The following is a 72089-nucleotide window of genomic DNA, read 5'->3' as shown; positions in this document are numbered from 1 at the left end:
TTGGAGAACCTTAACAAGCGAGACCACTAAAATGAAGCATTAAAATGTCACTTAAGCAATATGTGCTTCATCAGCAATAATTGAGTTATCGTTAAGGAACTGGGTTGGAACAAAAACCTGCACATACTGTGGCACTCCAGGACCGACGTTGCCTACCCCTGCTGTATACAACGGTGAACGTCTCCCATTAAAACAACACGTATTACATTATTATGCGCAGCTATACAGTAAATGTGTTTTAGCAAACTAAATGCAAATAAAAGAATATTAGAACATTTTGACAAAAACAAGATGTTCAGCCCAACAAGCTCTTCAATACTACTCATTTAATTTCTCTAAGAAGAAAAGAAAGTTCTAAACCATACAGTTGTAATTCTTACCGGAGGATTTTGACTTTTCGCTTTTTAAATACACTAACGTGGTGTTGTATTTGCGCCGCCGCGTCGACTGTAGTGTGGCGTGCTTGCCAGTTGGGACGAAATTCCCACGCTTATGCTGCGCGGGCTGCACCTGTTTTTGTTGAGGTATGCAAAATGACACGCCGACGCTCCGCCCCCTGCACTTGTGCTTTCATCCCAATTGGTCCGCTGGGAGTTTATGCTAATCAGCACTGATCCTTTAGGCGCCTGACTCGCTTTTTACTCTGCTAGAGTATATGATAGTGATGGGAACTCCGGCTCTTTTCAAAGCTTCGGCTCTTTTGGATCGGCTCCCTTTAAAGAGCCGGCTCTTACGGCTCCCGAATGGCTCTTCGTTTAGTATCACTTGGATGCTTATATTTTAGCCTAATTAAGCAATTATGAATGGTTTGTGTATAGCCTAAGCAATTTCTTATTCATTGTTTTCAAACATTACGTATTTTATGCATTTTTTCATTACAATAAATACACAGTTACTATTGTTTAACATTTTAATAAAAGCTTTAAATGAACAGCTTAACACAAAACCACAGCAAACAAATTAAATAAAGTTCTTTTTCGGCTTTCATTCAAGTCTTCACTCTTTTTTTTTTCTTCACGATGCGCTTGCATTTAAATCTGGCTCCTCGTCTGTCGCAGCGACAGGTACACAGAGCGTACCTGGCCTGTACCAACACTCGCTGTCTTCGGAGCGTCTGCCACCCTTTCTTCTTTCACATAATGGTACGATCCTAGTCCGATGTGTCGTTCGTGAACGAGCCGGCATTATGAGCCAATGTTCTGTGTGCCCATATAAATAAAGTCCCGCCCCTGCCGAATGGATTTTCAGCAGAGCTGAGCAGGAGCCTTAGAAGCTTCGGCTCTGCTCGACGGGCATCGGCTCCTCTCGTTCGCTTCAAAGCATCGGCTCTTAGAGCCGGCTCGTTCGCGAACGACACATCACTAGTATATGAAGATAAGGCATGCAGGGGATACCCGCTACTGATTCATCCTCCTACCCATCTGATTTCAACCGGCAGGTCTGTTCTGTGCTTCCAATAACTCGGATTCTTTCAGCGAACAGAAAACGAAGCGAGAGACAACAGAATAAAAAATGTCAAGGTCTTTTCCGGTAAAGAAGCACCAGAATTAGAAAAAGCCAAATTATGCCTGGATGCGCAAAAAAGAGGTAAGGATCGATTTAAGGGTTGGTTCATTTCAAGCTGAATGCGTCTAATTTAACGTAACAACTTTCTGAATGATGACTGAGCTTATGCTCAAACTCTCAGTGGAACAAATCCACATAATTCTCTCCGACGTGCTGAAAAAAATCAGGTCGCTGTGGTACCGTCACAGTGGGACGTCTTGTTTTACTTTAGCTTTACTATAAGATCTTCTTTTTAAAAAATTCTGAATAAAAAAAAAGTTTCTGCTTGCATGGAAACGCTGCAGGAGTTCAGCAGGTGCAAAATCTCTCCACAAAAGAGGGTCTCACTGGGGCTGCTTGCTTTGGGATTCCCAAGGGCTCTGTTAACCGAGCTGAAGAGGCTGATCTGCAGCTATTTGGGGGCCTTTTTCCACATATAACGCTGGAAGAAACACGTTTTGTACACATTTCGTTCATTGTGCTTGCTTTATTTTTTCTGAAAAATAGTTTTGAAATAAGGAACAGCAGGTTCGCTTCCCGGGTCCTCCCTGCGTGGAGTTTGCATGTTCTCCCCGTGTCTGCGTGGGTTTCCTCCGGGCGCTCCGGTTTCCTCCCACAGTCCAAAGACATGCAGGTTAGGTGGATTGGCAATCCTAAATTGGCCCTAGTGTGTGCTTGGTGTGTGGGTGTGTTTGTGTGTGTCCTGCGGTGGGTTGGCACCCTGCCCGGGATTGGTTCCTGCCTTGTGCCCTGTGTTGGCTGGGATTGGCTCCAGCAGACCCTCGCGACCCTGTGTTCGGATTCAGCGGGTTGGAAAATGGATGGATGGATGGAACAGCAGAAAACCCTACCTGATTCACAAAAGGGACGCTTTGATAAAGGCTACTAACTACTGTAGTAGTTCAGGGAGCTCAACATAATTTATGTTTGATTCTGCCAATGGCTATGTCTGGGGAAAATTCTCACCATCAAAAGGAAAAAGAAGTCTAATAAAAGAGAGAGAGAGAGAGACAAGAGACATTTTGTAGAGATTTATAAAATTGGTCTTTATTAGGTATTACTTTTTATAGACAAAAAAAACCTTTGCCACAAATCATGATAATTGGCCATCTGGTTAAAGCCAGATTCATATCATCTATATAGTTTCTCTGATTTTCATAACATTCTTAAATGAAAAAAGCCTAATTTTAACCATCTATGTTATAACAATAGTGCTCCGTTATTACTAAATGAAATCTTTTTCCACCCTCAAGAGAGTCCCGATACACAACACTGAATGTACATATCAAGCAATAGACTGGACGTTTTTTTTTTGTTTTTTTTTGCCTATGCTAAATCAATGTCCCTCAACGTATTTTTTTGCTATTTTGAGTAAATGGTCAGTTTCATAAGTCTCTCTCCCTCTTACATCCTTACCAGGAATAATGTTATGCTGTGAATGAAGGGCATGTGCACGATGGCACTATTGGAGTCAGTGACAAGACCAGATCTATTAAGTAGGTGGTCAACGCACATCTTAATCTGTGCAAGAAAACACATGCATTACATTCATGAAATGCTTTTTAATTATATATATTCTGAATTTCCCCAAGTGATTTATAACATTTATCTTATCTAAGGATGTAGAAATAAGGTGCTTTGTTTCGTAAATATCCTGGAAGGCAAAACCTATCTGACCAATAATAACATAACTAAATATATATGCTTCCTTCCATGCTAATTATCAGAGATAAATTGATAATTCCAGGATTTCTGCTTGTATCACATAGGTAAATACATAAAACAATGCAAGTAGTGTGTGGACATACCTATTGTATATTATATATATATATATATATATATATATATATATATATAAACCAAATTGAAATTGAAAAAAAGAAATGAGAGGGTGGTATTGTCCAAAAAGTGTCCTCCTCAAGTAGGCTGTTATGTAGGTTAAACCTTTATATACTATTCCACACAAAACATTAATCCTAATGTTACACACTTTGGGTATGTTTTCTGGTATAAGTAATTACGCTGGGACCTGAATAGCTGAAAGGAATCACTGAATATATATAAAGACAGAAAACTCAACCAGAGAAAAATCATGACAGGATAAGGTATGGAGTAAGGCAGCTTCATCTCTGCTGCACCATGAGCAGCACTGAAGGATGCCCCCTTGACCAGTGGTCTCAGTAATGTATACAAAAGAATGTGAGCACTAGCAACTTATGCTCGATATTTGACAGAAGGTGTGGGTGTATGTGAGTGGGTCCTGTAATGATGAGCCATCCAATTCAGTTTGGGGTTTTCTGCCTTGTACCTGATGGTGCAGAGAAAGCTCCAGTCCTTGTGACTGTGAATTGGATTAAGTGGGTGGGAGAACACAATGTTATGTAAATCAGGGTTGGGGCTGTAATTGATTGTACAAGAAACATCATTACCAAGGGCCAAAAGTGAAGACTTTAACTGCTTGTTAAGGTTGAGAGCACTCCTGCTAATACATTCAGATTTTTTATTCACCAATAATTGCATGCTTCACTGTAATATCCCCCCCCCCCCCCATTGTAAAGTAACATTCAAGTTTTTCCTTGCTTTTTTTTCTTCCAGAAACAGTTTTCCAAAGACCTTTAAAAGCTCTCTAATCGTTCACATTTGATATGCTGAGTTCCCACCAAATGCTTCTGGCATTGAATCCATGAATGCCCAGGCGTGACTCTTGGCAGCATTTCAAAGCAGGCAGTGCTGCTCTCCGAGATACGCTTAGCAATCTGAACTGTACTCCTTTCCAAATCTGCAGAAGTGGGATGAGCTGTGCTACAGAACCGTTTAAAGAGAACTGTAGTCTCCCAGGGCCCATCCTACCATCAGAGCATAGAGATCTTCCCATCAGTGTCCAGGGTAAATTTCAATGCTTATTACACGTTTTCTGGTCTGGCCAAACACCGACAGCTACATTGTGAGTGGCATTGTCACAAGTATTTCAACTGTAAGTATTGTGACAAGGAGTATGTCAGCCTGGGAGCACTGAAGATGCACATCCACACACACACACTGCCATGTGTGTGTAAGCTCTGTGGTAAGGCCTTCTCTGAACCCTGGCTATTGCAAGGACATATATGCACCCACACAGGTAAGATTGTATAGCTTATTATAATAACCTGCAATGTATCCTTTACAGACATGTTTCTGATTTTAATGTGATGTCTAGTGAAGAGTACTTTTGTAAATATAATGAACATTCAAGTGCTGCTGCCTCACAGTTAGAAGGTCTAGGTTTTCTTCCCAGGTCCTCCCTGCGTGGAGTTTGCATGTTCTCCCTCTGTCTGCGTGGGTTTCCTCTGGGTGCTCTGGTTTCCTCCCACAGTCCAAAGACATGCAGGTTAGGTGCATTGGCGATTCTAAATTGTCCCTAGTGTGTGCTTGGTGTGTGAGTGTGTGTGTGCGCCCTGCGGTGGGCTAGTACCCTGCCCGGGGTTTGTTTCCTGCCTTGCACCCTGTGTTGGCTGGGATTGGGTCCAGCAGACCCCCGTGACCCTGTGTTCGGATTCAGTAGGTTGGAAAATGGATGGATGGATGAGTATTCAGGAAACAATGAGTACTTTTGAAAAAATAAATGTTAACATAGAGTAGTGGCATGCTGATTTCTGCCACCTTGGAGCATGCAGACCCTGCTTTAAATTCTGAACAACAGAGTGTTACTATGTGACCAGCCTGCAGAACTAGGTTCAAAATACCTGCAACTGCCAAAAATAGCTAGCAAAGAAAAATATATAGCTGTGTATTTTATAGAGTACATTAAAAGAAGCAAAACGAATGCCACACTTTAATGAGCACTTGAATTGTTTTCATGTGCAATGTCTACAATGACACATTCAAACATTTGTACAGAAACTCTGCCAAGGGTGGTTGAGGGTACAACTATTGCCTATCAGATACTGTTTTAATGTAACTAGATATGTTGTTAAAGAATGCTTTGAGTACTGAGAAAAGCGCTATATAAATGTAATGAATTATTATTATTATTAGAATCTAATTTGTTTCCTTGAGTTCTGAGGTCATGCTAAGTAGGCATGACAGATATAGACTGACCAGTGTCAGCTGATAAATGTAGTTATCCATCCATTCACTTATCAAACCTACTTAATCCAAGTCAGGAAGTAGGGGTTGGAGCTTAACCCAATACAGCAGGAACCAACTCCTGATGGGATACCAGTCTGACCGGTAACTGTGAGCAGATGAACATAACAGATCTATCACTTCTTCACATGGTCTCCCGGCAGCTTGATGCCCTTCTTATATCATTCCACTGATTTCTAAATTCCTTGGGAGAAGAAACTTTTCGTTTGCTCTCAGCCTCTTCATTAGAGGTGAACCTACGATCATGTGGAGCCTCTTTAAGTGGATTGAAGATGTGATAGTAACATGGTGCTAGATCACGGCTGTAAGAGGGATCTGCAGGACATTCAAACCACAGCTGTTGCATTGTCTCCACCACTGTGGCCGCTACATGAGGACAGACATCTTCAAGGAACAGAATAAAACTGTTTTTGATGCATTCCTCTTCTTTTGCTAAAAATAGCAGGCTTCATTATCTCTATAAGCATAGCACAGGTCAGTGACTGTCCTGGAAAAGCACCAGAGTAGGATCCTTCATGTCCCAAAACAAGGCCATCATATTTTTTTTGGTGGAGGACTGACGTTTGAAGTTCTTCTTTACTGGAGAAGACGGGTGTTTTCACTGCATGCTTTGTCTCCTGTTTTCCAGCTCACAATGATGGACCCATTTGTCATCGCTAGTGACAATCCACTCCAAAACACTCAGATCTTCTTCATAATGTTTCTGGAATTTGGTCGCAACCTCCACACACTGTTGTCTGTACAGATCAGTAAGCTGTTTAGGTGCCCCAAGTCATCATGCACTATGGCATGTGCACATCCATAGCTGATAATGAAATGTGCAGCAACAGCAGGCAACGTAATCAGTTAGTCTTCTCTGATGAAGGGATTTGTCACATCGATGATGTTGATGGTCGACCAGACTGAGCTTTGTTGGTTAAATTTGTTCTTTCCACTTTAAACCTTTCTACAAATTCATAAACATTTCATTGAGTCATGTGGTTTTCACTTCAGTGAATTTCAGCAGGTTTCACTCCCTCTGCCCAAAGAAATCTCACTAAGGCATGTTGTTCAACAAAGGTGCAATCACACAGAGGAGTGTCCATGGCTTCGACTAGACTAATGACAGAGTGCTGCGCTGTGTGTGTTCTAACTACCCATAAGCCATTGCAAATGTGTTGTATTCCATCAGCTCCTATAAATTGTGGTTACTGTGTAATTTTCACATTGTCTTTGCTTTTTTGACTTACTCTCGTGCATAAACCAGTTCCTCCCTGTGTCTCCAGGAGTGTCATGTCCATTCAATGGCCCCACAAAATGTAGCTCTTGTAGACTGGATAGCTTATTAACACATACAAAGCCGGACACTTTACGGAAAGCTGCATTCAATATGTGATCTTTTCTAGTGTTTCAGCTATAAGCGTTTAAATTGTCAAGAGGGTTGTACCTCACAAGCTCTAAAATCAAGTGGCTCTTCACTGGATGATGGCCTGCTGCATGTACTCCATGTGTGCGTTGACCCAAAAATGATAATTCGTTTTTATGTAACTAATATTGTAGCTACCATTTATTAGTGTGTACTGTATCTTTATGATTTTATGAGATCCTGGTCAAACCTCCTCACAAGATTTTTAGGCTGGGTCGTCATTTTTTCTTCCCTCGTCGTTTTTTTTTTTTTTTCTTTTATTCCAAGCTGTTTCATTGTTCTTCAGACACTGCTGAGTCATAGTGATTTATCCAAGCTTCACCCCCAAATTCTTAAATGACTCCTACTCTGAATCATTACTTCAAGGTTCTCTTTAGAACACTGGTGGTAACGATTCATTCCAGTATTTACAGCCTTTCTCCATCCTTTGGACGTAAAGTCACCAAATGAAGTCAGACATCTCAGATGTGGCGATGTAGTTACAACAACTTCAGACGTGTTCACCGAACCCCTGAATGAGGACCAATGCTGCGTATTCTTGTTTTGTTTCATGAGTTCAGACTACCTGCTGTCAGTTCTCTGGGCACTGGCTGACAGGTCAGGAGTATTTCAGCCAAGCTTCACTCCATCATGAACTCTGTGCTGGAAGCATTTAACCGACTGACAAAGTGCTACATCCAGTTTTTATATGGTGTAGGTGCATATACGTATAACGTAGCATGTTGTAAACAATATAAAAAGACAATCTGCATCAGTGTCCATTTTCTTCACATGCATTTTAATGCACTCATATTGTAATAGATAGATAGATACTTTATTAATCCCATGGGGAAATTCACAATAATATTAATATAATAATATTAATTGACATTGCTTGACATAATAAGGGCACCTAGCGAGAATGAAGCTGCTTTTGTTAACTGTAAGCAGTGATATTCTATTAACATACAAGTCATCTGTGATGCTAAGATAAGACTCACAATTATCAGGATTGCTTGCACAACGAATGACACATAAAAAGGCATCTTTAGTTGTAGATGCCATTTGCAGATCAAAATCAGAGAGTGAAGATGTGTGTTTTTGCCTCCTCCCATTATATGCACACTCACCTGGTGACTAACGACAGGGACTTTTTTTATTTCAGGCATGGTGTGACTAGCGCTCATGGGATTTACAGCATCCATAACATGTTGCCATTCAATATATTTGTGTTTGTTGCCGTTTTGTGCCTCTAATTTAGTGACGAGAACTTCTACCTCACACGACTGGCAGCGTCAGGTGGCTGTACTATCAGCCAGTGAAGGTCTGCAGCATTATGACTGCATATGTATGAGGTTGATTAATATATACAATACTAGGGGGCTTCGCTCGCCACCCCCCGTGTTTGGTTTTCCAGATACACACTTTTAAGATTTTTTTGTCTTTGAATTGTTGCTATTTCATTAGTTTCACTTTTATTTCAGAACTTCTGTAAAAACAATATTTGTAATCTTGCGAGTCCCAATATGCTGAATCTTTTTAATGAGGTCAGGATAGGTTTCTCTGTTTGGAATTTCAGCACAGACAAAACGATCTACATCATCAGCAGTTAATCATTTTTTTTTTTTTAAAAAGTAAAAAAGTAAGTAGAGTTCTGCATTGGACTCCTGTCTGTAAAGTCGTGCTATTTTCCTCTCACAGTTCCAAAAGTACATGGGTTTACCAAGGTGATACCCCAGCTTTTGTCTAGGTTTTTGTACAAGGGCTAGACAGAACGTTTTTGACTCCTGGGGTAAATTTAGGTTTTTAAATAAGCAGACAGATAGATATATATACATTAACAAAGTAACCAATAAATGCATGTGCGGTAAACTCCGTTTTTGAAATTCTCAAGATTCTTTATTTGTCACTTCCATAGTTATACAGGACAACACGCAGTGAAATGCATCCTGATCCGCTTATCAAAAACTGTGCAAAGTTAGAAGAATATCAGTTAGATTAACAAAAAGTCATAGATCGAAAGATAACAGTATAGTAGAACATAATAAATAAGTAAAATTATGTGAATAAAGTAGAATTAAGTGTTAAGGTGCAATAGTGTAGTAATTATTGTGCAAAACCAAAGTTAGACTGGTGCATAGTTAAATGAGGCAGTTTGTTTGTTTGCGCTACTGCGATCTTTACTTTTTTATATTTTCTAATTTTCCTACTTTCATATCCTTTAACTTTCTCCACATGTGCATAGCAACAAGGTTTTTTTTTTTTTTTTTTTTTTGAGCCTTTCTAATTTCCCTGGTTTCATAGTCTCTAACCTGCTCTGCATGTTTAGCGTCAACGTTTGTAAACGTCTCTATGAAGTTCTACTTTGTCATTTAATTCTGAGCCGGACTGGACGTGCTTTTTTTTTTTTTTCAATTCCACTTGTTCCGGGCTGATACTTTCCTTATTTTCTGAATTTGCACCTCGATTATTCTTTTTTGCTCTTTTTTCTGTCCAACGCATTTGAGTCTCTTTTCTCCGCGCTTTTCTTTCTTCTTCGTTTAATCGTCGACATTTCATTTTTACCCTATTCATTTCTACCGTATTGACCTTATACACTTTATATGCACTGAGAGCCCTGGAGCTGTGTGTGCTGCATGACTGCCTTTACACTACTGATTTGTTTTTTTTTTTTTTTTTATATTTCTTGTAAGTAGGGTGTGTCTTGCAAGACTCTCGTTCTATGTTCCCGTGAGACACACCGTGGCAGGTCTCTTTCATCTCGTGGGTCTTTAAATTATCTTCCGAAAAGATCACGTATCGGAGACTATCAGGACAGGGGACAGGATTTCTTTTTATAATAGATAGATAGATATCATTATCATACCTTCTACACTTCTGACATTGTACTTTTACAGTAGAAAGATGAGATTTAATAAATATGTCAAAAAATGTGACACATTTTTTTCACGAAAAAACTTGTAAAAAGCAACACTAAGGAGGTTATGCAAAAGTCGGGATTTATGAAACACGAACTTGGTATGGAAATTGACTTCATGCTACAGAAAGTTCTGATGAGCAGTTAAGTCCAACGCTGACTTTCTTAGTGTTGAACTTTTAGCAACTCCAGGAGGCTGGACAGTGAAGTTAACAGAAACTCTCATTTCATTGTGAGTTGCAAAGTCACGTTCCGATGTTCTTGAACTAACCGTATCAGTTAATTGTCAATTCTGCTGTCTTCAACGTTGGTAAAACCTACTGTGAATTGCCTTGGTATGTGGCCCATCTATTTTGTCTGTGAAAAGGGAGTGCTGGGTGTTGTAGGACATAACTGGCAATGGCAGTGTTCGCTCTTTTGGAGGATTTTGCCAAATGGAAGGCTATCAGGAATCGTGAGGATTTTTTGGCTCATAACGATTATTGACTTATAAGCTGATTAAGGCGTCCTAGAGCTGTCCTCTTGGAGTTCTCTGCTGAATTGGAGCCTATATTACAGACTCCACCATGCATAAATCACACCAACCTTGTCTCATTTCAGGTTTTAACCACTGTAGGGTATAAGACGATGGGCACTTTTCAACATGAACTGCCTGACCGGTCAGGAATTTTGCAGTCATACCTGAGCAGCATCACGCCATCTGTATGGCATGGTATAATAAAGATGCTGTCCACATGCAACCAACTTCCTTATGGTCAGGATGAGCAGGTTCAGATCAAAAGGTAATTTGCAGCTGCTTGCTGATTTTTCTAATGGACTAACTGACTGATAAAGGCACTACCACAGAATGGATCTGTAAACAGAATGCAATTTCATTCAGTTCATATATAACTAATATGTAATGCTCAAATGTGTCTGGCAGGCATTGTTGCAAGATACCCCAGCTCAACCCACAATTTCTTTTTTTATGAAATAGTACAGTGGGAAACAGACTTCAGGGTTATGTTGCAAGTAGGTCTGGTTGATAGGATTGGAATTTAAGCTTCGTACATTACAGATAATTTGTGCAAACATTCTTTCAGGCAATCATGGCTACATCTCAAGAGAGGAGACATAAAAGGCACTCCTGCACACAATTATTGATCTAAATGATATCTACAACTTGCTTTGTAAGCCACCTTAGATAATAAAGGCATCTCCTTAAAAAAAAAAAAAAAAACAGAATGGACCACTGGTTCATTAAACGGTTAGATGGGGGTGTTTGGACTCGTTGGGTGGCACAAAGGTTTACTGCATTGTGAAGGCTTATGCAGTGCTGCACAACACAGAAACACGTGCCACCTGAGACAGATGAGCGTATGGTTGACCCACTCATGGACCCTTTCCCTCAGGACATCAGTGTAATGGCAATTCAAAGACGTAAAGAGTCTTGACTGTATTGTATCTTGTTTTTTTTTCTTTTACAAATTCAGTAAGAATGTTCTCAATATTTCACCATTCTGCACCTACAGCCTGTGTTAGTTCACGCATTAATGAACAAGTTATTTTTGATGCCAAGGTGAGACTGAAAAATGTCATGTCTCAATGGCCTGGTTCAACCCGGGATTCATTTAGTAGGTTTTGAAAGTTTATTTTCAGGAGTTGGAGACATCCTCATATCACACTGTGATGGGAAGTCCCACTAATGCTCTGCTAAGGTCTTGCTCAATAACAAAACTGAGGTTGCCACATTGCAATTGCACGCTTCGTTTTTTTGGATTATTTGTGACTCCCACAGAAAGAGCAGCAGTCAGTAATACCTCAAGTTCACATTCACTGCTTTATTTTTCCCACTCTGTTCTTCCATGGTCTGTAGTAAAGATGTCACGCAGGAACAGAGCCAAATTTATATGGTGATTAGATCATGAATATTCAAAAAAGGGCATTTTTACAACATATACAGTTACTGACCGGTGGTAATGGGGAGTGGCTAAAAGCAGGTGCACACACACACTTAGTCTTCAGTTGATCTGAGATTTACCGAGGAACTTTGCGTGGCATGAGGCGACCGTAAAGATTTTTAAATCTGATTTTATTTTTGTGTGTGTGTGCCATTTTTGCCTTTCGAACGGAAGCAAAATTTTAGTATGTAGTTTAAGCAAGGTTTTAAACACAAGGCCCCATATATTTAGCTGCTGAGAAGATCACTACCTTTAAATACACCTTTCAGGTTCAGGCTCAAAACTTTTTGATCACCCCTTGCATAAAACCGTTTTGATGTTTAATGGATTATTACAGAGGTAGTGGAGTAAAGTGACCTGACTGATGGGTTCTAATTTGTCATTGTTAACGAAGCACTCCCAAAATCTTTAAAAAGGATTTAGTAGAACAGTAACAAAAACAGAAAAAGATGCAGCAGAATAATAACAAGCACAAGGAACAACATAACCCATCATGAGTTATTAATTTTAAGAAACTGGATACTCACCTGTCAATCCTCCAATAACTGTGTAACACCAAGACTTCACCCTACTTTAGATGATGGAAAAAATCAAGAAAAACTTCAACAGTGAATATTTCCCATCTTTATCAGAGTTGGACTCAATTTGTACTAAAAATGGAAGCTCTTTACCATCAGGGAGTTAAGACTGGCAGCTGGTTGTTGTTCTCTTCCTAAGCAAGTCTAAAAAACTGCACAAACCTGAAAAAAGACTACAGTGCAGCTCACATGTGGCTCACCAAACAAGCAAGACCAATCAAAAACGCTGTAATGCCAAAGCCGCCTGACCGCGTAGATTAGTGTTCCAACACGGATTTTGGATTTAATATCTTCTCATTTATAATGCTTGCGTACACACAAAATAAGGCTAGCAACATCCCCCACAAATGTCAGGATTTATAAAAGAAAACACGATGAGGGAGTGCAGGCATATTTACGGCAAAACTGACCCATGCATACGCAACACTTCAGAGAAACTGGGGAACGACGTCACCCTCGAACAAGTAGGGAAATACAGACAAATCAGATAAATGACGACTCGCATGCATAATAATTCATATCACTTGGCTGTTATTATAATGCACGTTTAACATAACAAACATATTACAGTAATGAATATGAAGTACAGACTGTATTTTAGTTACTTTTTAAAAGGGCCAATACTACGTATTTGCACTGAAGAGCTATTTTGTTTTTTTTGTCAGTGTCTATCGGCTTCCTGCTTTCACAGGGTACTGGCAGACACGTCAGGGATATCTCAGCCAAGCTTCACTCCATCATGTCTGCTGTGCTGAAAGTCATTAGCTGACTAGCGAGATGCTGCATCCAGTTTTGGTGTGATGCGGGTGCTCATACATGAAACATAACACATTTTTGCCAACATAAGTCAATTTGCAGCAGTGTCCACTTCTAACATAATTGGAGCAACTTACTGCACTCATATTGCAATAAGAGCACCAGACGATAATGAAGCCACATTTGTTAATTGTGAGCAATGATATTTAATGAACAAGTCATCTGTGATGGCAAGGTGAGACTGACAAACATCATGGTCTCAGTGGCCCGGGTCAACCTGGGATACATTTATTTTGAGGCCAAGTAGCGTTGGCAGACGTGACGGTGCTCTGTATGTGGCGAGTGGATTATTGGTAAGGTAACTGGCTGAACCCTCAGTTTTTTATATGGCCTTTGCTGTTCATTGTAACAGAAGCAATGCCATTACTAGGCTGGACTGGCCGACAGTGGTTACCCGCTCAGACACTGGAAGCTTATGCCTTTCCTGGACCGCCAGAACACTATAATAAGCTACTCTTTACTGCAGGTGACGGGGTCTCGATGCATCAAGTGGGGGGGTTTGGCTGCTCTACCAGCCAGTGAAGTTCTGTAGCATCAAGACTGCATACGTGTGTGGCTGATTAGCATGCTACATACATGGATGTTCCAGGGTCGCACTTGAAGTGCATGAACTTGCTCATATTTACAAGGCAATTGATATAAAAATTATAAATTGCGATGAAATGTGCATGCATCAGGATTTTTAAAAATTGGATATATTTTTTTGGCATACGTATTTTCCTGCTTTTTTTTTTTTTTTTTTTTTTTAACATTTTCTTTCCATGCAAATATTTTCACACAAAATTTTATAAATAAGGCCCCTGGACCAGAATTTTCATCTCCAGTCTGCATTACTTCTCTCAACCAAACATTCATTACCATCATACTTTGAGTCTGGAGAGTAAAACACAAACAAAAATAAAATAAGGACATTCCTGTTATCTGCGGTGGGTTGGCACCCTGCCCGGGATTGGTTCCCTGCCTTGTGCCCTATGTTGGCTGGGATTGGCTCCAGCAGACCCCCGTGACCCTGTGTTCGGATTCAGCGGGTTGGAAAATGGATGGATGGATGGACATTCCTGTTATATATACAACCAGCAAAAGTTAGCGTAGGAAATGGACAGCACACCGGAACACAAGAGTGGGGAAAGGGGCTGAGCGAACTTCTCTTTTGCTGCTGTTACTTTAAGCAGTATGTGAAATACTCTGATTATATCAGTAGTGCCCAACTTCAACTTGTTCCTCCATCACAAATACATTAGGGTGCCTGCAATCTCTAATTTAGGCTGGCAGTAAACTGTCAGCTGCCCAGAACTGGGGTGCCACCTCTTGCTAAATCCTCATTACAACCCCATAAAATGGCTGAATGACCAAAACCAAATATTATCAATCTAAAACAAAGACTGAATGATTAGTACAAAGCTTTGATCATAGTGGCATAAAGGACGGATTTTAGAGAATATTTCTGCAACACTAACTTGACCAAAACAATTTATTTATTAATTACAACAAATATAATGGATTAGTCCCAGACCAACATCATTTCATATGTCACGTACACAAACCAAACATGGCAAAATAACATAAAAGTGCAGAATCAGGAAGTATTCAAATCAGGAGTCATTTCAAAACGATAGAAGAGATGGTACAAAATAAAATCTGGAATGTTTTACTGATACAGTGAAAACTCTCCTGAATCACTGTTCTAGAAAAATAATGGCATACTAGGTATTAAAAAATATGTACATAATTTTGGAAACATAAAAACTCCTTATTGAAGTTCTTGTTGTTAGTGATGAATGTTTCACTTGTCATGCATTGCAAGGCACAAAGTGTTTTGAGGAGGTACAGAAAGAGAAACGTCAATTTAAAACAAAATCATACATTTGTCAAAATACCTGAAGCAAGTATTACAAAATGGCAAAAATAAACATGTGGTGAAAAACTTTTTCCAAGCAAAAATTTGTGTTAAATTAAAAAAGCAGGCATAAACTTTCAAATTCAACCATTTACATATTCCGGTGTCTGAAGCAAATCATTCCAGAAAAGAACAGCAGCATCAGAAAGCAGCTGAGCAGCCCACTAATGCAAACAAAGCGGGCAAATTTCATTGGTTTCCACATTCGGGAGTCCCATTGAAAAAAAGAATTCTCAATTCTGGGCACTTTTTTTTTGGTTTAATGTGAAATAAAAAGTATAAATGTGTTTTTATGTAAGGTACTTAAGGTGCATTAGGCCACATAAGACATTATAATCCGTCCTTCCAACCAAAGAGGATTCCCAGAATAATTCATCCTTTCTTCAATACCAGCAAACTTCATTTACTTTGTTAAAAATTCATCATCCCCGCATGATTAGTTTGTGTGTACAGTACAGTGCTCTGTTAGAGAAAAATGCTTTAGTTAGAGAAATCCAACAGCCAATTTTGGGTAACAAAAAAGAAAAAAACCCACAAACTTTTGTCCAGCAAAGGCTGCATTACTACAATATGGCGCTGTGAACCTTAATTCTTAAATATAAAACCTGCTAGGGTTCTCAGTCCAGTGGGAAAACAGGGTATTTACTCTCAAAACCACTCAAAATGAGTGTACAAGAGAAACAATGTACAATTCTATTATATTCCTTTAAAACCAGGAATAGATATATTCTTCAATACATAACCACTTAAACACGAGTGCCTCATAAGACCACCTTCAGTCTCTCTATTCCAAAAGCTGTCTTGGAGGAGTTGGCTTGATTTAAAGTTTATTCACAGAGGGCACAAGTACTGCCCTCAAAGTCATCATCACTCCAGTGAAGCCATGAGAAGCTGAAGCTCTCGAAAGGCACTGCCGTGACGTCCCACTAAACCCGCTTTGCTTTTAACAACGTTGCTGAGATTCTTCAACTGCTTGTAGCATGCCTTGCACTTCTGATGCCTGTGTAAAGCAAAAAAAGACACGTTAACAAAAATTAAAACGTTAAAGTAACATGCCAAAGATAAGGATTAAAGTACTTGCCTTTCTTCCCGGGTGATATCTACTCCGACTGAAGGAAGTGCTGCAAGATTGTCTGTTATTAAAGGCAAAAATCGCTGTAGGATAAGCTTTAGAGAAGTGCATCCTGTCTGAACATAACTGAGGGGGAAAAAGGAAAGGACATTTAAGCATCCCGGATAACCCGACTTGTATTTTAAAACCACTTTGTGTATGAGATGATTGGACATTAGCATTATTTAATTACTTACATTGTCACCACTTTAAGAAACTCATTTACCTTTCATATTTGCTCTGCAGCAGTTTTTCAATCTGAGGAAGGATAGAAGTACAAAGGTCCAACTTCCATAAGCATCTATGAAAGATTTGAGCTCATTTTAATATATAGATTTTTGCTGTAGGACACCAAAGACTCAAATAATTGGCACTTGAAAAACTTCCAAGACAATGTTACAAAAAAAAAAAAAAAAAAAAAGTAAATGCAGACAGTCAATATTACAAAAATGCTGCAGTGCTCATTTTAATTCACCAAGTTTTATTTTATTACATATTTGTGCCTCATTTCTATATAATCAGATTTGCTCTAATAAAAATTAACAGCACTGCTAGCTGACTGAATCTAATGAACCAGTGTATGTGGGAACACATCAGCTCATCATTTTTCTCTGCTGACTGTAATTTCTACAAGATTCCTGAATTTCATTATTTCTACCATGCATAATTTTAACTCTTAAGTGCCATTCACTGATATGTTTTAAACCCCTATTACTAACTTTTTGGACTTACATTTTTAATCAGGTATTCCAGGTACTGGGGAGTGACCGCTACATGAGTCCTGTTTCCCCCGCCCCACCCCCCCCCCAATACCATTTACTTTGATCTTAATGCAGTACACATTTACAAGAAGAGAAGAAGAGGCAGACATGGCTTTTCTTGTTAACGAAACTCAACAGTTATGGAGTGGACAAAACCAAATATAACGACAATTATTTAAGTCGTTTATTGAATCCATTGTTACATTTTCTTTTATTATAGGTTTGGTAACCTTGACATTAAGAATACCATCTTCTCAACACTGTAAAAACTAGCAGTAAAATGACTGGTTTGCAGCAGACCTTGTCACGGGACAAACTAGTTCAAAAAAAGGGTGGAACTGGATGGCGTGTCTGCCTGGGGGGTTGTCAACCAGGAGCTGTTTCGTCATGTGGCGGGTATGGCAACACGCTGTATACCAGTGCAAGCTCCCCAAACCGAGCTGACCGGACCTCAGCCCCCACATGAAATTTCCCCTCCAGTGCTTTTGCTGCTGTCTTGTCTTGAGGTGCTTGTTCTTTTTAAGCTGACAAGTGCTAATGCTGTTACATTAAATGAAAATCATAATGCAAAATTAAGAAGCCATTTCAAAAATAGCCTGTGTAGTTTTATTACATAAAAATGGTTTTACTAGTGAGTGAATTTTTTTATCATAACATAAAATTAATTTCTTTTCTTAAGAATGGCATTTCTTAATGGTAAAATAACCAGTAATTACCAAAATACAGAATGTGTAACTACAGATACTTCACAACAAAAGCTGCTAACTACTCATTTGATTTAAATATTAGTTTTTGTTTTTTTTTTATTAATCATAAAAGTATTGTGTGTTTCTGGAAAAAAAGGTAGTTCTTTAAATTCAGAATTAATCAGTGCAGACATTTTTTCATATCTTAATCATAGAACGTACTAGGGCTGGGTCAATGGTTGATGATACCATTCATCAACAGCTGGACGGACACTTTGTCGACTGACTGCAAGTATTTGCAGAATTTTTCTCATAGTGCAAAACTGCAGTTGTCAGTTTTTTCTTAATTTTGTTTGTCTCACGAGAATACTGTCAGGCATTCATATTTCAGCAGAAGGCACGAGCTTGGATGGTTAAGCAGGAGTGCACTATATTTGAGTGAAGACAGCCCAATTACTACATCATGCACAAAGTTTAATTAGAAAGAGCTGCTATGGCACTCACAGACTCCAACTGTTTGAAGCAGGCCAATACCAGCACCCCTCAAATCTTCAAGGCGACCCCTTAAGTGACCAACTCAGCATTTGTTTTTGACACTGGCCAATGCAAAGGTCAGCAGCCAGTGGAGTTCAGCCTATGTAAATTAAAACCGCTGAAAGAAACTGAGGGCTGAACCGACTGGACTGCCTGCAAACAATATGTTCATTGGAGAGGGCCCCGAGCGTCTCCCTATGCAAAGGGAAAAAAGGGTTGAAAATGGGAACAGAAGATGGCTGCAGGAGTTGCAAGGGTCAACAAGTAATGAACAGTATTGAAAAGAGCAAAACTGCACAAGTCACGATAGTAAGACATCTTTGGGTGCCAAATGAAACACCAGAGCAGCAGTCAGGGTGTTTGCCATGGCCATAACAAAGGAGAAGTGGCAGTCAGGGAAGTAAATAGTCATAGCTTTTTTTCCTCTTTCTGCTATAACATTGCTTAAAGACACTTCCTTTTTATTGTTTATTGTAACCTTAAGGAAGAAACCTTTCAGTTTGTTATTATTTCCACAATCCCTGTTGTCTTCCTTTCTCCTCTGTCCACACAGAAGGTCATTACAACAGGAATGTACCTGTACTGTGAACGTGAGATAATAAATCAAATAAATTTTGAAATGGACTTGATTACACTATATATCAAAGCAGTGACTTACATTTAAAAAAAAAATGCCTGCCATTGTCCTCCAGCAAACACATCATACATTAGAAGCACACAATACCAATTAACACTTAGGTTTATGCGGCATGCCATTTGCACACAAAAGGCAAAATATGTGCAATGTCCAAACCATGAGCAAACACGAAACACAATATACTTTTTTGATTCAGAAGAATATAAAAAAACAACTGAACACATTGTGTCTGAGTGAGTAAAAGTAATTACTTTTAGAAAGAAAAAATAAATAAATAAAACCCTCTACTTTCCAGTTAGAAAGACAAACTTTCCTGTTTGGTACACATTTACTCAAATTTTATGATGAGGCAGATCCAATTTTAGAATTTCTTCTCAACAAGTCATCATTACAAAAAGGAAATCACTTTGGAATCATCGTATTAATATTACAGAATACTCATGCGTGCTGGGTGGCAGCAATCTGTGAGACAGTTAACACACATGTCCTTATTGACTTATCCCACTCTTACTATATGCAGAAAACAACCCTTTCAACTGTGCTTTTACAGACAGATTTATTGGGATTACAATATTTCAATGCACAGCTAACAGACCAATAAACCACATATAGCATGGCTTTTTATCCAATTCCAATAACAAGCAACCTCAAATAAATAACTTCCTTAACAGACCTGCCATCCCAAAATTCGGGTATAAGAATACTTGATGAACCCTTTAACACTTTTTATGGCACTTTCAGTTTAAGAATCATCAGAGAGTGGAAAATGATCTGATACAAATGGCTTATTCCGCTAAATACTATAAAGCCACAAATTTAACACATACGCATTTTTGTCTATTGAACAAGGATGCTGCAGTTTTGGAAAAAATCTAAAATGTAAAAGGCAAAATTGATAGGTTACTGGCCAGTTATGATGTAAATTCTTAATTTTATCAAGTGTTGCGGACCAAAGAACTTTTTTCGTTAATTCACAAAAGACTATATTTTATATTCACCTCTCCAACAGTGTGACTTACATTGCAAGAGAAATTACCAGATATTAATACATCTAGGCTAAATACTTCACTTTTGACCTGACTTCCGATGTATCTATCAGGTAAGGAACTATTACAGAAGGAATAATATTGTATAACCATTATTATTTTACATGTAGGGCAGTTATATATTGTGCCTATTCCCCCAAAGTAACTATAATAATTCAAATAAAAATTTTGAAATGAGTGATATGTCACTTTGTATCAGCTGGTCCCGGTTAGTATGTGCACCTTTATTGACAAACTGTTCCAAGTATATATTTATTTTGAACCACAGTTGTGGTGCACAATGCAAAATACAGTGATTCCCCGCCTATTGTGGAAGTTACGTTCCAGACCCACCCGTGATAGGTGAAAATCCGCGATATAGAAAGACCACATTTTTTTTTATAGTTTAAGCCTTAAGATACCCCTCCCACACGCTTTAAACACATGTGAACTTATTAAAACACACTTTGGATACACATATGATACACGGATGTCGGGCTAAAGATATGAGTAACAGAATAATCATCATCATCATCATCAGTTTTACCTTCTTCTGTATGGTCAAGGTCTTCCTCTGGGGCTTAGGTTCACTGCTACCAGAAGGCTTACAAGATGCAGGACGCTTGGGAGCCATCGTAGGGCTTAAAACAAACGAAAAGCTCACAAAAGTTTGCTCACAAAAATCGGACCACAAGCAAGGTACGTGATACGCGATTCGTCAGGGACCCACGCTCGCTGTTCTTGCAAGATTACACCATGTTAGCAGCAGCTAATCAAAACCCAAGAGAATAAAATCCGCTCTGATTGGTTGAGTCTCCTCTTTCAGCCAATAACGGGCTTTGTAAGAAATCATCTGGGTGCTGTAACGCGAAACTCTGTCTGCTGAAAACCGTATGCTTTGTTATGAATTGGCTGCAAAGTACACTACAGGTAGGATGTACTTATTGAATTTTCCCACGATATAGCAGGGGCGTGATAGCTGAACCGCGATAGAGCGGGGGATTACTGTGTAGTTTCTAGATGGTGACATTTTTTATACTAACAAAGTAAAAAAGTTAACCAAAAAACATCTGAAAATAGCTAAAGTATATATATTTTTGTACTTACGGTTTCAAGTTGATGATATTCAGCATGTCTACCACAACCGACAGGTCATTGATGGTTACTGCTGAATCCAAAGAATTCTGGAGCAGAACAGAAACACGTTTTTGATTAAAACTATAAAATGAAACAAATTTCTTCAACAAACAAAAACATTTAAGGGTTCTATAATGTATATTATCAGGCAAGAACATACAGCAAATTTAAATCTAGAAAAATTACCAATATATTAATCTTACAAACTATTATTAATAATTCACAATTTTTTTTTTATTCTTCTTGCAATTCATTCTTGATTGCCATGTATACGGCTCTATGACAGGAGAAATATGTACTTACCTTTATATCACCACTACTCCATACAGTTCTCACAGTGTCAAGATTTTTATATCTGCTTGTAAGGACTACACACATTGTTTCATGGCCTTTTCGAATCTGGGATAAGGCATCATCATCACTCAAGGCAAGCTGATTATTATTTTTTGCTGGCTAGAACAAAATAATCCAGACAGTGATAAATGTCCTTATCGCTACAAATACAACTGGTTTTCGGTTAGTACTTTTTGAGATACTGAGCAATAACATACAGGCAAAAAATCTGTTGCCTTTAATCCAATTGGCTCATTTCTAGATGCAGGAATGACAGCTGGTTCCACTTTGCTTGGAGCTGACACAGCTACAGGTTGTGCACGGCTGGTTGGCGGAACAATTGTAGGCTCCACTCTATTCACAGGTGTAGATGAAGCAACAGGGGGCATTTTCAACTGATCCAACTAAAACAAAAGTTATGAACTACATTATCATTTACAACAAAAACTAACTATAGATATCTCTGTAATTCACCTAATGTATCAAAAACCCTAATAAAATATGATGCATTTTTAAAATTCTGCTTTGCATAAGCTTTTGGCAAAAAATGTTTTCTTCTCTAATGACCATGCTGTTGTACAGATATGGGAATGCCATAAAAATCATTAAGAGTTTTTCCTTCTTGTAGGGTTATCCTATGCAAACTGATATAAGGGGATACAATGGACCAAGAACAATGAAGAAACAGAAGACCTTAGGGTCTGGATGACCCACAGAAGCAATCTTTAAGAAACTAAAAGTGAAATCTAAAGGGTGCAAAACCCACTGGATTACAGACATAAGCAGACCTGAGCGGTCTATACCTTGTCCAACCAAAGTTGTTCTTAGAGTGTGGAACATTATTGTCAAGAAAGCAGCTGGAGCTAGGTAAGTGGGGTGGAGATCCACTGATTACCAAATGGTTTGGTTGAGTACAGAAATGTGCTTGTAGTATTTTAGCTACAAGCTGGCAATAATGATCTTAAATATAAGTGAATTAAAGTGATTGTACATATTTTGGCACAATAACTTCCTTTCAAAAATGGTAAAAAGGAAGGCAGTTGGCTGCCCCAGGTTTCTAGGGACATTTAAAAAAAAAACAACAAAAAAAAACACACCTTATACTGGCATAACATCTCTCATAATAAATTGTTGCTTTAAACTACAAGAAAACTGCTGGTCTGTGATATGAATATTATTGATGACAACTGAATTATTGTGCAAAAATGTTTATATCTATATATTTGAAACATCTTATATTTTCTCTGTATTATAATAAGTTTTATAAGGTAGCAACTATCCCTGGCATACAACACCAACAAGGTATTATGTACAAAATTATACATAATGTATATATCACAATATTTTGCATTCTTTAAAAATGTTTCCGTAAAAGTCTTATTGATCAAACTTGGTCTTATTAATAGGATATTAATTGTAGCTTACTAATGACATGGAAACAACAGTTAAGAAAAACAGGTCTTATTTATTTACTTAAAACTGAAGTAAAAAAAAAAAAAAAGCAAAAATATTAAAATCACCAGTCAAAAAAAAAATTGTAAAATTGTACTGAGGAAACTTCAAGTTGTGTGACAGAAACACCAGTCTGTTCACAGCATCTGGCTCCAGAGCACCATGGTTACATGCTACAACATTTTCTCCAGTGCTGCAAGCCCTCTCAGAATGGCTACTTAATGTAGGGATACACAGGCACTTTTTTTGCAAATTTCCTTAATTTGGGGAAATCTACTTCTTGTGTTTTCCACCTCTCAAATGGACTGACATCACTGTCTACCTCAGGTATAATCAAGTAGCTTTTGATCTTGATTTCAATAGCAGTGTGCAGAGAATCATTTTCTCTGAATTGCTGTTTTTTTTTAATTGATGCCCAAAGCCTTTTTTTTCTTTTTTGCTCCCTCTCTTGTGTCATCACCTGCTCCAACTTCTGCAGCCATAGGGGCAGTATGGAGTGGGGCAAAGACAAAAGGATCTGTGAGAGTTTTTTTAAAAAATGAAAGAAAAAAAATGTGCTTTGGAATCGAGGACCCCCAACAAAGATTGCCTGTGAAATAAAACGAGCCCAATAATATACTTTTTACGGAAATAAAAATAATCCATTCTAAAAAATTATGAAATTTACGCACACTCAGTAGTCTATCCTGTTAGGTTACATGAGACTGTGAATGTGTGGATTCTCAAGGCGTGTTTTTTTGCAAAGTGAGTGACATATTCAATAATTTCATCTCGCACATTATTAAAGCAATTTAGATATTATCTTAGACAATGCATATCTCACACTCCTAGTGTACCCAATATCTCTGGACCGTTTTTGTGTGTAAAACAGTAAACACAAGAACAACACTGAATTCTAGACTGATTCTAGACGACAAAAAAGGACGCCAAAATTTGAAATGAGAATTTTCCAGGACAGTACCTGGAATGACATTTGCCAACTGGAGTATTCACGGCTCCCCAAAAAATCATTACATAATCTCTACAGACTAACATAACATTATGGATCACCCTGATGTGGGTAAAAGAGAAATCTGGTCTTCACTGCTTAGCCTGCAACCACTACGATCTTCACCAGGGCAAAGTGGTACTGAAAATGAGATTAATCTGTTATATTGTATTGTGCATTAAACCAGGATATCCCAATTTAATGAACACAAAAGTACATATTTGCAGAAAAGTTAACAGCACAATGTAAACATATTCTAAAATAAAATTTTCGGGCACATGCTACACTCCATGAATACACATTTTCCAGTTATAAACATTTTGGTAATATACTAGTATATGAACCAAAAACTGACACCACTGAGAGGTTTCTTAATTCTAGCTTCTTAGAACAGAAAAACTATTGCCAATGTATTATAGAATATAAAAATGTAAAACCACTACCCAACTGTAATTGGGAAAGGCAATTTTTATTTATTACAGTTTATAAAGAAAGCAAATGGAAATTCTAAAGCTTTTGGGTGCCTTCTTCATGTACCTATTCTCAATGCGGTTGTTCCGGATTGTTTACTTGGGGAAAATAACATCCATCTAAGAATAATTAATATGGAACACATCAACTAATCACAGTAAGCCATATGGGAGGATATAAAAATGGCTATATATAACACAAAGAAAAAAAACCTTTTGTTTAATTCATACCAAATGTATATGCTCTGTCCTAGTTTTGTAGACATAAAGCACCAATATAAAGTAAGCTACTTACTTTTATTTTCTCTGGTACAGGAGTCAGTGCATCTAATGGAGTGCTGGGTTTAATTGTAAAACTCTCTAAAATTAAAAAAAACAAAAAAAAAAAAACAAATATACTGATTGATAAAAAATAAAAATTAAAAGGTAGCACAAGAAGTATTATTGGCAGTATGTTTTATTTTTATAATATAGTCCCTAAAATAAATACACTAAGCTTGACCCCTAAATTTTTTTTACTCCCAAATTTCCCTGGACATTTACATATTGAACAATAACTAATTATTAATAAGATGACATTAATAAGAAAACTTAGAAAAACATAAAACTGTGTTGTCTTTATCAAATTGTTTAGAGTTAATTCTTCCACTTATTCAATTCAAACTTACTTTTTTTGTGATCATCTACCAGCAAGATTAATATATTAATAAAATGCTATACTCTTGTGAACTGCTGAAAAATAGTTTCTTGCCAACAAAGGAGTAGGAGATAAATAATACAGCCACCCTACATACACATAACCCGGTCATCTGTTATTTGAAGCCATATTTTAATTGCTGGGCCATGGGAAGTGGATGTCTTCTAGTAATATTACATACACCCATAATGACTTACTCTGGAACAATTTAGATTGGCCAATTAACATTTTAGGGATGCAACAGGAACCATGAGAAGCCACAGAAAACCGAAATAATGTAAAATGTGGAAACAATCAACATTAATTTTATGTGTTTTCTTGAAAAGTCAAGCAAAATGACACCTTTTATTGGCTAACTAAAAAGATTACAATATGCAAGCTTTCGAGGCAACTCAAGCTCCTTCTTCAGGCAAGATGTAATCTCCTTTAGCAATGCTGCAAATGCTCTAAAGCAGGGACGCCCCAAGTTTCTGGTCTAATATGCCGAACGGTAATTTGCTGTACTGGTGGAAGCTCAGATTGGGAAAGAGGTGGGTGGAACTATGACATTAGACAACATCCGTTTGTCCATGTGCTGTAGACAAAATAAGCTATTAAACTTATCATACTATAACCAAGCTGAATAACCAACTGATCAACAGAACAAATGAAAATCACAACGAAACACTAGCAGCTCTCATTTTCATTCTCTGGACTACACAATTGAAAAAGTTAAAAGTTTAATTTTGCTGCTCTGCCATTACATATCTCTTTATTATGGAATAAACAGTAGCCACTGAAAAAACTTTTCAATTAACCCTGCCATGGCAAAGTGCATGACTACAATATCTTTAAAAAAACACTGTGTTCTTTTTTCAAATGCTCCATTAATTTGAGTCACAGAGATTAACTTCTGCCCTAAATTAGTGTGATACTGCAGTTGGAGAAGTCAGCTGTAAGGGGCATCTCCAATGTTGGAACTGCTCTTAAAAATGGATATTTTACACAATTAAAATGTAAACAGGAGGGAAAAAGGACATGTTACAACTTTATCTTGTTTCAGATCAAAAAGGAAGAAGCTTGCTGCAGTAGATATTTAAATATTTTAGTACAAAGCAGCAGTTAATTCAGGAACCAAAGTCTGAGTTAGCTCTCATCATGCATCATTGTTAAAGGGTAAAATTTAACTGACAGTTACATTGAAAGTGATAAGTGATCTAAAAATCAAACAACCAAAAACGTATGGATTTTATTTTTTTAGTGTATGTGACTATATAGTACAGTCTTTAGCAAAGGTTTCATTGAATTGAAGTAGCTCTTAATTGATGCTTAGGAGTATGTATTCTGATGGGAGTCTGACCTGACTCAACACTTGCTAAATGGGGGTGGGGGGTTGTGGGAGGCTTTGACTTAACTTGGTTATTTCTTTAAATTTAAAAAAATACTCTCAGAGTAATAAGATTCACTTGCAAACTGGATGAGAATGGATGGATTTCAAAGACCAACACATGTAATGTATTCTTCTTAAATTACTGAAATTATGATATGATATATATGGGAAACGTCTTCAACAATACTCCAATAAAGCAATTAAAAAATATTTATACCAAATATAGACAAGTTATAGACAAGTTACTACAGAGAAAACAGTTTATCTTCAAGTATTGAAGAGGCCACAGTTTAGACAGACCAACTGAAGGATGGATGTGTTTATTATTGTATAGTACTTACTATATATTAATCTACTTGCTGTATTTGTATATTGTCTTTGTTATTAAAAATGATAACATGAAAAATTTACTAGCCTTATTGCTTCACCACTACAACTGTAACTACATATATTTACCAAACTGAATTACATTTATCTTCAAGTTGAAATATTAAGGTTCTTATTTACAGAGCTTTGCCAACAACACGCATAAAGATGTAATATTCACTGCAAGACAGTTAAGACTATGGTTAATTTAATTCTGTAAAATCTAATAAAAGGACAAGGGTTTAGCCTGAATTGTTTTAATACTCACCATCCTCTGGGGGGGCAGGGAATGGTTCACTTTTCTTTGGAGGTGTTCGAGCTAAGAATTAAAAAAAAAAAAAAAAAAAAAAAACTAAATGAATAATAAAAAAATTATATATAAAACACACACACACACACATATATACAGTAATCCCTCCTCCATCGCAGGGGTTGCGTTCCAGAGCCACCCGCGAAATAAGAAAATCCGCGAAGTAGAAACCATATGTTTATATGGTTATTTTTATATTGTCATGCTTGGGTCACAGATTTGCGCAGAAACACAGGAGGTTGTAGAGAGACAGGAACGTTATTCAAACACTGCAAACAAACATTTGTCTCTTTTTCAAAAGTTTAAACTGTGCTCCATGACAAGACAGAGATCACAGTTCCGTCTCACAATTAAAAGAATGCAAACATATTTTCCTCTTCAAAGGAGTGCGCGTCAGGAGCAGAGTCTGTCAGAAAGACAGAGGAAAGCAAACAAATCAATAGGGCTGTTTGCTTTTAACCCTTTGCGGTCGTTAGGCCAGAAAACTGGCCTTAGTAAAAAGTGCGCTATAGGTCGTCAGGCCACCGCTGGTGGCCCTGCAAGTTTCTGACCGATTTGCACAGTCGCCTGGTCGAGAAAAGTGGCCTGTGTTATTCCTACGTGCTTGAAAAAAATAACTGCTGTAATTATTGGCGTTTTTTCAATAATTAATTACAACTAATGTAGCGTGACGTTGAAAATTAAATACGACTGCAAAGGGTTAAGTATGCGAAGCACCGCGGCACAAAGCTGTTGAAGGCGGCAGCTCACACCCCCTCCGTCAGGAGCAGACAAAGAGAGAGAGACAGAGTTTGTTTTTCAAGCAAAAATCAATACGTGCCCTTCGAGCTTTTAAGTATGCGAAGCACCGTGCATGTCGTTTCAGGAAGCAGCTGCACAAAAGATAGCAACGTGAAGATAATCTTTCAGCATTTTTAGACGAGCGTCCGTATCGTCTAGGTGTGCGAACAGCCCCCCTGCTCAATCCCCCTACGTCAGGATCAGAGAAAGTCAGCGCAAGAGAAAGAGAAAAGTAAGCTGGGTAGCTTCTCAGCCATCTGCCAATAGCGTCCCTTGTATGAAATCAACTGGGCAAACCAACTGAGGAAGCATGTACCAGAAATTAAAAGACCCATTATCCACAGAAACCCGCGAAGCAGCGAAAAATCCGCGATATATATTTAAATATGCTTACATATAAAATCCGCGATGGAGTGAAGCCGCGAAAGGCGAAGCGCGATATAGCGAGGGATTACTGTATACAGTATTCAAACATATTTCCATAGTCTCTAAAGGACAAATGACATTATACTAGGAACAAAATACAAAGCAAAGGAATAAAGACAATCAAAAAGAAAGTCTGGTCAAAAATGCTACACGATTTGCTGAGATTAGTTGAAAATACTGTTTACAGATTGCATTCTTTGGCTGGAAGATCTCTTTATAGTCTTCTGGATTGCGAATCTCTGCTGTGGATTCCTTCTCATCTTTGTCTTCTTCGCTACTAGGACTCTGTCTATCTCCTTCAGGACTCTTTCGATCACTCTCAGAGTTCTGTTTAACCCTAAATACAAAAAAAGCAGAGGAAATCATACAGGAATTAAATACATAAGACTGATACACTTGTCTGAGTGTACTACACTGGCCACCAGTGTCACACTGACCATTCAGATGAACATAGTAATTCTATCATTTAGCATTGTGTTTATTAAATAAAATTTTAAAGCTTTGTAAAGTTCTAAATTAAAAAAAAAAAAAACTGTAAACAGTACCTTTGTATCCGTTTAGTTAACTTGTTTGGTACAATTAATGGTTGAAGGGTGTCAGTCAATATGTGGAATACTGGGCAAAAAAGATGCATTAAATCAATGCCGGATTCATTCCATACATAGCTCATTTATTACTTGAGCCTGCGTTATCTTATACAAGGTTGAGGCGTTTGACTGGTAAGATGAAAAGGCAGTAGCTTAATAATTGTTTTGGTTTAAATATTTTTTTGTAAAAAATTATTTTTATGGAATGTTGTGTGATTTCAATAAAATCAATAAAATAAAAAAAAATATATTGTGGTGTTTTGAGTTTTTATTTATTTGCTTTCACACTGCTAATTTTTAAAGCAAACTCTTCTCAAACATACATGTATAAAGTATCTAGACAGACAGACACTTTATTAATCCCAAGGGGAAATTCACATACTCCAGCAGCAGCATACTGATACAAAAAACAATATTAAAGAACAATAAAATGCAGGTAAAAACAGACAATAACTTTGAATAATGTTAATGTTTACCCCCCTGGGTGGAATTGAAGAGTCGCATAGTTTGGGGGAGGAACGATCTTCTCAGTCTGTCAATGGAGCAGGACTACAATCTATTTTTACAATTGTATATTGTCTTTATATTTTTTTTTACAATTTAATCAAATTGTTTATCATATTTACAACATGATCTTTAACACCATGCAAAAGTAATACCAACTGCAAATTGATGTCACTTTTGCAGTGTGTGGGCACTTTGGAAAGAAGCTGATTGTGGTCTCTGGCCAGTTAATCAGTGCATCATTATTAAGACATACTGATTGAATAGAACGTAACGGAGTTTTACAGGAAAACGGAAAGAGAATCAAATCTCTTTAAAATACTGAATCAAATTATTATTGCTATTATTAAAAATTTGTCACAAGAGAATCTTTAATACATACCTTTGGGGTTTGCTACAAGTGGTAAGTGGTCGGTCATAATTTCGCCTTATAGTAGTGCCTTTGGAATATGGCTCAGTGAGAGGTTTATCATCAAGAAGCAAACCTTGAATCATAGAACCAGACTTCTTTACTCGGCTCAGATCCACAACAAATGAGGACACATTTGTCAGATTAAATGACACGCCAATCTAGAGAAATCAAAGAAAATTACCATGTTGAAAATTAAACTTCCTAAAGATAATTTAGATTTTACTTGAAAAAAGTAGTATTCTATCACAGAAAAAAACCTGTGATTAAGATCTCACAGGAAATTGCAGTTATGCATTTGCAACATAACTGGCAACATTTTATCTCAATCAATACCAATCAACTTCAGGACATAATATTAAATCTGATTATTCTGAAAGAAGTACTCAGGTTTTCATTTATTTCTAAGCTTAAGAATAGAAAAACCAGTAAGAGGAAAAGACATTTCAAGCAAATCCTTACATATAAGTTTAAACTACACATTTTGACAGATTTCCTTTAATGTAACATACATGCACAGCTTTATTTATGTATCATCTTTATGTTAACTTTGATGCCTATATTAGAAATAATTACAAACAACCCAGTCCTATTAATAAGTGGATATACTGACAGAGACATGCAACTATGACCGTTAAAATTTACAAAAACACTCAACTATTGTTTTATAAAATGCTATTTAAATTCATAATTAAGAAAATACAATAAATACAATTTTTAATCATTCAATGTATACCCTCCAAGGTTTAATCTAGCAGAGGAAAATATCTTCTGTAATATGGAAACCAATAAGCGGTTAAAAGACTGAGCCTTTCTTAGAAAAACAATACTTACAAGTTACATTATGAAAATATCCTGAATTATAATGGCAGGTTTCAGGATGTATGTATAGACAGTAGACAGGAAGCAATCTACAATCTAATTCATGTACTGAAAAAAAATTACTATATAAAGACAATACATAAAAATGAAAACTTTTAGAGATTTATTCTGTATTTCTGATACTGATCATTCTTTTTCTAAAAAATTATAAAATCACTTATAAGAAGTTTGAGCAAATCAAAGCAAATCTTTCTTCAGCCTTTTACCAATTCAACTTGACCTCTTTTTTTGGAACTTAAAAACAAAATTTTTAAACTTCGCCTTTTTTGGTGTATTCAAATATCTCAACGTTAATTTCCAACCAAGAGTACATAAAGTAGACTAAGCAAGTAACAGGAATGAACATACCAGCTGGTTACTACAGATAGCTAGGTCAGCTACCTTGCCCCAAGTTACTGACACCACGTCAAAACATCTATCTGGCTCCCAACCATATACCCTGAGAGAATCCTGGGAGCCACTATACAAGCAACATCCATCTGGATTAAATGCAATGCACCTGGTAGAGAGAAACAAACCAGATAAGCAAATACTAAGAAAAGTTAAAAAAAAAAAAAAAAAAAAAAAAAAAAAAAACACATACAGTGCATATCTGAGATTTTTTTTTTTTTTTTTAAATTACAGGTAGTCGTCAACCTACAACCTATGCATCTCATGACCATTCAACAAACGCCCGCTACAGTGTCTCACTGACAAATGACAGTTTTTGCCACTCCAGCTGTGTATGCCATGGCTCGTTCTTCTTGATCTCAATTTATTACATGTAGCAGTTTCGAATATGTTCAGTTACAGGAAAAAAGGCAATTGATCTGGACACAAAAATGAAGGTGATCTTCAGTATGAGGGAGGAAAGAAAGCTACTGTGATTGCATGTGACCTTAAGTTATCCCATTGTAACCAGTGTGCACCACATGTGCTGTACACACAATATAGTCTGTCTTGAGAGGCAGTGCTACTTCTCTAAATTTATAAGTAATAATGCTGGTAATCTAATAGTTTTATTCTCTAGTATTGATCATTTGCTAAGCCCAGGTCACTCAATGGAATGCATCCAAAAAACCTCCAGTGAAACTTGAGGCTTTTGCTATATTTTTTAATCACAAAATTAATGATATTAGAAATAATATGGTACATCCCCCCAATACTGATCCTATTAAACCCTGTGTCACAGATTTGCACAGAGACACAGGAGGCTGTAGAAAAAAGGGAACTTTATTTAAGACTAGAATTACCAGAGCCTACGAAAAAACTTGTATATCCGGCCCACCTTAAATCGCTTCTTAAAACCTTTCTCACCTCTCCGCCAGCGTCTTTTGTCATCTAAATGTACTGATAAAGACAAGCTGCCAGCAGCTGGCTATTCCATCCCCCCAACGACTTAGAACGTAAACAGGCTTTTTCCAGCTCTTGCCTTGATTGATTATCTGGGAGTGAAGTGGAGTTTTAGAGTAGAAATAATAAGATTGTTATTTGAAACACACGCATTTCATATGTGTTGCATTTCTACAGTAATCTGTGTAAACACATTGTTAAAACAGAAACGTGTTATATATTCTAGTAGCAATTGACAAAATGTAGGCATAAACTATATAATGTATGAAGCCTGAAGTCCAAATATCAAAGAAACACTTTCACAAAAGATACAAAAAAAAGCCACCGCCAAAAAAACCCGCCTTAGTGTGAGACATTGATATGAATTAACTATCACTGCTTCCGTGGCGTAACAGTATCAGTCGCTGACTGGGAATCAGAAGGTCATGAGTTTGATCCTGCACAACTCCCATTTGAGAAGTGTTCTTATTTTCACTATTTTAGAATAAAAAGATACATTTGATTTCAGTCTGTAACAGCTGGTGTAATTTATGATATTTGTAAAGGTTAGCTTTATTTTTTTAAAATTCACTTTTCATTGTCTCAGTCGCGTTCAGGATCCATCCCTACCACCCCCCACCTGACACTGCGGTTTTTACATAAAGACGCGCTATAGTTCTGCAGTGTATCACGATACATACGACCGCGTGTTTTTTCCCCCCAGTATTGCCAGTCCCCACATGTTGCTGTATGCTGTTTCTTTTGTACTCCAGGACATGCAGAGAAAAGCATAGTAAAGAGCAGTAACTTCAGCGCTATATGCAATCATCAGACACTCCCCATCTGATGCTATTTTCACATAAAGATGCACTAAAGCTCTGCAGTGTACTTGTGACTGCATTGTCGTACCAATGCTTGCGAACTGAAGTGTCTGCATGCACTTTTCGTGACATTATACGTGTATTTTTTGAGCATGCCCATGTAGCTCAAACACAGGAACATATGTTGATGTAAAAGTATAACAAAACAAGTGCACTTTTATTCAAGACTATAACCGAAGAAAAAAAGAAAGCAAGTTACAGTAGGCGGTTGATATTACAGCTTGCGTGGTGGAATGCTAAGAACTGCTGATTTCCATTCTGTGCTATATAACTTAACATTTGAATCTGATGATTGCATATAGCGCTGTCTTGTTTAGTGTGCGCAAGAACATGCAGGTGGCCAGTTACTGAGTGCTACAACGCACATTTTAAAAAAAGAAAGAGACAAATATATGTGACGTTTTGAAGAAATCATTTTATGACGCGAATAGTACCAATCAGAAAACATCGTCGAAGTAATGCAATATTATTTGAAAACGAACAGCGTCAGGTTGGGTGTGAAGTTATACTGGCGCTGTTTGAGTCAGATCAGAAGCTGAATAAGCTGAAAAAGCTCCTGTTCTGACTCTAAATAAAAAAGCATGAATTAATCAACAGAAATAACCGCGATTGACATTTTAAAGTTAACGATTTACAGTGCATACTAATTTATAAATTCAATGTCCGTTTGAGGAAAAAAAAAACACTTTCTTCAAAGCTGGGAATCGAACTCGCGTCTCTGTGGCACAGTAAGGCAGTGGTGCTCCAAGTCAGCAAACCGTCCTTATAACTTATTTTTTTCAAGATCCATAACACACAGACAGACAGAGCACTGTGTAATACAGAGACAGACAGGCAGAGATATACAAACAAACAGGGAAGGCACATGTACTGAAAGAAAAAAAAAAATCAACATGTGCGTTGTTTCTGCAGCACTGAATAAGCTCACCTGCTATAACATCACCCCTCCCCCGATCTGACTCTCTAAGTAACAGCGCAAGTACAGACACAAATCAAGTGCATGTGTGTACTGTATAATATTAACAAAAAGAGCAGCTTACTACTGAAAACGGCAAACATAGGAGTGAGTGGGGATCGAACCAGTACTCTTGATTACACTTGGTTTGCGTCTGTACTTGCGCTGTTACTTAGAGAGCCAGATCGGGGGAGGGGTGATGTTAGAGCGGGTGAGCTTATTCAGTGCTACAGAAACAACGCACATGTTGATTTTTTTTTCTTTCAGTACATGTGCCTTCCCTGTTTGTTTGTATATCTCTGCCTGTCTGTCTCTGTATTACACAGTGCTCTGTCTGTCTGTGTGTTATGGATCTTGAAAAAAATAAGTTATAAGGACAGTTGTTCATGTTAATTGCAGTCTCAATTGTTAAAAAAATATTTTAAAAGGAGCATCCCACATGAAAATATAACGATCTCATTAACTGACAGTGCATACCAATTTACAAATTTTACGTTCGTTTGAGGTTAAAAACAAAAAAAAGAAGTAACACTTTATCCCCTGCGGGGAATTGAACTCATGTTTGTGAGGCAGAGAAAAGCTACTTGGTCTGAGAAGCAAATCTTAGCGCGCTACGCCACGGAAACTGTTATATGGTGTGTGAAGCTTTTGTGGAAGTGTTTATTTGATCTTAGGAACTTGGGCTTTACACATTCTACATTTTGTAACATTTATTACTAAAATATGAAAAAGTTTCTGTTTTAGCAATGTGTTTACACAGATTACTGTAGAAACGGAACACGCATGAAATGCATGTATTCCAAATAGCGATCTATTATTTCTATTCTAAAACTCCAGCAGTTCAGTCACTCCCAGATAATCAAACAAGCCATGAGCTGGGAAAACTTAGTGAACGTTCTGCGACGGTGGGGGATGGAATAGCCAGCTGCTTGCTGCTCCTCTTAATCGGCACATTTAGAAGACAAAAGAGAGGTGAGAACGGTTTTATGGTGGGCCGGATCTACGAGTTTTTTAGTAGACTCTGGTAATTCTAGTGTTAAAGCACTGCAAACAAACATTTGTATCTTTTCAAAACTTTAATCGTGCTCCATGACAAGTCAGAGATGACAGTTCCACCAGGAGTAGAGAATGTCAGAGAGAGAGACAGAGAGAGAGAGAGAGAGAGACAGAGTGAGAAACAAAACAACTAATTCCAATCTGACAGAAGCCTGTACAAGGTTTTTAAGTAAGCGGAGTACTGCGCGAGAGGCATATTATGCAACAGAGCCGCCAGAAAGGTAAGGAGGAATGTGAAGGTAGTCTGTCAATGTTTTTCAAGGGTTTTCCCAGCAGCGTCTGTATTCTCTGGAGGTGCGATCAGCTCCGCAGCTCACACCCCCTCCCTCAGCTTTATTCATGTTTCCGTGGATCAAGCGACTCTCCAGACCAGGTTCAAACAGACGTGACAGGACATCAGCATTAACATACTCAGAGCCAGGTCGATGCCTGACTATAAAACTGTAACGTTGTAAGCCCAAGAACCACCTCATGAGACGAGAGTTTGTATCTTTTTGACGGTATAACCATTGAAGTGGAGCATGATCAGTTACTAATGTGAAATTTCTTCCCTATAAGTAATACCGTAGCGCTTCTACAGCCCATTTAATCGCCAAACATTCTTTCTCAATAGTTGAATAATTGCATTCTCTGGGGAATAATTTCCTACTCAAGCATGTGATAGGGTGCTCTTCTCCATTGAAAACCTGGGGCAGGACTGCGCCTACTCCGAATGCACTTGCATTTGTAGTACAAAATCCTTAGAGAAATTAGGATTCCGCAAAACTGGATAAGACGACAAAGCGGTTTTCAAATCTGAAAAGGAACGTTCGCAAGGTTCTGTCCATAAAATAGGGCGGTTTTTCCTTCCTTTAGTAAGCTCTGGGAGAGGGGTGGCCCTATTTGCAAAGTCAGGGATGAATCTTCTGTAATAACCCGCAAGCTCCAGAAAAGCGTGTACCTGTTTCTGCGTTTTAGGACGGGGGTAAGCGAGTATCTCTTTTACTTTTCTCAACTGTGGACGAAGTAAACCCCTGTCCATGGAGTAACCAAAATAATGAGTCTCAGACATACCTAGTTTACATTTCTTAGGGTTATCAGTCAATCCAGCCTATTTCAGGCTGTCCCGTTCTAAATGCGAATGCCAATCATTGCTGAAAATCACCACACCATCAAAATATGCCCTAGAATATTCAGAATGAGGACGCAATATCTGATCCATCTTATGCTGGGAAGTTAGAGGAGCCCCATTGAGACCAAACGGGAGTCTCGTAAATTCATAAAGTCTGTCGGGAGTCGCAAATGCTGTTTTCTCACAGCTGTCAGTCTCTAGAGGCACCTGCCAATAACCCTTTGTGAGGTCTAGCGTGGAGATATAGGTCGCCTGACCCAGTTTTTCCAACTGCTCGTCCACACAGGGCATTGGATAAGCATCAAATTTAGAGACCTTATTCAAGCGCCTAAAATCGATACAGAAGCAAACTGAACTGTCTCGCTTTGGGACTAACACGACCGGACTACACCAGTCACTTTTACTTTCACGAATTACACCTAACGCCAGCATCTTCTTGACTTCTTCACGCACAATATTTCTTCGTGCTTCCGGGATTCGAAATGGCTGCATCTGTACCCGGACACCGGGTTCAGTAGTGATTTTATGTTCTGCTAGAGTAGTGACGCCTGGCAAGTCTGAAAAAATGTCAGTGTTCTGTTCAATCAAAGTTAATAATTCTGTCTTTTGTGAGCCAGTCAAATCATTACCAATGGCAACATCGTCTGAGACACAGCTGCTAAGGAAGTGTAAATACCCTGCCGATCATACCATTCCTTTAAGAGATTAACGTGTAAAATCTGGAATGGTTTGCGCCGGCCTGGTATTCTAACTTTGTAATTTACTGGTCCCATACGCTCCTCGATAATGGCCGGGCCCTGCCACTTAGCTAGGAATTTGTGCGGGTCAGATGGAACCAGTACCAAAACACGATCGCCAGGTTTGAATTCGCAAAGCTTACTGCGCCTATCGTAAAGACGCTTCTGTTTACCCAATCTATACAGAATCATTTCTCAACTGAAACCCAATTAACCCAGCCTGAATCAAAACCAACAAGCTTTTTCAAAGAAGTATCAGATGTGCCAATTGATATTGTACTTAACATAGTAAATTCATCATCAGATACGAGGGTCTTCCCAGATTGTCTTAAGACTGCTGTTGTTAAACCCATGCTCAAGAAAAATAATCTCGACTCCTCTGTTTTTGACAACTTTAGACCTATTTTTAATCTGTCTTATGGTGCTAAATGGTCATTTGAATAAACTTACTATTTTTGCTACACAGAACAGAAACTGCACTGGTTAAAGGACTTGCGAGTCAATGCTGATAGAGGCCGGTTATCTCTGTTCTAATCCTCTTTGATCGAGTGTTGCATTTGATACCATTGATCACAATATTCTTATAAATCACCTTACTCAGTGGGTGGGCCACTATGGCAATGTCTTAAATTGGTTTGAGTCTTACTTAACCGGTAGAAAATTATTTGTTAGTTGTGGTAATTATACTTCAAAAACACATGATATTTGATATGGTGATCCACTAGGATCTATCCTGGGTCCACTGCTCGTTTCGATCTACATGCTTCCATTAGGTTAGATTATCTTGGGGCATAATGTGAGATACCACAGCTATGCTGGTGACACACAACTGTATTTATCAATAGTGCCTGATGACCCTGACTCTCTTGGTTCACTGACCCAATGTCTTGCTTGTGTTTCTGAGTGGATGAGTAGTAATATTTCTTAAACTAAATAAGGAGAAAACAGAAATCTCAATTACTGGTAAAAATGGACACAGGATATTAGAAATAAACTTGATCCATTAGGCAAGTCAAGACAGAGGTAAAGAATTCAGGGGTAATTATTGACTCTGACCTAAGTTCTAAATCACATCAGATTACCAGGACAGTATGTTTTAATTTAAGAAAAATAGCAAAAGTTAGATCCCTTATAACTCTGCAAGATGCTGAAAAATTAGTTCATGCTTTTGTTTTTAGTCGACTACGTTACTGTAATGCACTCCTTTCAGGACTACTCAAAAAAGACATCAATCGGCTGCAATTAGTGCAGAATGCAGCTGCCAAAATATTAACTAAGAAAACAAAATCCAAGCACATCTCTCCAGTTTTGATGTCATTACATTGATTACCCGTGCCATTTAGAACTGACTTTAAAGTACTGCTTATGGTTTATAACCCTTAAATAATTTCGCTCCATCCTACATTTCGAAATGCCTGTCACCTTACACTTCAAATTGTAACCTTAGATCTTCAAATGAATGTCTGCTTATAATTCCAAGAGCGAAATTTAAATGAAGTGGTGAGGCAGCCTTCTGCTGTTATGCACCTAAAATCTGGAATAGTTTACCAATAGAAAATTAGCCAGGCTAATATGGTGGAGCACTTTAAAAAAACTGCTAAAAACAACATTTATTTATGTAGCACAGTTCCATACAAATGATATAAGCTCAAAGTGCTTTACAAGATGAAGTGGTGAAAAGTCAAGCAAAATGACACCTTTTATTGGCTAACTAAAAAGATTACAATATGCAAGCTTTCAAGGCAACTCAGGCCCCTTCTTCAGGCAAGACATCTTTTTAGTTAGCCAATAAAAAGGTGTAATTTTGCTTGACTTTTCACTACATTCATAATGGCTAACACGATACAACACCCTAGTACTACAGACATACAAGATGAAGAAAAAAAAAAGTTTATAAAAAATTAAAATAAGATTAGGCAATACTAAATATCAAAGAAAAAAGTAAGGTCTGATGGCTAAGAGGAGAAGCGGAAGGCCACAAGACCGCTCAGCATCCACTGGGCAACCCATTATTTTAACATGGCTTTCTCATAGTTACATTTTCCTGTAACCCTGATATACTGTATATGCATTGAATTATCATTTTTATCACGCTTCCACAATCTGTACTAATCCCTATGTTCTCTGCTGTTCTTTTTCTGTGGTGGCGATCAGGGAACCATGCAGTCCCTACATTGATGGATTGAAGGCCAGATTGTCCACATGACCATCACCATCAAATTATTTCACATGAAGCCTGAAAACCATGAGGACTGATTTGTATTAAGTAGAATGCCCAGTGGGAGCTGGGCTGTCTCATGGGGTTGGAACCCCTGCAGATTTAGTTTTTTTTTTTCCCTCCAGCTTGTCCTCCTGACCATTGGACCATACTTTACTCTTTGTTACTTAGTATTAGCTAATCTTTCTTTTTTATGTAAAGCACTTTGAGCTACATCATTTGTATGAAAATGTGCTATATAAATAAATGATGTTGTACTGCTGCACTCTGAGTTTAAATAGTTATCATCCAAAGCTTCTGCATTGTGACTCACGATGTGCTGCTATGCATGAACTGCCACAAAAGAGTAATGAAACCACACTGATTTGTTTTTTATCTGTTAATGTTTATTACTAACACTAGAATTACTAGAGCCAACAAAAAAAACTCGTAAATCCGGCCCACCTTAAATCCCTTCGCACCTCTCCATCAGCATCTTTTTCTTCTAAATGTGTCGATAAGCCCAAGCAGCAAGCAGCCTGCTATACCATCTCTCTCACCACCTCAGAACGGGCAATAAGTTATCCCAGTTCCTGCCTTGATTGATTATCTGGGAGTGAGCTACCCAGAATTGTAAGGGGAAATAATTTGATGTGTGTTTTGTGTCTACAACAATCTATGTAAACACATCGTTAAAACAAACGTTTTTCATGTTTTAGTAATAAATAACAAAATGTACACATTAACTATATAATGTGTGAAGGCTAATGGCCAAATATCAAATAAACACTTTCACTAGGTTCTTCTGCAAGGAGAGCAAAGAACACTCTTCTTTTCTCAGTGGCCCCCGTGCATGCCTTGCACAGCACATTTGCGTTGATCGCCGCCAAGTGTTATGGCACAAGCAACTGGCCACCTGCGTGTTCCTGCTTGCACTGAATAAGCTCACGCCTTCTGATGCACGACGTCAAAGCAGCACCGGGCAAAAAAGAAAGACAAATATATGTCCTTGCAGAGGAACCTAGTTGTTGCTTCTTACTAGAAAAGGCGATGGATAAAGCAAGAGAGGATGCAACTTCGGCAAGCTTCTGTTCCAAGACTGCCGCTTCCCCAGCCGCTTCAGTGTAATAGTAACCACAGCACACAGAGGTGTGTACATTGCAACAGGTACACATGCTGTAAACATAGAAAGGACGGTCCTTGGGTGTGTGATAAGTGTTAACATTTAACTGACCTCTCTGTACTATTCTTTCCTCTGCATGTCCTGGAGTACAAAAGAAACAGCACCATGCAGCAACATGTGAAGACTGGCAAGATGGGGAAAAAAAAATGCGGTCACTGATTTCAAGCACAAGAAGTCGTGCGAATGAATATGAATAATATGAATAATGTTGCATCAGTGCCACAATGTTTTCCGAAATGTACTATACAGGTCATAAAATGAGTTATTCCAAATATCATATATACCCATGTCTGTTTTTTTTGTCAGTGCGGCTTTGACATCATGGACCATAAGGTGCATACTAATTCAGCGTGAGCAGGAACACTCAACTGAATAAAAAAAAATTCAACTGACGGTGAGATACGAAGAAGGCAGATTCACCAGCGTTTGTGGGTCAGCTTTAATCCCTCCAGATCAGAGAATTTCTAGTTTCATTGTCTCAAAACACCACTCACATCTACAATTATTCCCAGTTTCAGATAAAACGTAACCGCGTCGGATTTGGGGCAGGGGGGTTGGTTGTGGGTGAGGATGCGCGGGTATTTGGGTGTTGTATCGTGCTCGTGACTGAGAAAATAAAGTGAAAAAAAAAACCCTCTAACTTTTACAAGTGCTATAAATTTACTCTGGCTGTTACAGACACAAATCACATGTATGTTTTTATTGTATAATGTTAACAATAAAAGCAGCTCACTACTCAAAACGGTAAATTTGCCGGGGAGCTGGTTTCGAACTCACGACCTCCGGATTATAATTCAGCTGATCTTACCACTGCACCATGGAAGCTGGCGTATTGTACTTGCACCCTTTGTGAAAGTGTTTATTTGATATTTGGCCATCAGCCTTCACACATGCGAAGGGATTTAAGATGGGCCGAATTTACGAGTTTTTTTGTAGGCGCTAGTAACTCTAGTGTTAACAGGCTAAAATGCTAAAACAGAAAACATAAGAGCGCTCAAACTCTGCTGGTACAATTCCTCCTCTTACATTTAACATACACTGGGAGAGGCTGACACTGATGACATAACATAACACAAACAAAGAAAGGATTTGTGAAGCTGTTAAAGGTTCGGTACCCATGTGAGCAACAGTAATAAATGAAAAAAAATAATAAAATAATAAATTCACACAAAAAAGCGAAAATCTACACAATGTGCTACTACAGATTATAAAAAAAAAGGATACAAAACAAACAATGTGACTTAGGGGACTTACTAAAGAGGTTTGAATACATATACCAGTCCGTTGTATGTCCAGATCAGCTTATGACTGGTCTGTTGAAACTGAACATGGTTGTAAGTCGATGACTACCTGTATTATATTAATAGCTAAAAATAATAAATTACCACCCAAATCAATCAATGTGTAAGGGCTAACAGCGCACAAGCATTAGAAATACTAAACAGTTTAAAAAACAAACAAAAAAAAACCAAAACAATCAATAGCAAACGTACTTTATAGGACCCGTTTCCACTTCTGTAGATCCAATCATCTGAAACTTTTCAAGGTCCCAAAACTTGACTGTCCTGTAAAAATTTAAAAAAAAATGTTGGATAGATAATAATTTACGATAAATAAAAATCAACCCTTGGTAAAACTATATATTTACCAATTCATTTACCAAATCCTCTTTATGCAACTTTATAATCAGTCATGCTAAATAAAACATCATTTTAGGACTGAGTGTTTTCAATGGGTCTAAAATGCACATTTTTCATTAAAAGTAATATCTAATACAAGTAGCCTACATACAAGAAATATGTGGTCAGATTAAGCTTTTAACCCTACATTCATTTGCCCTAATATGGTTTAATCTCCATTTAAATGCCAATTAGATAAATAACTCACAGAAAATGCACTTTAACATTATTGAACACATTGATCCAACTATTCTTCTTTATCTGAAAGACTACTGCAGAATCTCAGATAATTAGCTTTATTAATCTAACAGTTTTAGTCAGATGTGTCAGTCAATGAATGAGATGACAATGACATACAAATTGAGTGGTTCTTACACTTTGCCCCAAAATAGTCCACAATAGCAGATATTGATGTCAACACCTAAAACTGTTGATCAAAATTGTCAAGGCATGCAGAAGTGAAAAGAAATTCAACCTTGCTATTATTTCCATGATTGGGTGCCGGCAAAACATGCTACTTAAGCAAGTTAGAGAACATTTTAGACAATCGCAACAACCTCCAGAGTAACAGTTAAGGTTCAGTAAGCTCTCCTGTATTGAATTACTGTATACTGAAAAACATTAAAATTAACAGTATTATGCTGGGAGGATAAAAATATGGAAAAAGTGCCCACCAAAAAGAATTTTGTTGTCTACCTTAAGTCTAATTACAGGTTACTTGAGTGATCCAGGAGATTACTAGAAGAAAGTTTGCATGACAAATGAGACAAAGCAGAAATTTTGGTACTAAATGAAAAATGTAAATATAGAACAAAATATATTATTTAAAAGAACTCTGGTATATTGGAATAGCCAATACAGATTCTTTACTCAAGTCAACTCATATTGTGACACAACCTGAAACAAGCAGATTAAGTAAGATGATGTGCATAAACAACCAATATGCATGCAATATTTTGTTTAAATCATTCTCTGCTAAAGGATGCAACAATTGCTGAAATCTTAATATTTTTTCAAACACATACTGTACACTATGGGATCAATGTGTTCAATGTAATATGTATATTAAGATCAAGTCTTTTATACCTAAATTACTATAATAATACAGAAAATTGCAACAGATGAACAAAATTTTCCCTCACTACTACATTTTATGAAAAAACATGTTAAAAAAAATTGAATATAGGCAGAATTAAATAAGACTGAAAAGTATAAACTATCACATTAATAAAATAAAGAAAAAGCATACAACACTTCTTAAAAAGAGAAATAAACCATACAGCAGCCTACAATGCAACAACAGTTTTTGATATTAACTTAGTTATTAAAACTTGAGGTTAGATGTATTATTAAAACAGATAATCATAGAGCTAAAACAAACAAGAGAAAAATAAAACTAATATGTCAAAAAACAGCAATAATTTAATTGTATTAATTAACAAAAAAGGTACCAGAATGAAGTAATATGATCACTGTTAGAAATAAGGTAATCTACAAAACACTGTTGAGACTTAAATATTGCTAAAAATAAATACCTTTGACTACAATTAAACAGCAGTTACCAAAAAATAAAAACAAAAAACAACAACAACAAAAAAAACAATAACAAATAAATGAATACTTCAATATTGACTCACCTGTCAGAACTGCCTGATGCCAACAAATACTCATTAGGATGGAATTCTACAACGTTTACAGGCCCAGTGTGCGCTGTAAATTCTGTAATCATCTTTCCAGCTGTTAAATCCCAAAGCTATAAATAATGGAATCAACATTTTATTTAATAAAAATAGTTCTACAGTTTAACACTATAGGAGGCGACTGATCATGTGCTTAAACCAGAAGTAATGAGTGAGGCAACATTAGGGCACATGTAAACAACCTCAGCTAAACAGAGTTACAGAATACTGGGAAAAAAATATGAAATATAGTAAACAATTTCCAGTACAATCATTGCACTGCATTGCACACTATAACCTATTTAAATTATACTGGGTTACATGCAGTCAATGTGCCATACTCATCAGACAGAGAGAGAAAACAAAAAAATCCAACAACATATCACAAAAGCTCAAAATGAAAAATGCAAACCCCAGTGACTAGCACAAATAAAGTACTGTCAGAGGGTACATCACCTTGAAGTACTGCAGCTCAGGCCATAGCATCTTGGCTACTAGTTGCTGTTGGTTTATTAGTACTATATTGTAGATTTTTCTAGCAGTCAAAAGCCTCTAATAATGAAGCTGAAATTTCTCAGCAGGGTTAATATTAATATAAGCCTGGTAATTACTGTACATAACATGAGGATGGATTGGCTTTGGTTTTAAGTCCACATACAGTCTTAATATTTCTACCCTAGACAAATGCAAACATGCAAATCTGTGGTCAGAGGTACAAGAAAATTGGTTGGTCTATGACCTTCAAAGTGGTGTAGTGGTTAAGGGCTTTGGACATCAGACAAATCCCGCCCGCTACTAACACTGTGTGACTATGAGCAAGCCACTTGACCTGCCTGCGGTCCAACTGGAAAACCAAAAGAAAAGTAACAAACTGAATCATAAATTTTGTTGCCTTGGATAAAGGTGTCAGACAAACAAGTAAACATAAATGTAAATATAAATAATGGCTGATTAATGGTCCAGAACTAAAACGTTGAGGTAATCCTGAATTGAGCTGCTCATACAATCAAAATATCCGCAGTACCTGAAAAATTTTAGTTAGGAAGATTAGATAAAAACTGAAAGCAATTATAAAAAGACTGATTAACAACTGAAAATATTTCACTGCTACCATAATTAAGTAAAAGTCATAGTTTAATAAATTAAAAAAAGGTTTACTTTTATAAAAACGAAATTTCTGAATAAAGAAACAAATGTTTCTGCATGTGTACATTATTCAAATTACCATTTTTAAATACATGTTCAAGCTTTTGTGTGGCAATGTAGGCATTTTCTTTAATTATCCATTTTGCATATACTTCCATCAGCCTCGGTACACGAACATTTTCAATGATAAAAAAAACTGCAATTATATAAGGTCATTTATATATGCATTTTAAAAACATTCATGAAGTGTTTGTAACCACAATTTCCCGCAGGATGATGTGTATTATCTCATATATCACATACCTTTATTGTACTGTCATCACTAGCCGATGCCAACCATTTTCCATCAGGACTAAAACAAAGACACCTTACTGCTTGCATGTGGCCCTAAAGAAAAGTAGAATTAGTAGATTAACAAAGGCTATGCTTGGCTTAAACATCAGGAACCAAAAGACAGAAACCCTAATGAATCGCTTAATTTTTAAGATTGTAAACAGAATCCTCTAGTATGTTATATCTGATAACCTCAAATTACATCCTATTATCTTCAAATGACCTAAGTTTACCATTTTTGTCACATTTTACACAGAAAACTTGTCCATCACAAGTCTCACAGTCTCTAGACTAAATTTACTTACCAAAGAACCTAACATACTCTACACAAAAACTGGAAAAACATACTACTTTATTAAAAAAAGAACTTTTCCCGTTAAACAAAAAACACACACCCACCCCCAAATGCACTGGAGACAAGCAAGAGTGAATTTTTGTTTAAAACTGGTGGATTTGACAATCTATTCACTCATGAAGGCAATGCTCAAAGTAGGGACAGTGATTTTCACCTGCAAAGAACAGAGGTGCTCCCATTAATCTGAATCGACAGAGAGCAAACTTCCAATTACTGAACTCTTATGTTTATGAAAATATGAATTGCAAAATATGCATTCGATGTAAAAGATGTGTCACACCCTGACAAAAGGAGGTGAAAATTACTTCCATTAAGAGAGCTGATAAAGGAAGAGCCACATGAGATGCAGAATGCAGTACTCAACAAATCTACCTAACATCATCAGTAAAAGCGTGCAGGAGGCTCTACAGCATTCACCATCTTATGACATGTCTAAATGAATAACTAAAGAATTTTAACATCACTGCGTAATTAGAAATACAAACATGTCATGTCAGAATAGCAGCATAATTTTAACACATGGTATATCCAAATACAGTGATGCAATAGTCAAAATGACAGAAAGATTATCATAGCAGACAGAAGCACTTCTCAGACTGCCTCTTCTGTCACAATGCTCATTAAATTATACAAATTAATCATTAAGCTTCAGTTACCTTGTGCTACTAAGCTCCTGAACTAGTAACAATTTTAGCTTTTTATTTCCTCTTACCATTGAGTCTTCTGTTTAGTTTCTTTTGCTCTCTCCCTGAATCCAGCACAAACTTCACGGGCTGGAAGAATTGGGGCATATGTTTAGTCAGAAGCCCTGTTCATGTAAGCCTTGGCCACTCAGGATTTCACCACTATTCACTACAAACCTTTTAATGGGGTGTCTCCAGTTGTGCGTTTGTTTGAGAATCACATCCAGCCCCACGAGACTAGACTACATGATGCAGTGAATGTGTGCACTCTCAAGGCATGGTTTTGATTGTTTTTTGCAAAGTGACTAACACACTTGATAATGTCAGCTTGCATAACAATATCAAACACCCCTACTATTCTCTTGTCTCAAAAGCAAATAAGCTGTTTTCAATAGTATTAAAAATTGGTAACCAAATTAATTTACCTTGTAGCTAAACACACAGCCTTTTCTTCTGACATCCCATAGCTGTAAAAAAAATTACAAGAGTTATTGTGCTTAAAATACAAGATGCTATCTTCAGTTTTACTTCCTGGTTACAAGACTACAGGTTTGTGCACACAGCATATATCAATACTTCAAAAGCCAAGTGATAACAAATAAACCATAAAGCAGAGTCAAACATTATTATATGGTGTCATTAAACAACAGCAAAATGCAAGTATGTTGATTCATTCACCACCACCCCATACCTAATTAATTTAATACAAACAAAACCAAGCATAACAAATACAAATGCATATGTACAGTAGCTGCTTTTCCAACTGATCTGTCCAATAAATTAGATATTCTAGTAAGTCAGTCTGCCAGTGCTAAAGCATCCAATTATTAAGAGGATTTTTTTTGTGAGAAAATGACAAAACAAACATTGGAGGCAGAGAAAGCAAACTTAAAAGTATTTTAAAAGTGGATTAATGCTTCATTGAAAAGTTATTCATTCATGTATGTCAATTTCCACTACAGTCTTTATCCATTAATTTCATATGTGTACGTGTTACATTACAGAGTCACAGCAAAATTTGACCTAGTATTATCAGGCACAACAGCAAGAAGCAGTGCTTAATTAGAAGCATGTTCACTGTGGGGAACAATGACATTGATCACAATTTGCACTCAGTGCCAACTCAGAGTGCCCAATAAACTTAACAAGCATTTCATTTGGATGTGGCAGGACAATGGAATTTTCAGAGGATGACCCATGGAGAAAAACACAAAATTTAACATCTACAGGGACCAGGCTTAAATTTCAAACCATTACCAGGTGTCAAAGGCTACAGAGCTAACCATTGTTCTGACATGCCAATGCTGTTTTGTCAGCAAATATATTTTGTGCAAAATAATTGAATGAAAGAGTTTCTAATTCTAAGAATACAGTCTTCCTGATGTTTGTTAAATACTTATTTTTTTTCTCTTCTTGGTTGTTTTCTTCACACAAGAGAAATTCATAAAAATAAATCAAAAATAAGAGGACTACATAGGTACTTGTAGTCCACAGCTTGGGAAGGTGGGGTAGATTATGGTTAATTCATTTCTATCTTATAATGAAATGGAACTCCGCCTTAGCAGAGCTGGGCACAAGAGGATCCCTAACACTACAGAATAGGAACAGTAACTACGGAAGAAGCTAAAAGAAACTCAAATGTACTGACTGCAAGAATAATTTATTGTTGGAGAAGCAAAAGCTTTATTGATTAAATGTCTATATTTTCAATAGTCAATGACAGCAGAGTAGTTCCTACGAACAAAATGCATAAAATTAGACATAAAGTGATGTTTCATCTTACATTGTCCTACCCAGTCATAATTCTTTTTACATACTTGGTCACCAGAATCTGGAAGTTAATAATTTACATTTGAAGCACATGAACCAGACCTTGTTGTTCATCTGATAGTGACTGAATGCATACCTTGATATTAGTGTCCATAGAACCAGAGGCCACGTACTCCCCAAATGGGTGAAAATCAAGACTGCAAATATTAGCTTTATGACCCATCAAGGTTCGAAGAACTAAATTATAAAGAAGGTTAAAATTTCTTAGTAAAAAGTGAGTTAACATAATAGCTTAAACATAACAGAGTAAATATGATTGTATAATATGCATTAGTTCATTGCTGGTAAGTAATAAGTAAAAAAAAAATTACATTTACCTGACATTTATATCAAAATGGTCTTGATATATACATAAATAAGACCATTAGAATCATTTAGGAAAAAAAACACACAGTAAATATCCCTTGTTATGTGTAGGTTTAATGTAAGACAAAATGCAGTATAGAAAATGTACTTCATTTAGATGTTTTGCTTACCAAGAATGTATCATGTTATGTGATTCATTTAATAAAATGACAAAAATGTGACTCACTTTTAGCTGCTTCAAGGTCCCATACTCTTAGAGAACCAGACTGTGACCCAGCTACAACTTGCTCTTCTGTGCTGCTAAACTGGATGCATTCCACAGGGTTATTATGGCCTGTAAGACTCTATATTAAGAGAGAGAGAGAGAGGCATACACACAAACTTTAATATTCACTAATTTCTACAGTACACCCATTAAAATAATGTGTTAATTTATATTTGACATTTTGTAAATGAAAACAATATGAAAATTGTGACTGTCTTATCTTTAATCTCCATTTTAAGTGTTCCTGTTAGTCTACAGGAAGAGTTCTCATATACTTTTAAACTTTGCATCACTTTTAAGTACACATTCTTCAGGATCCTGCCCAAGAAAATATGTTGCCATTAACATTTATTGATATTTAAGTGTCAATGCAGAATTTATTGCTGCAATACAGTATGAGCAATGAAAACTGCTTTAATTTGAAAACAATCATAATAATTGACTCCTTTTTATTGATTATATTCATTAATGTGACTGCTAGGCTTGCCCATCAGAGGGCAAATTTTGCATGCATCGTGGTAGGGGTGAAAATAGTAGTCTTAAGGAAATACCAACATGAAGCATATGTGGGTTTAATGTGTACGGAGGCTCATTATGTAGTTTGTCCCAATAGGTCCGGCATGTATGCAGCAGTGAGTACAAGTGGCAGCTAGAGTAAAGGCTTGAAAGTGAGTTACTGTATCAGCCTGTGATTTAGTAATGAACTTGGCACGTTTAGTATAAATGCCAATGCCTTTGGCTACTCAAGTCTAAATCCTTTTATATATAAATATATATATAAAAAAAGCATTAAGCTGATAAAAATGTTCTTAACCAGTTGTACAAAGGATGCGTGGCTGAAAAAATATATAGCTCTTTATAATAGTTCCTTTATGAATCCAGCATATTTAGGTATTTTAACCAAGCATCTTATGAAAGCCGATTCATCTATCTGCAAGCCGATTCATCTATCTGCAATACATTTTTATCACCGGTGACTTAGTTACTATGCATTATACTGATGCAGAAAGTCTGATGTCACATAATCAATTTCAATAAATCAACAGGCAAAGGTCTTCTCGTCAACTACTGGGCTTACTAATCTTTTTGCCTTTATTTTTTGTCTTGCTGGATTTATTTATTGAGTAAATAACCATGTATGCGACATTGAGGACCTTCTTGGTATTAGCTGTATACTGGTCTGCCTAAACAGTAAAGACAGTACTATTATAAATTTATTTCTCCCTCAAGTCAACTGACTTCACTAAACCTCTTCTCGACTGCTTATCTGACATTAAGGACTGGCTGGCTGTAAACTTCCTTCACCTGAACGATTCAAAAACCGAGGTCATTGTTTTTAGTCCCGACCGCAAACAGACCCTACCCCTTGACCTCGACTTTCTTCCCATTCCAGTAACTTCGTCTGTTTCCAATCTTGGAATCAAAATGGATATGGTCCTGAAAATGGATGCTCAAGTCAACAGCACAGTAAAATCCTACTTTTTCCATCTCAGGCGAATTGCCAAACTCAAACCAATTCTGCCTTACCACCTCCTGGAATCAGTAATCCATGCATTCATTACGTCCCGGCTCGACTATTCTAATTCCTGCCTATATGGTATTAGTAAAGCCACTCTTTCGAGACTCCAATTGGTTCAAAATGCGGCTGCAAGACTTTTAACTGGAAGCAGCAGAAGCCAACACATTACACCAATTTTAAAAACCCTACGCTGGCTGCCGGTTAGCTTCAGAATTGATTTTAAGATACTCCTCTTAACCTATAAGGCACTAAATGGTCTAGCCCCTGCCTACTTGAGTGTCTTGCTCCATCGTCACAATCCCCCTCGAGTTCTTAGATCCGCAGATCAGCTGCTCCTAACCGTTCCCAAGGCACATTTTAAAGCTCGTGGTGAAAGGGCTTTTTCTGTCTGTGCACCCAAGCTCTGGAACTCCTTACCTTTAGTGGTTAGGCAAGCCACTTCAGTCACCACATTCAAATCAAACCTAAAAACGCACTTCTTCACATTGGCTTTTAATTCTTAACCTGTCCCACTTGCTTTTTGCTATTTCTCTGTTTTATTGGGTCCCCTGACCTGTTTTTTAGTGTCTCTGTTTTAATTCTCTCTTAATGTTTGTTTTTTAATATTTTGCTTTTAGTCTTGCTTGTTTTAACTGTACAGCGCTTCGGTCAGTTGTAATGCTGTGTTTTTAAGCGCTTAACAAATAAAAATGGTATGGTATGGTATAAAAAATAAAAGCACTCGGTTAATGTTCACATACAGTCTAGAATTGTTCAGTCTAACATGTTAATCCCAGTTAAATATATTATCTTGCCATATGTATGTCTGTTTGGAATAGTTTTTTCTCTCTGTAATGTATTACTGGGTAGCTTGACTACAGCGCGGTGCTGAATTGTCCACTGTTGTCTACACAAGTCAAAATTAAGCAACTGTTTGTTCTCAGTACTGTGTTTCACAGTTTATATTGGGTTCTTTTCTACTTGTTTCTTCAATAGTACACTTCCCCTGGAAAAGAAATTAATCGCCTATAAATTATAACCTATTAAAATTGAGTACTTTTTGCTAATGTAAGAGCCGAGAGAAATGCTGCATTGCAGGTGTCCCCAACTACTTTTGTTTGTGGGGCCAAACACAAACAATAACATAAACCAAAGGCCAGTACGTTGGCCTGAGTTTGTTTCATAATCATTGTAAATTTCTATAATAATATTGCAATAAAAACTATTACTACTAAGTGTAAGTAAGTAGGTAGGCCAAACTGCAGTACTTTGACAAAGTGAGAGGTGACGGGGGCAGGTTGAAACAAGAGACCTAACATGTGGGGCGGGGCTGTGGCAATGAAAAGGGCCTGATCCAGGTCTACATTGAAAGTCTGTTCCTCTTTTTCCTTTTGATAATGTTCAATGAAGAAAATGATTATTCACAGATACAGGTGGAGGTAAACATTATGAAGAGCAGCATTACAATCACTCCTGTACATCTGAATTTGGGAACATTGTTTATCTAGATACCACTCACACCGTTCTTGCTTTTTCTTTAAGGAAAGGTGATATTTCTAAGATTTCCAGTTGAAGAGATGCTTAATCAAGGTATGCAGGTAGACTTTTGGACTCAGCAGTTCACTGACCATCTGCAGAAACAAAGAATGACTGTCGAAGAAACAGGATATAATGTGCGATTCTGAGGCTCTCTATCTAGTCCTTGAAATGTTCCATCAGTCTTTGCACAAGTATTTTCATCAGTAAATTCTCAAATATTTGCTTTTCTCTTAATGTTACTGCAGCTAATGAAAGTACAACCCTTCTTCCCAGTAAACTGTGTTCAAAATGAGGTCAACTAAGTGGAAACAACAGTTATTTCCTTGCATCTGTGACACAAAAACACACACATGCCATTTCTTTGCTATTATTCAGAAAATTCAGAAAGGTCGTGGGCCTTTTGGCTCTGAAGTCTGCCTAAAAAGGAAAAACAATTCATCTCATTGTTCGCTCACATTCTTCAGCACTTAGCTTTGCAAAGCAAGCACATATCTTTATGCAGCAACAGTCTGCAATATTCTGCCGACCTTCCCTCTAGCATGGCTCTGAGAAGGTAATACTGCAGATGGGAACTCTCACAAAAGACAAATCATCATCACTGTGTTTATGGTGTTTTTCACTGTTCTCACACAATCGGGCACAGAACACGGACTTGTGATTGATGCAGTGAAATGCCATTAGTGCAGAGTTAACAGCAGCTAGCCTTCTTAACAGTCTCTTTTGCTCTCAGTGATGAGACACATGATTTGGCCCTAGTCAAGCCCCTCCACAACTGGGTAAGTTCATTAAAAGTATTTTTGCCAGTTACACATCTGATCTATGCATTGGAAGCAAACAAATCAACTCTGCCTTAAAATTCTCTCCTTTAAATAATTCTCACAAAAACAGACACCTGTTTTAAGTTAATCCTGTTCACAAGGCAATCAATCAATGGTAAATGATAAGAAATATGCTTTCAGAGCACACAGAATAAAGGCAGATCTCCACCAAAACCTCCACTGTTTTCACTGCACTATTGCTTGATAATTATACTTTGTTTTGACAGTTCCACTACCATTTTGTTTGTGCACTTTTTTTTTTTTTTTTTAAATGGTGACTTCCCTTGCCTCCTGAGAGCATTTTTCGTTATAAAATACAGCATATTTCAAGTTCAGGCAATGTCAGGTCAGTTTTTTCATCTCTGAGGTGTTCCCAGACATGTCAACTGTACCTGTGAAAAGATTTCTGTTGATAACACAAAGAAATAATAGTTACAGCATTTGGCACCCCTCCCAGGCAATGATGGCCAATATATACTGTATATATCATAAAAAAATGTATATAAAATAAAATATTTATATAAATAACTTATTTAACATATTATAACATATAACACATATTTATTATATATGTGCACACATATCCCCCCCCAAAAAAATCTCACATTTCCTTTTCTCATCTTTGGCACTCCTTTTTCAAACATGGGGCATTTAATATATATCGTAAATGTCTCCAATACAGCTTTTAAATGGTATAGAGCATGTGATGGCCTGACCCACTGAGCCACAGCCACCATACCAGAAACGCCAGATCAATGGTACCACCCTAGTATATCCACCTGCTTTTTAACGGAGAACATCTTATAACGCTTCATCCCACAGGGACAAGCTTGGGCTAGGTTTATTTAGCACAGGCTGCTGCAAATTCTGATACATGTCTATATTCGCTGTTGCTTTCTGTAGTTACATGAGACAACAAACAAAAATTCACACTCGAACATTGGGCTCAATGAGTCAGTATGCAATGTCAGGGCAAACCCTTTGTTCAAAATTGGCTAGGATTGGTGAAGTTGGAAACGTCAGTCTCCATTACCAAATGGTTCGAGATTGCAATGGCATGACCCACACACCCAAGGATCACCAGGTGGTTCAAGCCAGTAATGGGGGCTGTGTTTATGGGTTATGTTGATTCGCTCGAGAATTCTTCATCGCACATAAACGTGTGAGGGCTTGTTTTGCTCAGGAGAACCTGCTGTAAGTGTTGATACGTTACCTGTATATTTTTAGTGTTGCTTTGTGAAGATATATGTAAGAGCTATCTGGTTTTTGGAATGTGGTTGCCATTTGCTCCGTCATAGTGGGGGCTCAGGGCATTGGTTGAAATCTACTGCTTGATACCTCGAATGATGTAGAACACTTGGGTATTCCTTGCACAGAATTTTTTTTTTTGATAATTTTGCATGATGTTGCATATGTATGATTTCATGTCAGATTAAAAGTAAACTGTGCACACCCATGGCGTTCAAATTAGGTACTACTTATGTCAGTGTGTGGCGTAGCTTGTCTGTATGATACACGAAAAGGTTTTTTGAAACATTTTTGAACCCTTGTTAGCCCAGTACCAGGCTGCTTAGGGTTTAAGAGGATAACTTATTTCATCATACCAATTTAAAATTATTTATCAACTTGGAACCTGTGTCAAGTTTTTTTTAAATTTTTTTTTTTTATCATCTTCTGCCTCCTCCTTCAGCTACGTTCAACAAAACAAAAAAGAAAATGCCATTTAGTTCCGACATATTGTGTTGATATGCTTTTAAGAATGGTGGAAACAGAATAATCATATGACACAATCAAATCTGAAATTTTTTCTTTGCAACTTGCAGACATTGTTAGTGACCAGTGAAGTGGCTGTGGTGTTTTCCAGGTACTTTAAAAATAGCTACATTTTGAGGGCATAGCCAACAAGTCAGTTTAACATTTATATATTCTGGTAAAATAAAGCAAGATCGGTTTGTCCAGTCAGAAAAGAATTATCTATTTTAGATATCAACTTTTATGTTTTTGAGCACTGGCCATGACATTTATGCAAGACCTGTATACACTGGCAGTAGGCTACCGATACTGATACCATGCAGGTATACGTTAGCAGTGGGACAATGGTCTAAAACAGCTCAAAAGCCACCTAGTCGTGAGCCCTGTCATGATTCTGTATTTCTGTGAAATGATCAAAGGCCAGTTTGGAGTGCTTTGTGGGACAAATTTGGGTTGTAGGCCACCCTATGAAATTCCACTGCCATAATGTGCTAGCTTGTGAAATACCCGTCAATTTTGTCCATGAATAAAACTATGATGTTCGTAAATCCTCTCTCATTGGTATGTATGAATCACATTGGACTGGCTCAGATTATTTCAAGTGCAGTATAGACCGGGAATACAGGACAGTCACATTTATATTCAAATGCGTTTAAAATTTGAAAATGCAAAACTAAATTCAAGCTTTCAAATTTCTCTAGTGGGATTTACATTACCCTAAACATTTAAGTTTTTATTGATTGTGGTCTAATGTGATTGTATTTTCAAAACTTTCCAAATACAGTACATCCTATTTATATTTTTGGGCTGGAAACCATCTATTGTCATCAGTAAAATGGACTCCCCCAACCCCCCAAACTTTCTTTTGGAAATTTATGTTTCTAAGGAAAAACACTCCAAATAAAAGATTATCAACAAGGCAAAAAATATGGATTACCATTATACAGTTGGGCTTATTGATGGCCCAGATGTTCACTCGACAATCTTCCCCACCAGTTGCCAATAGACGCCCAGATGTCTTCCCCAAAACCAATGATGAGACATTGCTTGAATGAGCAACTATCTCCTCTGAAAGAATAAATAGAAAAAATGTATGTGTCCATTCTAATAAAACAATCCCCCAAACCTATGGTCTACACATAATAACCAAAAAGTGTACATTCAAGAATGCGGTCCAATATTTATAGAAACTGTAAAATAACAAGAAGAAAATTTAATAACTTCAAAATCTACTGTGCTATCAAGTCAACCTTATGGTATACTATAACTTACATTATGGAAAACAATACCACATTATCAGAGTACAGTGCATAAACCCCACACACTATTAATACTGTATTCTGACGACCTTGTTAAATTAAAAAAACAAAAGAAACAAATCTTTAGTGAAATTCATAGATAAAACTGCTAAGTAGGATCTTGTGCTACACATTGCCTCTAATCCTATCATTTCTAATAATGTTTAGTTAATGATACTAAAAAGGAAGAATAACCAAGAACTGAGGATTTATGGATTGGTTCTTTACATAAGGGACATTCCAGGCCTGCTGGTGTTTTCTGTTCTTTCTTACAATTCTGGGCAGCTCAAGTGCACTCAGGTGCTTTTACAACTTGTTTTAAGCAAAGTGGACCGAGACCCTTGAGATGACAACAGTTCTTTGCCAAGTGAAATGAAGATGTTTCATTATTTACAGTTATAGTGTGAAAGTCATGTAATACGAGATCCAAAGGAGCAGAATTCAGAATATGTGGACCAAAAAAAAAAAAAAAAACAAAAGGAACCCGACTCTTCTTCACTTTGATGTAGTTCTTTCATAATGAGAAAACTGGAGCAGTATTGGGCCCCCTCCAGAATCCATTTGCAAGTAATCTGACCTCATTACTGTTAAAATATACTATGTGCCAAACAACCTTAACCAGACAACACTAGTTCATTAAAAACAAGGGATCCGATCAGGTTTTTTTAATGTCGATACTGATCACCAATTTCATATTACTTGGTCTGCAGATTACAATACTGTTTTTTTTCCTTTATCCCTTCAAAATTTTTTTTACACTAATTTACTGTATAACCAGACAAACAGAAGTTATGTCCTCCATTAAAGTGTATTTTTATAATTAAACTACAGACCACAGGTGTTAATCATTAATTTTTTATTAACAAAATGAAATTCTGTAGTCTTATTGTTTAATGACAATAAAATACTAAAATAAATAAAATTTCTTTAAAATACATTAACTAATAAAATATGAACAAAAATATTTATGCATAACACATATGGCATAAAAGAAAATGAATGATCTTAATAAATAGGCCATAGATTTAAAACATTTAAGTTTTAGGGAAAAAAAATCTGGCAGTCATAAAATGAGCTAAATACTTTGTTTAATACAACAATAAATAAACATTTTAATGATGTGTTCCTAAGATAAATCAAACTATATACAGTACATGTTACAAACATGCAATTTTGTGCCAGCAATTACATGTGCTTATTAAACAACGTGAATGGCCAACTATTAGCAATAAAGTGATAACATTCATAGAATGGCAAATGACAAACTGCTTCCAGAACTTGAGATTAAAAAACAACAAATAATAATAATAAAAATAGTACTTACGAAGTTTCCAAGATTTCTTAGTTGTGCTACTACTTGCCATCCTAGGGAAGGATTTTTAGGGAGATCTATTTCAGTCTTCTAAATATAATTTGAATAATTTAAAGTAACAAATAAAATAGCAAGCTTCTCTTTGCAAAGGGAGGGAGGAGTAAAGGGGTTGGGCGTGTTCAGTCTTCTTTCATTCCAAGCACATGAACAGGTCAATACTTATTCTGTGAAAAAGAAAAAAAAATTAATCTATATTTAACAAACACACATACATTATTAGAGACAGATTATTTCACTATAACATGTCTCCATTAGACAACATAGTTTGTTAACAACAACAGGCTTAACAACCTATACTTTGGGTCACCCTGACTGGTCTGTTATACATGACAGATTCTGACTGAATGGGACCCAATAGTTCCCAATGCTGTGAAAAACACCAATGGAATAAAGAACAAAAATTCTCACTTAACTTGTGTTGCATATTCCACATGTCTCCTATTCCTTCAGAATCTGTGTCATATACTTTCTCCGCTATAACATGATATTTAAATATTTTCTTGGCCATCGCTACAAACTACAAGGGTTAAGTAACATATTTAAAAAATACATATAATTTTTAGGTAGAATATTCATTCCTTTGAACATTTCTTTGGAATGATACTCATGCCTCTCATGTCATTCACTACCAACCGACCACTTTTATCATCAATCATCTCCACCTTACTTGAATGCATCCTTTCCACACTGTTGGACTTCACTGGAACAATGCCATCAGGCATTTCCTCCATACCATCCTTTCCTCTAAACTTATCCTTATCTTCCTCAATAGCATTCCACAAATTCACACTTGTGTTGTATGTTCCATTTTCACTGGCTATATTCTTATACAAGATGAATAAGGTCTTTTATGTCACTATGGATGACTCACACACACACCTTCCAAGCATGTCAAGATGGGTAACTGCACATTTGGCAACTTGGTTTACATTTGTCGCCTCAATTGAAATGGTGAACTTCATTTAATTCTCGACAAAAAAAATTACAGGGTCACTGGAGACACTTATACTTACTACATATTAATTCATTGACTTGAAAGTTATATTTTTTCATGCTTCAAAGTGATTTTTAAAATGTGCTTTAAAATCATTTCAAACGAAAATAAATCTTAGTTTTTGTATATTTTAGGAGACAATTTTTACCAGTCACACCATCAGCACCAAAGAAACAATAGGCTTACATTAACATACTGTAACTACAATGAATAACGCAAAATACATGCAGGCACAGTTTAAACATCTTTCCCATCGATATTTCAGAAAACTGAAATTTTCATTGCCAGTATTTATTCATCTTTGGAATCTGTTTATATTCGGCGTTACTAAAAGTTAAACTTTTCCATCCTCTAGAATTTACATTATCGAGCACTTAACATGAGCGGAACTGAGATATCTTCGTCATCTTTTTGACGAGTCATTTCAGATTGCACGTCCGTCAAGTTCTTACGTTTATTTACAATACGTTATAATATAGGGGGCTTCGTCCATGGCTTTCCAGGAAAGAAAAGACTCTGCAATTGGCCACAACTAGGAGCACTCATTTAAACTTTTTAAATTACAACATAAAAGAATTTTAGCGATAATTTCTATACTCTCCAGCACATTGTAAAAGGGCAAACTTTAATAAATGCCCCATACACATTAATGTGGATTAAGCGTGTATCCGGTTTAGAGCTACGTATCTTGTTTCCTAAACAGATCAGGAACAGCAAAATGAAAAAGAGGCACAACCGAAGGATTAAATACCAACATTGATGCGGCTGGACTGACAATTATTGTTTTTATATCTTGCCCTTACAATGCTTTAAACAGAAATACAGTTCTCAGTTTAAGTCACAATCAATAATTCTTTGAGGACAACAGGGACTCAAACCTATTATTATTCCTGAACGCTGGAATTAACGACATCACAATTATAACTAACTAGTACCGCGATAAAAGCTTCCCTTGGTTACAAATAAAGAACATCTATACATTTTACAAAACATCACGAACACAAAAGATGACAGCCAGACACAAACGACTCTACGTTAGTGACGGACTACTGAACAAACGCATTAGAAAAGCTGCAACACATAAGGCAAATTCGTTTCTTTAAACAGATTTGAAACGAGCGTATCCCGTACATGCGCGCAATATTAAGTTCTAAAACTAGTCGGTTACCTTTCCCTCGAAACGTTGGAATTTTCAACAGGTCTTGACAAGGATAAAAGCTTTTCAGTAATAAAAAAACAAAACAGATTCACATATGTTTCTGAGTCAAATAAATGTACAAATAGTAGTATGGCCTGTAGTGCTTGTCACACTTTTCTCCATCGGCAGACTTTATTGGTCTTCACTAAGCAACGATTATGTTTTTCATGCTCGCCCTCCGAACTCTTCTTTTGATGCAGACAAAATCTTCTCCTCTACACTGCAAGACTCAATCTTTTTATTTCCTTAATACGTCCAGCTAATGTTTCGTATAAAATGCTTTCCCCGACTCTTTTTTATTAAGAAGACTTCGTGTTGTCGCACAGCAGTCGTACCCTTTCACCGTAGCAACCAAATGAGCCAATCAGAAGAACGGATGCTGAAGCAACCGGGTTCGCGCAAGCGCATTGACGCATACTTGAGGCGGCTATTTTGAACACAAGGCTGAAATTAACAAAGAGTGGAACCTTTGTTTGAACCCACTAGTGAATTCGGTGCAGGATGTGATAATGAAAGTGATTCAGCAGGAGGTATTTGCAATACCTGGAAGACATTAAGAGATACATGAAATACTGGCAAAATATGAAATTAAGTCTGGCAATAGGAAATTCAATGTAATAAATGCATTTAACATAAACTCAGTATAACTGAAAAATGGTATAAAGATGTTTCCTAAATGAATTTAAAGAATTAATTTAAAAAATGCACAGAAAATATCCAATTCAGTATGATTTAACAGCATAATAACATAGGTTATATCAATTAAATGTTCAATGTAACTAAGCTAAATGTGTCTTTTGTCAGCATACCCGTGTGTATGTGTTTCCTTTAGAAAATTAATTACTGTATAAACAGGTAACATGACAGAAAGCAGCGATTCAAGGCAATGCTGGCCAAATGTCTAATGTGAAGATGAGCAGCAGATGAACAGATAGTATAATTTAAGACTATTTATTTACGACTTCTGTAAAGTGGGGACAAATGGGAATTGGACACATTTGAATATACATTAGGAAGGCTGTGGGCTGAAAAATTAAAAAGTGAAAAATGCATTAAAAGGAATACTGTATTTGATATACAATACTGAAATGGGGCAGCTTATTAAGCAGTGATTTTAAAACCTGGAGTGGACATGTTTGGGTTTTATCTGTCTACTATTGTTATCTCCCACATCTCAAAGATATACAAGTAAATTTATTCCAGTATGAATGTGTCTGTCCTGCAATATCTTGCCATCCAATTACATTTACTTATTTGGCTGATGCCTTTATTCAAGGTAATGATACAATTGTTTGCATTTCTTTTGGTTTTCCAATTGGAGCACAGGCAGGTCAAGTGACTTGCTCATGGTCACACAGTGTCAGTGGTGGGATTTGAACCCACAACACCAGGGTTTGAAGTCCAAAGCCTTAATTATTACACCACCATCCAATTCATAGCTCTTTCAAAACGTATGGTAAACTCTACTTGAATAAAAGGCAACTGTCTACAACCCTATATTGTAAAAAACATACTCGGAAAATGGGCAGCTATGTAGAGAAAATGGGAAAGAATACTGTCTAATACAGAAAAGAAAAATTAGGAAAATAGTATAAGTATGGATTTTTTTCATTATTGTGTTTAATTATTTGTTTATTTATTTTAATGCTTTTATTACCAAAAGAAAGGTAAATATTAAGGTATAGCTCCTGTCATTTCAGGTGACGTGAAGGTAAATTACATTTGTATATAACTTGGAATGTGATTGGTTAAATGTGCACTTATTTATAAGCCCCAATGTAAAGCATCTGTACACTTAATGCAAACAAATTATTGAATATATATATATATATTTTTTTTCATAAAACAAAACTTTTGGTTTTCATCTAAATATTCTCCTAAAGGAAAAGCAATATATCACATTAATTTGTTGATTTCCACCTTTACAGAAACAAAAGCTGAAATGTCAGTAACATTGCGCAGACTTTTGTATCTGTATTTGTTGTTTCTCTTTTGTCATTTGTTAGAAAACATGAAACAACCAATCAATATTTTATATACTTCCATTTAAAAGGATGCACCATCATAATAAACTTTGTAGAGTAAATAACATCATAATATAATACTCAGTTGACAGACTCATGAGTAAAATAAAATTAAATCTTCTAGTACATTTGTAGACAGGTATAAATTTAAATACAGATTAAAAACTACAAAACAGTAGCAGAAGCACATACATAACTATTCAACATTTACACATATGAGCATGTACAATACATATGCGATGAATACTAACAGAACTTTGTAAAGTCTGGTTAAAATGTAATGGAAATTAGGGTAGCAGAAAGTCAGGATATTAGAAGATCTCACCAACTGGCAGAGAAGAAATTGCTCTGAGATATTCATAGCCTTTGAGCTAAGCAAAGTTACAATTAAGTTGACCAGGAAAAATTGTCTGCCGTTCTTCTCAAGGATATCCCACAGTATCAAGTACTGGAATTTATAATTGCACCATAATATAATGATCCGGTGTTGTGAAGATTCCCAGCTAAACTGATAACTTGTTACATTGAAAGGACCACCTGACTTAAATAGCCCTAAATGTAAATCTGTTCATTAGATTGACTGCTGGCTAGAAATAAAATGATTTCAAAGGGATATGTGATAATAACTGCAGTAGTTACGGTTTTAAAAATACACACATGAATTAATATTATGATATCTTGATTACTTAGAAAACACTACATTTTCAGATCAGCTTAATCCATACTACCACAGATGGCCTTTCTGTATTGTGGTATATACAGGTATGCTTGGTTTAATCACATTAGTTGTTTCTATTGCTGAACAGAAGACTTACTGACATTTTGCATACCTTAATCCAACTATCCTCTGCTTACTGTAATACAGGAATGCTGGGTGCTGGGGCTCATCTCAGCAACAATGGGCACACGGCAGGATTCATCTTTAGAGAAGCACCAGTCAATCCCAGGGTGCACTCATTGCCACACAGTCACATACTTTGAATAGATCAATTTAAAGTTATCCAAAACCCAATAAACAGGGGACCAGGGGCCTCATGTATAATGCTTTGTGTAGAATTTACACTAAAACATGGAGTACAGACAAAACTAGAAATGTGCATATGCACAAAAAAATTCAGATGCATAAAGCAAAGCTCTACACACTTTCCCTTTATAAATCCCAATCAATGTGAATTTTAATGCACATGCACAAGCCTACAGCCCCACTCCAACTCCCAGAATTTTGCCAATTTGAATATGCAAATCAATATAAATAGACCCCTTCATTTAGTGTTTTGTTAAAAGACAATGGCAAAAGCACGTGGAAAACAGAAGAATTTCAGCGAATGCAAAATGGAGGTCCTGCTCAGTGAAGTGGAGGCAAGGAAAAAAAAACATTATTTGGTGGCTTAAGCAGTGGAATAAGCAACAAAGTCCCACAGTGCCCGAAATAAAACAAAAAGGTCAGATATCAAGGTCGAGGTGAAAAGGCGAGCTGCTGCCCACCCTCTGAGTGTCAACACCACTGGAGGAGGTAGCAGAATTCTGGGGCTCACACCGTTTGAGCAGCGAGTTGCTGCAATTATTGGTAAGGGCTCATCATACTGCATCTCTTCAGGCATGAGCAAGCCATGATTATGTGCCACATTATGCAGCACTCCACCAGTCTTATCCAGGCAGTGTCAATGGCCCTTAAGTTGACCTGTAATACATTCTTCCACTGCCCAAGCTCAAGAGTCAAGGTCATTATAATGTCACTGTTATTCAGTCAGTGGGTTGGCAAGCAGGGTACCCGCTGTCACCTAAGTAATTGTGTCATATGGGTACATCATACAGATAACTTACAATTTTGACCAAAGAGATAAAACTAAATGTCTTATCTTACAGAGAAGCCAGCCATCACACACAACACCATTTTCAAGTTTGTTCCCAACACTACTATTTTTTATAATGAATTTTATGAGATGAGCCAGGCCATCTCTCCACAACATTAATGAGATATATTTTCACATCACAGCTAATCTGCACAATAATAGAGTGGGAATGCTTTCTGTTTAAATAAGCAAATTCATTCTCTGAAGGCATCTTTATAGCTATTTGAGTGCAGTTGACCATTACTATTACATTTGGAAAAATGGATGTTGCTGCGAATTGCGCTTTGAGATTTGCCCGTTCAACCACAGTGTATTGAAATCTTATATATCTGGATGACAAGAGGATACCATCCCATACTGCTGGCATGGCACGGCTCAGTGATGTTTATGAAATACCCGATTGGTCAGCCAGTTCGCACTGTGGCTAAAAACCTGAGGGTGGAAAGAAATTGCAAAGGAGCAGGTAGAGCAAAATTCCTGAAACTCTATCTTTATAAAGCCAGTGCCAGTTCAACACACAGCTCCAAGAGGATAGTTCATGGAAATCAAAATCAACTCAGAAGCCAGTCATCATCATGGGACAAGAAATCAGTATAATCTCTAAATGCGCACTCTCTTCTAATTCTTCCATTTGCGATGTCTTCTAACAATACTAAAGCAGCCATGGTAATTAGAATAGTTTGGCCATTCCGTGCAGCATTATGTTGTTACAGATTGATTTCAATCAAGTGCTTTAAATTTGTAAATGATATGCAATTAATTTCAGTGTATTTGATATGGATGTGAATGTAAAAAAGAAAGGGAAACCACACAGAAACAGAAGCACTGCTTTGAGGCTGGGTACTGTCCATTTACAAAACTGAGCAGAAATGTGTGTAGGCATGCTTCCGAGGCTGCTGTGAAAATGTGCATATTGCTACACCAAATTTAGTTTTTACACATTTCAACATGAGTTTGGAAACGGGCATACAAAACATTTTTGTGTCTTTGCATCATTTTATACACAAGGCCCCAGCTCAAGAGCTGAAACCAGCGTTGCATAGATTTATAAAACCATTCATCCTTTTTGACATCTATAGAGAAACTTTTCCGATCTGAACTGTAAAACTCTTAAGCCTAAAGCAGTCGCATGTTCAAGTTGGGGAACCTCCCTAGTACAATTTAGATTATATAATTAATCCAACTGTGAGACTCTCAACTGTGCAAGGAAATCACAACTTTTGAAGGACAAAAGAGAAAGCCTGTACACACCCAGAGAAGGTGACCCATGCAAGAATCACATGAAAAAAGGTAGCAGAATCATACAATATATACAATATATATTATAAAAATATCACTAGAAAAAATTTTAATAGCTTGAAACATTCGTAGGCTTAACAAAATGTACCAGTCTTGTTTGTAAAATAGTGCCTACAAGATGGATTCAATCTTGGAAGTTTTGACATTTAATTATTATACAACATTAAATCATAGTGGATTTAATTTGACTTTTTTGACACTCACCAACAGAACTCTTTAATGTCAACATAAAAACTGATTTGTACAAAATGGTCTAAATGAAATACAAAAATAAAACACAAAATAATTGATTGCATAAATATTTACAGCCTTGGATCTGTGTGGAAAGGTCTGTATTAGCTTTGCACATCTGAACACTGCAATTATCTTCCATTCTTCTTTGCAAAATTACTCAAGCTCTGTCGGGTTACATGGGGATCATGAGTAAACAACCTTTTTCAAATTTTTCCACAAATGCTAAATTGGATGAGGTCTTGACTGACCTGGTTACCCTAGTACTATAGCATTGTTGTTTTGTTCTTGTGTATATTTGGCTTTATGCTTGGGGTTGTCTTCTTGCTGGAGAACACATTTTCTCCCAGGTGCAGGTTTGAGTCTTGAGTTTTGCTGCATTTGTTTCACCCTCTACCCTCACAAGCCTTCCACAACTTGCTGCAGAGAAACCTTCCCACTGTATAATGCAGCCACCTTCATGCTTATTGGAGGGTCCATTTTGTTTTCATCAGACTATATAATCTTCTTCCAGCTGACTTCAGTCTCCCATGGCTTACCTCAAATTTAAGAGAGTCTGCAGCATGAGAATCATACAAGCCAATAACTCTGAGGTCATTCCCACAATCATTGAGAAGATATGGCCTGTCCAAAAACCAGCACTCCTAGCAATATAACACAAGTAGCATAGCCCTAGGTACACATAGCGCTTTGAGTACTGAGAAAAGCGCTATATAAATGTAATGAATTATTATTATTATTACATACACTATATACACACAAAAACATACACAAGAATCCGAAATATCTACTGTACTCCAACTGGGGAGATCAATACAAATACTGACTTTCAAAAACATTATCTTTACCTTAACCACTCTATACACTAGCAACTTAGGTCTAACAGAACCCTTAATCGGGGCAGTCTAAGCTTAAAAAAAATCAAACCTAACGAAACTCAGTGAGTGGATGGAGAAGGGAATGAAGTCAAAACAAAAGACTGCAAAGCAGGGTTAGAGAGTGTGCAACTGTTTCATTGTGGATGGCTAGAGTGGGGGCTTTGGCATTCTAACAACATTTAAAAAGATAAAAAAAATGTGAATGGCATCTTGGCTAACAGTGGCTTTCTCTTTACCACTCTCACATAAAGCTGTGGGTGGTGAAGATCCAAAGCAACAAGTTGTTGTCTCTCAGCTCTCATCTGCTGTAACTTGTAACTTCTTCATTGTTATAACAGGTCTCTTGTTTGCCTCCCTCACTAGTCATCTTTTTAATTTACAGCTATGCTGTATTCTTTCCATTTCTTAATGATTCATTTATCAGGATTCCAAGGGATATGTAGTGACTATGATATTTTCTTGTATCCATTCTTGACTTGTGCTTTTCAGTCTCCTTTTCTTTGAGGTGCTTGGAGTTTTCATTTTTGTACTCATTGTGTAGGTTAGGCCAAAATGCTGATTCACCACAAGTTGCCCCATCTAGGTTCAGGTGCAGTTATACACAATCAACTGAAATCCCCTATTTCCATTGAACTAATTATGTGACTTCTAAAACCAACTGGCTGCACCAGTGATAATACAGTATAGGTGTATCATATTAATACTTAAGCAAATTATTTTATGTTTTATATTTGTAATAAATTTAGACTTCTTTGCAGTGATCTGTTTCCACCTTTACATTCAAGTGTCTTTTTCAGTGTCAAAAACGTCAAATTAAATCCTCCTGCCTGGTTTCTAACAGTAAGACGTTCTAATTATGAGAAAAGATTTCTTGATTTTAATATATCTCCAAATTTAATTTCTTCCACACTTGAACATTAGGCAACCAACTCAGCCTGAATCTCTGAATGATCTCCTGTTGCTTGGAAAACATAATATATTCTTAACTCAAACTGAAGCTTTCAAAAGGTAAACATTTAAGCTTAGATGAGAGAAAGTAAATATACTTACAAATAACTCTGTTGGACATTAAAATAAATTCACTTAAATTTACTTAAACACAATTAAATGCAAGACATACTTTGCATATACAATAAAATATACTTTATTAAACAAAACTGAAATGCAGAACATTGGTAAACCTTTCCTTCTATATTTGGCATAATTATATTAAAAATGACTATACATCTTTCCTACCTTCCCACATTGTTTACTTGCTATATAAGACAGGAAGACATGCAGTTTAGAAAAATCTTAATAGGTGTTTCATAAATAAATTTGGAATATTACTAAACCGAGTAATAAAACTGTAATTTGATGAAAGCAAGAGTTTCTTTGTAAAAACAGGATACTTGCAAAACACAAAGTAACATACAAGTGAGTAATGTAAAGATATACTATACTCTAAATTCTATTTAGGCATGTTATGTATGATTGAGCTTCGAGCTAATAGAAATAATATATGTCAACTTGAAACTAAGGAAGACCTCTGTAAATCCTACTTGAAAAATGGACAATCTAGAGTGAAGTTCAGGGTTTAAAATTTTCAGTCAGGGAAAAAAAAATATACCAAATGCAACAATAATAAAACAAAGATAGAAACAGTAATAACTAGAATTTAGATTTAAACTAAATTATCTTGTGTTTTGTACATACTAATAACTCTTGAATGTAATACATATATACATATATCGTAAGGCACCACATAAGGAGTATAAATGAGTTTATTGTTTCATAAAAGATCTGACCACTGTGTACACTGAATACAAATAAAAGTGTGTAACAAGCAGCATGGTGTATAAATACACAAACACATTGACTAACTTTTGGAAAAATTAATAGTTTATATTGTTGATTGTTTCATATGATTAAATCAAAATTGTATAAAAACACCAAAACACCACATTTTGTTTGCACATATACAATACATTATAAGCATTACTAATAAATATCTTGGGTGGGAAATGGTTATTAGAGCCTATGATAATTAATACTGAGAACACGCTGGGGTACAGGGCAACTGTATGTACAAAACAACAACTTTAATGATTCACCATATCCTTGAATTGTGGAGACCAGAGTCACAGTGGAGGAAAACACTAGAGTAACAGGTTACCTTCACAAAAAAAAAGTCATGCTCTGTAATGAAACATAACTCAAGCATTAAAAAGTTCAGAAGCTGTAGTACTAACTGTCAGACTATCTTAGTTGTTTCTATACTTTACTCAGTTTCTGTGTTAATTTACCTGTTTATTAGCTCTATGCTGATACAGCACTTCTTGTAATTTTCTATCTTCCTGTTGAATAGAAAGACTGATCCCATTTCACATACAGTCCCAGAGTAAGTAACATTTCCTGAATTTGTAAGAACTTAAATCATGATACTTTTCACTTTTTGTAAACATAATATGACAAATATACTATCTGCTTTGCCTATCATACAGTATATTCTATACATAAGTTCATCTGCCCTTATATAAAAAAAAAAGACATATCTTCTTTATATTTAAGTTATAAAAATCAAAGTTCGTTTCCGACGTTTTCACATTTCAGTGCAAATTACTTTATATATTACACTTTGATGACAGACAACAGTTTGTAATTTTGATTTTGAAAGTTATTATTTAGGCCTTAACTTATTATGAATAATACTTCCTATAATGAAGGTGTGGACAAAATTTTAGAGCTCATAATGAGGTGTTAAGATGTCATATATGTATTTATCTATTTATCAGAATCATTGTGCCATGAGTATTCAAATTAAAACTCTTAACAGTATTACTGTTACTATAATGCCAGAGTTACAAATAGAGTTACTGCAATTATTTGCAAAGTGGATATGATGTACAATTATAAGAAGAGATCATTTTAAGGAAACTTAAAAAAAAAAAAAAACAAAAAAAAAAAACACACAACACACATTGAGGGATTACCTGTATTAGCTCTGGATTTTTAAGACATAATCATATTTTTGAATATGCAATAAACAATGAAAAAAAATGAGGATTCAAATTATCTCCTTCCAGTTTAATGTTCTAAATATGCCCAAAAATATTTTCCCAAACTGAAGACTTTTAATGAGCTTATCATTTGGCAACTGCAAAGAAGTGAAAGGAAAAAAACAGAGAGGTGGACAACAAATAAGTTAAAGTATAGAGGAGGTGACTTTTACATAAAAAAGCTAAACCTAGTTTAAAATTTTCTCATTTGTCGTCTTTCTTGTCTTCGTTGCCTTTTCTCATTTACTTCTTCATTTCCTGCAGAAGATCGTTCAGCTGAAAACCAAGGTCCTAACAAATTAATCCAGAGGAGATACAAAGCCCGAGCTGGACCCTGTCAACAACAAAAACAGACATTTGTAAATAACAAACATTACAATATTACTCCAGAAAAGAAACAATAAGAAAATGTTTAGCTCACTGTCAATAACAAATGCAATTATTAAGTACCGTGTCTTGTAGCAGTCCATTTCTCCAGAATGTATTATGCTGAATAATGCTGTTTTCTTTTTTCATCCACCAGTATACCATGCTGAAAACATATTATATGCTTGGCTCTCAATGTTATTAATAGTGGACAGTTTAAAATGCCATACTATACCATGTTCTAATGCCCACTTAATCCTGAGCAGAGTCGCAGAGGGCTGGTGTCCATCACAAGGTCATCACAATGTGAACACACTCATGCACACACCACACATCTGCATTTCTTTGGACTGTGAGGGGAAACTGGAACACCCAGAGGAAACCCATGCAGACAAGGTGAGAACAAACTCCTCTCGGGGAGGATCCAGGATATGAACCCTGCACTCCTTATTGTAAGGCAGCAGCACTAGCACTATGCCTAGTCCTGGCCAGTTTAAAATACTTCATGGGTTTACAGTAAGGTGGGAAACCTGGCTCACTAGATGTTTATTTCTATATACACTTTCTATTTAAATACTGCCACATATTAATCTTTATGACTATTGTATTTAACTTTCTACTCAGATAAGCAGAAAACATGGCTTTGCAAGAGTAATACTCTTCTTAATAGCTGCTGTTTAACTGTCCTCACTGTTAGGCCTGGAAAGCTTAATTAATAAATAATACTAATTTTATCCTCTAGTCACACTCTTTTGCCTTCTTTGAACTATAGTACTGTATATAATGTTTTCACGAAAGTCAATCATTCTGGCTCCTAGAATAATAACTGCTATAAATAGGCAAAGGTGCTTACACCACCTTCATACAAATCTCTGTATTGCTTGTGATGGATGGGCACCCCAGCTGGGATCAACCCAATTTCCTTGCCTGGCCAGAAGGCCATCATAATGGGTAGTTAGATGCAAGGCATTCCATGTTACAGCCAGGAAGTTGGCATACCATGCCAACTGGGAGGACAGATGGATGAACTGGAATCCCAGTGGGGTAGGACAGAAGACCCCTACCTGGCTGGGAGGCCAACCTTAAAAGATTGTATTCCCAAGAAACCCCCCTTCCCAATCGAAATCAACCCCCAACAGCACTAGTGTGGCACCATTCCTGGGCTGGTGTACTTATAAACACACCCCCAGGGCATGCAAGGTACTGTAACTGTGTTGGAGCCCTACTGGCTTCTGTAGGTGCCGCCAGGTGGAACTGCAAGAAATGGTTGGTCTACTTTGGGGGCTTTCATTTGACCTGGACATGCTTTCTCCATGCACAATCCTGGCATTGGAAGTATCATTTGGGGAGTTAGAATCTGGAGGGACAGGACAAAATTTGCCTAGAAGAGAGTGGTGGAGGATAAAAAGAATAAAAATTGTGACTGTTTTGAAAAAAAAAAAAAAACCCTGTGAAAGGTATTGTTTATAAAAAAAGAACAATTGTTTGAATGCAGGACTGCTGCCTGTGTGGTTGTGTCTGAGGTTTGGGGTGAGAGTTGAGATACCCCCTATTTGTTACACTGCTTTATTAAACACAAACTGTCTGTTTTTTATGCACTTCTGTTTCATGCCACAGACTTGAAATCTTTCAAGAGGGTAATTCTCACCATAAGTCAGTTTTTTGATATAATACTTTCAGCCTTGAATCCTCCCCCAAGAACCTGTTGGGTGCTAGAAGTAGTTTGGGTTCAGAAGAAGAGGTATAAATACTACACTATTATCTGTCAAGAGAGAAACAGTGTCTTGTGTGTTATAAAGAGGGTGTGATGATTCACATGCATGCTTTTCAAATAAGAAATCCAGGTTTGATTCCTTCCCATTATATTTAATTTTTACTTAAGCATTTTCCTCACTATTACCATCTTTGAATGTGGAAAATATTTATAAAGGTTGGTTGTACTTTTTATAACATATACAGAATTACTAACATAAATCACTAATGAGTACTACCAAAAATTACTGTCACTTCCTGAAAATTTTAAATAATGAAAGGGAAGAAAAACATAGAATTGAGACAGAATCAGTATTCTTTTAGACATTTTAATTAACAAAGAAATTGGTGAGACATTTGGTTTTTAGTGTGTTATTACAAAGTTATAGAGACTGTTGGCAGCTTTACAAGATTTTAAGTGACTTGCTTAAGACACCACTGAACCTCTAGAGGGATAAGTGGTATCATCAAATTTTCCTTAACTTCTACTGACATCTTGAATATAAGCATTTGCGACCGTGTCTAATTAACTGGGATGATAACTTTATCATTATTATTGTAAAAATAGAGGTGGAATATTGTCCTTCTCAAGATTTAAAAAGCTGTTGTTAAGAAACATATAAATGATGAATACCTGATCATTTATGAAATAGTAACTTTCTTACTTCTGGTAAAATGTGGCAATAACTAATTTTTATAATTTCTATAAGTAGCTTTGTGCATCTTATGTTCAATGCATTCTAGCTGCAGAATTTGGGGACAGTAGCTGGCTCTCTGTTGCAATTATAGGTGTACTTGAGCTTGAGGCCTGTTTCTGTGGCAGAGGAAATGAGAGTTCCTAGTATGTAGCAGTAACATGTTAACAGAAACTAATCTGTTTAAAGATTACCTATACATTTTCTTATAGTACACCACATTTCCTATACAATAGATGATAAAAGTTCAATGGTCATTTTCTAAATTTATTAATAGCATAAAGTAATCTAGAGGTCTATTAAACATAACAAATATACTCACCAAAAGCCAAAGATACCAGAAATACATGGATATAGAAGTCAAAACTTGTACTATCGCAGTGAGTAAAATCACATCTTTCAAATGTCTGAAAAGTATATAAAACATATCTTTCAGATTATATTGTCTCCAAAACTGTACCTACATAAATTTGACACAAAAAAATAACACAGTACATTTGAAAAATTATTTCATTTCAACTCTAAGCACTCTATCACCCTGACATGAAGGACCATATTTTAAGCTTGTAATACAGCTGAGCTCTCTAACTTGAACTTGGTATAGGCCTATGGAACTCAGTAAGGGACTGGACTTTGGATTTATGAACACAGACTGCCTAATTATAAAGATAAACAGAAAACAGACATTTGAAACAGTGTGGATTTCCAAAATGTGAACTGCTACCAAATAATACCACAACCATTTTATTTAACATTTTTTAAAGTTTATCAAATAGATAAAAACCATTAAATAAAAATTGCTTTGTAAAAGTTGAAATGTAAGTGCAGAAAATTAAAACAAACAAACAAACAAAAAAAAGAAAGAAAAAAACTTTTACGTTTACTTCATGATAGGATTGACCACATTAAGGAAAGTTAGACATGACTGTTTGTGTTAAAAAGTAGTATCAGATAAGTTATTGTGGTACAGTGCAGGGAGACATGTGCCCCATTCCATAGTACAATATCTCTTATAACTGGAGGCGACTTGATACTCTGCACTTAAAACTGTGAATAAACAGACCGCAGATGCAAAAATCTCTAATTATAAAATGCTAAGGGCTGTTTATCT

At 36.6% G+C, this 72089-nt stretch overlaps 2 protein-coding genes across 2 annotated transcripts in view; both read right to left on the bottom strand.

Moving 5' to 3' along the window:
- Positions 1 to 14762: 14762 nt before the first annotated feature.
- Positions 14763 to 59204, bottom strand: katnb1 (katanin p80 (WD repeat containing) subunit B 1). Its single transcript, XM_028809707.2, has 20 exons — positions 58813 to 59204; positions 56603 to 56814; positions 54918 to 55048; positions 48335 to 48452; positions 47879 to 47979; positions 46398 to 46439; positions 44905 to 44988; positions 43414 to 43529; positions 41591 to 41662; positions 31015 to 31165; positions 29758 to 29945; positions 28470 to 28621; positions 27037 to 27087; positions 24632 to 24696; positions 21645 to 21830; positions 21397 to 21546; positions 21064 to 21140; positions 16540 to 16614; positions 16284 to 16400; positions 14763 to 16202 (listed from the first exon to the last, which is right to left on the bottom strand). The coding sequence occupies exons 2-20, from the start codon at positions 56640 to 56642 to the stop codon at positions 16070 to 16072; spliced, it is 2049 nt and encodes a 682-aa protein (XP_028665540.1). The 5' UTR covers positions 56643 to 56814; positions 58813 to 59204; the 3' UTR covers positions 14763 to 16069.
- A 7051-nt stretch (positions 59205 to 66255) lies between these two features.
- tmem208 (transmembrane protein 208) overlaps positions 66256 to 72089 on the bottom strand; it is a 12553-nt gene continuing 6719 nt past the window's right edge. The window contains exons 5-6 of the mRNA XM_028809705.2: positions 71301 to 71385; positions 66256 to 68499 (exon numbers count right to left, since the gene is read on the bottom strand). Coding sequence (XP_028665538.1) covers positions 68359 to 68499; positions 71301 to 71385 — 226 coding nt within the window. The 3' untranslated portion in view covers positions 66256 to 68358. The remainder of the gene's footprint in view (positions 68500 to 71300; positions 71386 to 72089) is intronic.

Source organism: Erpetoichthys calabaricus, chromosome 9, assembly GCF_900747795.2.
Source record: "Erpetoichthys calabaricus chromosome 9, fErpCal1.3, whole genome shotgun sequence".
Taxonomy (NCBI): domain Eukaryota; kingdom Metazoa; phylum Chordata; class Cladistia; order Polypteriformes; family Polypteridae; genus Erpetoichthys; species Erpetoichthys calabaricus.
This window is presented reverse-complemented; position numbering and strand designations above follow the sequence as displayed.

What these genes read in the sequence shown, in the direction of transcription:
- katnb1 (XM_028809707.2), bottom strand. Translation starts at nt 56,642, where the DNA reads ATGGCAAGTAGTAGCACAACTAAGAAATCTTGGAAACTTC. An exon ending in CTATCTGTAGTAACCAGCTG is followed by an intron (nt 29,946 to 31,014) that starts GTATGTTCATTC and finishes TGATTTCTCTAG; the next exon opens with ATTGGCGTGTCATTTAATCT. An exon ending in AGGCAACAGATTTTTTGCCT is followed by an intron (nt 21,547 to 21,644) that starts GTATGTTATTGC and finishes ATTTTGTTCTAG; the next exon opens with CCAGCAAAAAATAATAATCA.